This window comes from Callospermophilus lateralis, chromosome 6, assembly GCF_048772815.1.
Source record: "Callospermophilus lateralis isolate mCalLat2 chromosome 6, mCalLat2.hap1, whole genome shotgun sequence".
NCBI lineage: Eukaryota > Metazoa > Chordata > Mammalia > Rodentia > Sciuridae > Callospermophilus > Callospermophilus lateralis.
Window position 1 is genome coordinate 104730832 of NC_135310.1, and position 60948 is coordinate 104791779.

The 60948-nt window shown below is 39.4% G+C and overlaps 1 protein-coding gene across 5 annotated transcripts; it reads right to left on the reverse strand.

Moving 5' to 3' along the window:
- Positions 1 to 31236: 31236 nt before the first annotated feature.
- On the reverse strand, positions 31237 to 58028 carry Tfap2b (transcription factor AP-2 beta). 5 transcript variants are annotated; one of them, XM_076860096.1, is made up of 8 exons: positions 57948 to 58028; positions 53224 to 53682; positions 48519 to 48579; positions 40849 to 41068; positions 38816 to 38934; positions 36673 to 36814; positions 33563 to 33822; positions 31237 to 31259 (listed from the first exon to the last, which is right to left on the reverse strand). In XM_076860096.1, the coding sequence occupies exons 1-8, from the start codon at positions 58026 to 58028 to the stop codon at positions 31237 to 31239; spliced, it is 1365 nt and encodes a 454-aa protein (XP_076716211.1). The 5 variants fall into 5 exon arrangements, with proteins under 5 accessions (XP_076716211.1, XP_076716212.1, XP_076716214.1 ...); XM_076860097.1 differs by lacking the exon at positions 31237 to 31259 and adding an exon at positions 52389 to 52403 and having other exon boundaries at positions 33522 to 33822; positions 48519 to 48569; positions 53241 to 53682; positions 57948 to 57995; XM_076860099.1 differs by lacking the exons at positions 31237 to 31259; positions 57948 to 58028 and adding exons at positions 52389 to 52403; positions 54875 to 54901 and having other exon boundaries at positions 33522 to 33822; positions 48519 to 48569; positions 53241 to 53682.
- Positions 58029 to 60948: the final 2920 nt, after the last annotated feature.

Sequence of the window (60948 nt, forward strand, 5' to 3'; positions counted from 1 at the left end):
TATCCATGAGCATGTATTTATGCAGTCTTTAAAATTTAGAATTATGTAGGTTGCCTAAGCACTGGATTCTAATGTTCAAATATAAACGATTACATATATATGGTAATCATCCCAAATATGAAGGAATTGCAAAGAGCAGGCAATTGGAGTAGTGAGTACAGGAGTTCAAGGTTACAACTTTCTGGACACCCTAAAATCCAAACAACATGCATTTTTTAAAAAATATTCTGAAACTTCTAGTTAGCTATGCAATGACTCAGAATTGGCACATAATGTCACTAAAACCAAAAGATATGGTTTAGGTTTGGAAATTAGTTTCTTGTGTCAGTTAAAATTCAGAAAACACATTTTCTATTCCATGCCAACAATCTTCCCCCCACCAACTATTCTGTAAAATTATTTTGACCAAATGAAACTATGTAGATCAAGCTTAACTTTTCACCAAATTATTATCCTTGAATGTAAGATATTATAGAATGGAAATATTGATATTCTACTAGAGCAACTGGAAGAAACAGCCTTTTATTATATTTTAGAAGCTAGAGAAAGAATTCCTGCCTCCAAAATACTAAATTGAGTTCATATTCAATTTGGCAGACATATATGATGTGTCTATTCTTTATTAGGTACTGAGTTGACAAAAGTGAATAAAACAGGTTTGTTGCCCTCAAGACGATCACTGTAATGACAACCACAGCTATGACGCAACGTGATTGAGTGTAATAGCAGAGATCCACACAGAGCCCTGTGGGAACAGAAAAGAGGGTCTCCTGAGTTCTGGGAAAGACCAGAGAGTGAGCGCAGCTTCTGGAAGTAGTCATCCCTAAATTGAGTCTCAAAAGAGGAGAAAGAGACAAACAAGCAAAGAGATGGGAAAAGAGTCCAGCAGACAGAGAGTTGCACCTGGGAAGAGGGAAAAGCAGAGCCATGCCAGGTGTAGGCTCCTCTAGATAAGCAAGGGTTGCTGCAACACAAGGAGTGAGGCAAGGAGGGGCAAGGAACACTAACTACAAGTGGCAAGGGTTTAAGTCCATATGAACTATAAATATGAGAGACATCAAATCCTCTCTTGATAGAATAGATTCACTTGGCATCTAAAAGTATGGGAAGGAAAAACCAAGACCAAAGAGAAGTTTATGATACTGAAGAAAAGCATTGCTCCTTTGTAATTTTGGTTAAGTGGGCCCTAAGCAATTATGGAGACAGATAAACAATTTCCCCACTAACCTCAAAAGATATCATCCACATGTTTCTAAGCCTACCTCCAACATAAGCAATGAAGCCACAAATATACTCCCAGACATTTTCAAAAAATTATCAATTTTTATGATTAATCATGATATTGTCTTGATATCTCTATTTATTTTCATCACAGAGAAACTGTCTATAGTGCATAAATCTCTTCTATTTTAAAATCATTATAGTGGCACATATAACCATACACATTAAGTTCACATTAAGAACACTTAGGTGGGGCTGAGGTTGTAGCTCAGAGGTACAATGCTCGCCTAGCACGTGTGAGGCCCTGGGTTCAATCCTCAGCACGACATAAAAATAAATAAATAAAATAGAGGTATTATGTCCAACTACAACTAAAAAATAAATATTTTTTTTAAAAAAAAAGAACACTTAGGTGTTCTGCCATGTAAAAAACCAAACAAAAAACAATGACAGTGCTGTCCTTCAAGAGACCTAAACAAGGGTATATTTGATGTCTACTAGTCAAAGAATTAAACAGTAGTGGGTAAATCTATTTGTTATTGTCTCAAATTCTGGTAATAGTCTAATGATGGACATCGAATTGAATGACATAATGATATGATGATCTTTACAAGAGTCCACAGGAGATGAAATTATGCCTGATAATGAAGAATTGTGATAAATTTTCTCTTTATTTGCCTTCTCTCCTTAGATTGATGGGTTTTGAATAGGCATGAGATTACTATCAAGCAAATGTGCAATAGAGGCAAACATTATAGCCTGGTAATTAAACAGAAGGCTCTGGGAGTTACACAGGCCCAGATTAAAAATCTGTTATTCTCCACTTATTAGCCCTATGACCTAGAGAAGTGCACTTAACTTATTGGTTGATGATGAAAGAAGCATATTTCATAAGGTTCCCCAAAAGTCCTGACAGGATCAAGCCCCAGTTGCCCTTGGGGTGACAAGATCAACACTGTATCACATTGCGTTATTCCCTCTCCTTTGGTCCTTATATCAAACCCCTCTCCTGAACTTCACCTCCTTAGGCCAGATATACCCAAAATAAATAATCTCCATCCAAACGTTTTTCCTAGGCTTTTCTCTCAGGGGAATCCACACAAGACAGCGCAACTGGCTAAGGTAGTTGAGGCCTGTAGACATTAGGGAAGGGAGTCAAAGTTCTCCAAGAAACCTGGGTTCTTCAACTGACTGAAAAGGAATGAGCTTCTGCATTAAATATTCTTCTTATGAATTTGGGGACATTTTGTTTCCTCCAAATGTTGTAGAAGCAGCCAGAAGGAGCTCTCCCAGCTGCACCACTATCCATTGGCTCTTCATGGCTGGTCAACAGCAAAGATGCTGCAAAAGCTCATAGCCAACTCCATACATGAACACACCTGGAAGTAAAAGGCTAGAAGAAAATGCTCCACAAGCAATGCTCTACTGACAAAATTGGGAACTAGATAATACATCCACATTTCTTTGACCTAGATCATACAGAGTCTCCATCACTTGTATAACAAACTTTTTTTTTTTAGTTGTAGATGGACACAGTACTTTTATTTTATTTATATATTTTTATGTGATGTGGAGGATCAAACCCAATGCCTCACACATGCTGGGCAAGTGCTCTACCACTGAACTATGACCCCAGCCCTATAATAAACTTTTTGATTAATTTTTTCTTCATGGTTTTGCTCTTCCTGGTCCTTGCCTCCTGCTCATGGGGTTTACTTCCCAAAACGAATACCCCACATCAAGTGCTTATCTCAGCCTCTTCCTGTAGGAGAACCTAGGTTAAGAAAATGTTTGCCAGCTGACTACAGGGTGCAACAAACACACCCTGGGGGCAAGGCATGGCCAGGCTGTCCCAGAGATTGTCCTGATGGTCAGTTGGATAAGCCCAAATTCTTCTCACAAAAGACCAAAGCCCCAAGGCTTGAACTGACCAAGCTCACAAAATGTCACCATTTTTTTTTAAATATAGGAAAAAGCCATCACATGATGGGATATGGGGGAGCACACCTGTAATTGCACCTATTTAGGAGGCTGAAGCAAGAGGAGCAAAAATTCAAGGATAACCTGTGCAACTTAGTGAAGCCCTATCTCAAAATTTAAAAAATTAAAAGGGCTAGGGGTTGGGGCTGGGGATGTGGCTCAAGCCGTAGCACGCTCGCCTGGCATGCAAGGGGCGATCCTAAGCACTGCATAAAAATAAAATAAAGAAGTTGTGTCCACTGAAAACTAAAAAATAAATATTAAAAAATTTTCTCTCTCTCTCTCTCTCTCTCTCTCTCTCTCTCTCTCTCTCTCTCTCTCTTTAAAAATAAAGGGGGGGCTGGGGGTGTAACTCAGTGGTAAAGCACTTGCCTTGCAGGTGTGAAGCCCTGAATTCAATCCTCAGTACTATTCATACAAAGCAACACAAACAACAACAACAAAATCACCACTCTTACTTTTCATATACCACATTGACACCAAACTGAAATTGCTGTGTTCAAGTATAATAAAGTTATCTCAGCCTAATTTATATTGACGGTTTCTAATCTTTCACTATTTTAGAGGCAATCTATTGTTCTAAATAAAATACGTCTCATAGGTAGTGTTAGTTTAGAAGACCCTCAACCTCATTAAGATAGTATGCCACCAACCTATTACCAAATCAAATCCCTAACCAGGGACCTATATTTAAACAAGGGAAATAAGATATATAACTATGAAAAAGAAATATTACTAAGGTAATTCTACAGATATTAGAACTTATGAATAGTTATATACATTTATAATTACCTAAAGTGTAAAAAACTAATAAAATGTCTACATGATTTTAGACAATACAAAGTGGGACATTAAATTGAAGTTTAAATATAGGAAAAAGTAATGAAGAGTATGAGTTTGTCAGGGTGAACCAACTACTATGTATAACCATAAATCTCTAATTAAAAAAAAACTTTAAAAACTTTAAAAACAAAACAAAGAAAAAGTATGAAGAGATAATGATTACAGTTTAACAGGTAGTGGGGTCCAAGTTACTCCTCTGAATTACTAATTGAAAGTCACCTGGAAAGAATAGCTCATGATTATTTATAAGCCACAAACAAATGAAATAGAATTAGTTTATCACTACTCAGGAAGAGATCTGTGGCCCTGATGCATGAGAAGTACAAGAGGCAGGTGTAGCTATGTAATGTTTTGAACAACTAATAAAAAAAGAAAGAAAGAAAGAAAAGAGTAGGATTATTTGGAGTCTTGTCCTCCCCAAAGACAGGAGCACCAAACTTCGAGGCCCAATATGTCTGTATTGCTAATACACTGTCTGATTCAATAACTGCTGAGGGACAAAACTCCTGGAATATGTTCCCTTTATCATGATTGTCCTTTTTATTGGTGGGGTGGTGAGGGTTGAAGCAAGGGGGATTTGCTAATATGATATTGATTTGAATTCTGTAATTTACTAGGCTTTGCACTAGGTAATTTACACTCCATGCTCATTTATACATTTTGAACATTTCTATAAAATGAATACTATGAACCCATTTTTCAGATGAAAAATTGAAGCTTGGATCTTTAGCATCTTTCCCAAGACCCAAGAATTAGTAAGAGATAGATCCAGACTTGTCTAATTCCCAAGATAGTGCTCCTTTTTCATACAAAGCTGTTCATCTTTCTTTTTGTTTCAATCAGGGCAAATTATTACAAACCATTAATATCACAGCTCTCATCCATGGAAAAGTAATGTGCATTCTCTACAAAGATGTTAGACTGTTAAAAGCATCTAGCTCTCTTAGTAACAAGAAGAGCAATATTTACTTGTTCCTGTATTGACGCCTGCTTTTAAAAAAAAAAGAGCTGATTACATAAAATGGACTGAAATAGACTTTGTTTACAATTTTTGAAAAAAAAATACTTTTGGTGAACATTACAAATTAAGGAAACATTGAGAAGGAATAAATAGCTAGGGCGGATATCTATCCTTAAAAAGAGAGAAAAAGCAAACACAGAAAAGAGAAGTGACATTTCCACACACACTGAGCAGAGAATGAAATTTAAGCTCCAGGTCTTCAATGATTCTTTCTAAACTTTAAGACAATTCTCCAGAGAATGATCTGGAGGCCTCTCTGCTCTGAGCAAATCTCTTTGGAGACGGCTCTGCATCTTCCTTCCTACTCAGCCCCTTCCCTTTCTAAAAATGCCTCAGCTTGTCTTTGAAATATTTGGGACATTAAAATGCAATTGTGCCTTTCCTCTTGCCTTTCCTCTGAACAGCAGTCCATAATTACTCCCTCCACCACCACCCACCAGCCCCTAAAATGTCTGCATGTATAATGTATCATGCATGTGCTCAACAGAGTATGTTTTTTCCACATAAAGAAAACCTTGGAAATCTGACAAAGTCTTCAGGTTTTTATAACAGAATTTTGAGCATAGCATCTTTTCCCCCCTGCTTTTAATATTGACCTCAGGCATCTGCTGTGGCTTTAAAGTCTACCAAATTATTATTCAATTTGCATTCTTGGGGTTATATGAGTGCCAGTTTCTTAGAACCACTGTAGTTGGCTTGTCCTAGGACCCTGGAGTTGCCTTATCCCTATTTCCCTTGCACACTTTGTCAAGACTTTTAAAGCTCATGATTTCTATTAGCCATTTGGATGTCATGTTCCATGGAGTGCCTCATCCTTGGTCTGTGTTTTCAAAGACTGTGCATGGCCACCTTCATTGCCGACAGCAGCTGCTTTGCTTAGGGTGTCACACCACTCAGGAAAGCTCCAGATAGAGGAGAATTTATCACACTGATATATAGTATGAAATTATTTGCAAAGAAATATATTACAAGATAAATACCCAGCATGGATATCAGGGTGGATTAGGCCTGCATGTCATTTAAAGAAAGAAAACTACTTTGTAATAGGAAAATTATTTTTATATCTCTGATCTCACCTGCTGCATTTCCCTTCCATTCTGCTGATAATTTCATACACTTTTATGAAGAGCAATTCCAGACTCCATTATTGTTCCAAGCTCTGACATTCTCATAGAAAATGAAAAACTGCCATAACTTTCCTTCCTGCTCATAAAGTCCTAGAAGAGTTGGATCAGACCAGAAAATCTTCTGACTTAGGGTAGAATTTTTATTCTTTTACATAAATCCTCCAGGCAGGAATAAGGAATAAGTATTTCAAACCCAATTCCAAATATTTCACTTGGAATTGCTCCCTGAGAAGAACGAAGCAGCTGCCAATTAGCATAGCTGTAGATCTTCTGAACAAACTCAGTAATATTTTCATTAATACATTGACTGAACAGAGCCCCCATCTTTCATCTGAGTACAAATTCCAACAGGAGAATAGAAAACAATAAAGAAGGCTAGATTATTATTTCTTAAAATGCCTTCAGGCATGGAGTTTCAAAGCTTGCTGTAAGCCCACTGATGTATCCCAGCTCCCTCATTTTACTGGTGACGAAAAGAAGGAAGGACCAAGGAGGCTAGGCGAGCTAACTAACTACAAGTCATGTCACTACTTAGTTCCAGAGCCAGCACTAGAATACAAGATTTTGTACCACTGAATCTGGATTCTTTTCACACTGAAAGAATAATCTCAAATATGTTAACCTTTGATAAATTGATTATTTTGATAGTTTACAAACTTAACAGTACTTTGTTTTATTTTTTTTAATGCTTAATTATACTTCATCATCACATACCATTGTTTTTTCACATATCTATGGAAACAACTCTAAAGTCACTAAAATATAAATTCTGTGGTTCCATTTTCTTAATGAGGAAATGCTGGCAGCATAATTATAAGATCTCGTCTATTGAACTCTCTTTAAAATTTCTCGAATTACGAAATGAAACTTCACAGTGGACAGTAACAGCACGTGGTGTACACTGCTTCACAGTGTTCTCTGGCTTCTCTTAGGCTACAGCATGCTCCTCCTCACTTACAGGAACCGTCTTTGACCTGCAGCACTCATTCTTTTCCGTCTAAATAGATGAAATTCTTATGTAATATTTCCTTAATAGGAAATAAAAGAAAGCCTTGAATCCAAGAACATTTGAACATTCTGGAATATTGGAAAATTAAAATAGATGGGAAAAAGTAAATTCAAGTCCACAAAAGTCTTTAAAGTAACTGTGAGGTCAGCAGTCCCTTTATCAAGTCCCCATTTGGGGACTCCAATTCAGACAAACCAGGAATAAAACCAAAATGTAGGCTAGAACAGAAGAAAAACTCTTATTCAACTATCCAGAGTTGCCCAGGGAATATTGAGTGGTCATTACTCTCCACTCCAGAATGCCTACAATAAGAAGAGGAAGCCAGCCCACCAGAGTATTTTTCTGACTCTCCCAGGTACTCTTTAAAATAGTTCCAGTTTATATTACAATATTCTTAGAACTTCTGAAACTTAACCTGAGATCAAAATAAGTCTAATACCAATAACAGTCTTTCTGAATCCCCTGAAGGAACAGGGGAGTTGGTAAGGGCACATGAGATATGATGTCCTAGGGCACATTTGCCCTAGAAGGGAATGTCCATGTGAGATCCAGGTTTAAGAGGAAAGGGGAGCATTCACTTGATTTTGCCTATACAATATGAAGTATAAAGATTCATTCAAATGAATTTTACCATATTATTTCCTTGAGTTCTTTATAAAAAAGAGGAAATCTTAGAAACTAAATTATCACTCTTGAGAAAGAGAACATACTATTTAGTATCTCTTTGGATCTCATCAAATTTCTGTTTATTCTCTGCAATTCAGTTTTAAAGCATGGATGCATTAACCAGTTCAGTCTTCTGACATTTCAGACATTATCCATCATCTGCTCCAATTTAAAATGTTCTTATTTGTACATGTCATTGTAGAAAGATCCATTATTGGTATATTTTTTCCCTTTTTAAAATGCATTTGTGCCTCTGGGACAGAAAGTCTGAAGTATTCTATGAATGCCACAGAAAATAATAAAATTACAATATGGTATTACCAAATATTACATTACCAAAACCTAGGGAAAGTAAATATATCATACAAAATTTCAGTCATTTTACCCTGATATACATTTTTAGATTAAAAACATGATGTTTGCAAATTCCAATAGTTTCTGAATTGCCCTTTGATGACAGACTTCAGAGACTGAATCAATTGGATTTTAGTAGCAGTAGGTACTGAGATGCTGTGTTAATAGGAACAGTAAAGTAGTCCCTTCTTTTAACAACATCCTCTCCTTTTAACTTAGTGCCAAATAAACACAACTCCTGGGATAAGAATTTAATAGAACAAAAAAAGGAAAATTTTCCCAACAAATAATAGGAGTGCATGTAAAACCCATCAGGAGTCAAGATACATCTTTGCCACCACATTAGTAATGAATAAATAGGGCCCTCTAATTTTTACTGTGCTTGTAGTAAAACAGACCACACAGGTCTTCACTTCTGGAGTTGGTAAGTAGTGCTTTAAAATCCCTACATGGCTTTAGCACCTATAATAACTTAGGATGTTCAGGGATGTATAATGGAAAAGGTATCAGCATTTCCTTACATATACAGTTAAAAATAATTTCCTGACCCTTAGCTACCTTGACCCAGAGGATAGCTACAGACCCAAACACCAGGGGCATTATTTATTCTGTACTCAACTATTATCTACATTAGCTATTTTTTAATGTGTCTCATCAATTACCTCTATATAAATTCATCCTCCAGTCCTAATGATTGATATAAATGTTCCCCATCTGTGATAACATAATTTACAGTACTTTCTTTCATCTACAATTCTGCATAGGTTTCTGAGTTGTACTAAGATCCCACATCAGTTTAATTTTTCATATTAAATTCATTCCCAGAGCTGCACCCCAGGAACCCCCTCACATGACATCTCATTTTCAGGACAAACATTCTGGGCCATCTGTAAGCCAACCTGATAGAAGGCTATGTTCATAGAGACCCCAAGAAACTGATGCTGCTGAAGCTAGAGTCCCCTTGACTGTGTTCCTGTCCTCACATTTGTGACAGCTCCTGTGAATAGCTGTTTTCTGCCTAACGCTGGTACAGCTAATTCAGATACAGCGAAAATCATATCTTAGTCGAGACTTGGTCAGTTGTGCAATTTGTAGTTGTCAGGAAATTAAGTATGGAACAGAATGTTTATACAGAGGCAGAAAAAAAACATTTCCTTCTTCTGAATGCCAAATTTCCCACTATCATTTGCACTCCAGCAGCGTCCTGTAATGATGGAAGTTTGACATTAAAGAATATCAAGAAAACCCTGTGGATTCTGTGCTTTTGCCATCATTTATCTATATATAGCTCAATTCTACAGATGCTGATTTTAAGAACAAAGTTTGTCTTTGAAGATTGAAATTTGGATCTTGGATCTTTATCATGGGAAAGTCCAGTGAAATCACAAGAGGTGTGTATATAAGATATATATGTGGGCATGAAACAGTTAAACAACAAAAGGCTGTCAAGGCATCCAGTGAGCAGCTTTTAACCAAGAGCTGCTGATGTCATGGGGGGTTGTTGATAGCAAAACACAGGAAGTAACAATAAAGTAAATTACTTTTGACTAGTGGGGGAGACATTTTTTTTAACTAGTGCTCAGCCTGAAACTTGTGCTATTTCCCACGCCTATAATCCAGGAAAATCTTCCAAACCTCTCCATTGCTACAGAAATGGAAAGACATTTATTTATAGGCAACTATAGAACAATCAAGTCCAAAATGGAAATCTAGCCACATTTCCATGCATGAATCCTTATAGTAGGAAATGTGAAACAAATGGCTGAAATCATGAAGACCAGTAGGTATGGATTTCAAATGATGAACTTCGTTGTGACAGAGAGAAAAGGAATTCTACCTAATTCACATGTAAGTATGTCAGATAGAAGCAATGTAGCCCATATGGGCCAATGTAGGACAGAATACATATCATGGGCACAGGCTGGTGTGGATACCAGGTGGTAATAGAAAATAAATGTCTGGACCTAACCCATGATGGAGACATTCTCCCACCTGCTGCTTCTGCTGGATTTGGTGAGAAGAAACTGAGGAATAACACAAAACTATATGATCACTGTTTCCAAATATTACTTAGAGTTTATCTACAGCTATGTTTAATTTCATGTTTTAGTAAACAAATCTATTTCACCTCATTGTTCTTTTTTTTGCATTTTATAAGGAGTCTTTATAATTATTTTAAATTGTTCCATTTAATTATTTTTATAAAGAGGAAATTCTCAGGAGGCTTAAGCAGGATTACTGCAGGTTCAAAGCCAGCCTCAGCAACTTAGAAAAGGCCTTAACAACATAGCAAGACTCTATTTCAAAATAAAAAATCTATATATATTTTTTAAAAAGGGGCTGGGGTTGTGGCTCAGTAGTTAAGCACCCCTAGGTAAAATCCCTGGAGTCCCCCTCCCCTCAAAAGAGCAAACTCTACCAAAACTTCCAAAATTATTTTTTTCAATCAAGATCTTTGTTTCTATATAACATATTAAGCAAAATTTTGTCTGACCAAAGCCTAGCCCTTCATAGATATATCTTACATCATATTTTAATACAAAGAATAATATTATCCCATATACTACAACCATGTGAGCTATTCTATATGATCAAATTTAACCTTAAAACTGACTTGATTATGCATTTAAAGTAAATAAATATGACGTTATGTACATCTGTTACTCTTATTCACCAGTGGGAGCTAGAAATTTATTAGTTATAGAAACACAGATGAAATGTATGATTCAATTTTGCTCTTTTCAATAGGAAATAATTCTCTCTGGAAAAAAAATGCTTCTTCCAGTTTTAAGAAAATTTTTTATGTCCAGATATTACAAACTTAAGTGTCTCAAGAAGAGAACAAAGAACTGGTTTTCAGCCAGATTCACCATTTTACCTCATTTGTTACCTTACTTCCTTTATCTCTTTCCTCTCTCTCTCTTTCCTAAAATATTTAATAAATTTCACATTTTATTCACATATCAAGATGAGCACAATTATGATTTGTCAATCAAAAGTAATATAAACAAAAAAATAAACTGTACACACCTTTTTCATCATTGTACAATTATTAAAATCAGAAAGCTTAACATTGATGCAATATTATTTTCTAATATATTGACCATATTTAAATTTAGCAATTTCCCCCAAAAAAAATCCTTTAAACAATTTCTTTGGGGGCAGGGGAGTAGCAGGGATTGTACCCAGGGGCACTTAACTACTGAGCCACATCCCTAGCCCTTTTTTTATTTTATTTCTCAACCAATATTACTAAATTGCTTAAGGCATTGCTAAATTGCTGAGGCTGGATATGAACTTATGATCCTCCTGCTTCAGCCTCCCAAGTTGCTGGGATTACAGGTGTGTGCCACCATGCTTTACAGCCATTTCTTCTTTGGCCATGTGTTACATTTAATTGCATGTCTCTTTAGTCTTCAATTTGAAACAATTCCTTGGTCATTCTTTATTTTTCATGGCATTGATATTTTTGAAGAGTTCACACCACTTGTTTGTACAATGTACTTACATTTGAATTTATTCAATGCTTTCTTGTGATCAAAATCAGCTTATATATTTTTCACAAACTGCCAAACAGCATAGTGATAAATTAGCATTATTTTACTCTCTAGCTACCATATTAAGAGATACATGCCCTTTTACAATTCATAAGAGATTTTCCTTTGTAGTTAATAAGCAATTAGTGAATTCATACCTTAAGTCTGTGTAAGTAGCCTGACCTTCCTCAAATGGTACCCATTAGTTTTAGGCTTCACTGATGACCCTTTGCCAAATAATTATTACAATAATGTTTGCAAATTAGTAATATATTTAAAACTCTATCATTCCTCTCACATTTATTCATTGGCATCCTACTAGTCAGAAGAGCCTTCTGCTCTCTCTCTCTCTCTGGCATTTATTAATTAATTAATTATTCTATGAATTCATCAATTCTTGTATTTCCATGGATTATAACCTATTACACTCCTGACACATTTTGGTAAAAACGTTATCTCAAATTTGGTCAACAGGAGCATCTCAAGCTGTCTCTTTTCACCCGTTCTTAAGTAGGCAAAATTCTAAAAATATGTTTTTAAAAAATTCAGTGTTCTGGGTAACACTAATTTTGTGTATGAGCTATTCTTGTCATATGTAAAGGGGGAAAATGTTTCCATTTTGAGTAATTCTTGGATAAACAGAGATAAATAAGCTTCTTAATGGAAGCATTTCTCAAAACACTTAATATGCTAATATGTATGCTGAACTTCTAAGAGAAGAATATCCCATTAGTGGTTTCCAGGAAACTTTTTCCACCAGTGCATCTGGAGGTGCAGATTCTTCAGAACACTTTTTATTCATGATAAATTCATTGAATCTGAAAAGAATGTCTTATTTCCAACTTAACTCCAATTCTGGTTTAGAGAATAAGCAAAAAACAATGAATTTTAACCTAAATCTAATGTGTTTTGTTAGACAGGCAGTCTCAATCCAGAAACCACTTCTAGCATCTACTTATTACTTTATGCATATAATTCTCTGATTTCTAAGGCTAATATCTCAGAAAAGATATTGTCATTAAACTTTTCCTATCATTATCCTAAGCAGAATTGACATCAATCATGCCTACAGGTAAGATGAGATTTTTCTATAAAATACCAGCTAGATATTAAGTAGGAACAATGAACTCTAGTTTGGTAAATTTATTTCCCTCATGCTGGGGCAGTGAGTTGGACCTTCAGTATGAATCTGAATCTCCTGGGCCTTTCCTGAGCTTCATTCACATGCTTCACCTCCAGAGACTCTAAGTCTGTGAACTTAGAACAAGGTTCAGAAAAACTGCGTTTTTAACATAAAACCCAGTTTATTCTAACTCAGGTGGTTCTTGGCCACCCATTGAAAAACAATATTCTCTCTCTCTTTTTTTTTTTTTTGGTACCAGATATTGAACCCATGGGCCCTTAACCACTGAGCCACATCTCAGCCTTTTCTATTTATTTTTTTTTTTTAATTTTGAGGCGGGGTTTAAATAAGTTGTTTAGGGCTTAGCTAAGTTGCTGAGGCTGGCTTTGAACTCCCAATCTTCCTGCCTCAGTTGCTGGGTTTCAGGCATATGTCACCACACCTGGAGAGAAACAATATTCTGCCACCTAAATTGGGTGTATTAGTTTCCTTGAGCTGCAGTAACAAATGACCAAAAATTGGGTGGTTTAAAACACCAGAAATATATTCTCTCACAGCACTGGAGTTCAGAAGTCTGAAAATGAGATGTTAATCCCACCGGCTCAGGAGGCTGTGGTAGGAGGGTCACAAGTCAAAGCCAGCTTCAGCAAAAGCAAGGCTTTCTAAGCAACTCAGTGAGACCCTGTCCCTAAATAAAATACAAAAAGGGCTGGAAATGTGGCTGAGTGGTTGAGCGCCCCTGAGTTTAATCCCCGATACCATCCCCCGCTCCACAAAAAATGAGATGTTAACAGGGTGGATCTTTCTGAAGGTTCTGGTGGAGAAAACACTCTGTGTCTTTCTCCTAAATTCTGTTCAGCAATCCCTGGCATATCTTGGGTTGAAAACAATTGGTTTAATCCCTGCCTCTGTCTTGACATGGATTACTCTGTCTGTATCTCTGGGCATTGTCTTCCATCTCTGATAAGGAAATCACATTTGATTTTTTTTTGTATATGTGTGTGTATGTGTGTGTGTGTGCACACATGCACATGGGCACTAGGGACATGCTACAAATGAACTACACTTTCAGGTTCCCACTAATGAATTTAAGATCCACCCTAATTTAAGATAATCTCATCTCAAAATCCTTATCTAAACTACAAATGCAACAATCTTTTCTCCATATTGAATTAAATTTATGGGTAGTAGGGTTTAGGACTTAAACACATCTTTTGGGGATACAATTCAATCCACTCCAGCCAGGACAGTAAAACATGTAAAGGCCATTTGTCTTCCTGTTTATGGCTTTATGTATAATCTTAGCCAATTAAATTTATATTGTTCTTCTTTTGTATGTAAAGTATAAAATTGATTGCTATTTACTTATTTTTCATTTCACAAAAAGTGCTTGCTATCTTAATAGGTGAAAAAAATCCAGGTTCCTAGTACTCTAGCATTGAAAGCACTACCACTGAAAACTTTTCTATTTATTAACTTTATTGACCATCATTGCATTTCTAGGATGAAAATACAAAATGATAATGTCCATTTTATAAATGAATACATATATAGTCGCTTAAAGCCAAAAATAGCTAGTAATTGGATTTAAAGTCATTACCTAGACCTTTGTACTTCAACATTTTATGCCTTTGGCCTGTTCTACTTGGGTATGTTGACAAATGCATCAACCTACCATTGAGGCCTTTGTTTTCTTGATTTGATCATTCTTTCTGGAACTAAGTATCAACTCTAAAAACTGAGCTTTGCCAGAGTTGCTGACTTGCTTCAGAGTAGAAACAAAACTGATACCCACGGAAATAAATATACAACAACAACAAAAAGATGAATAAATGGAAAGAGAAGGAAAGAGAGGAAAAGAAGGGAATCCAACTTTGTATTAAATAATCATTGTATTTTATTTCTCATTAAATCATCCAGCTTAAGAAATTGTATCACTTAGAGTGCTTGCCTCCCATGCACAAAGCCCCGGGTTCAATCCCCAGCATCACCAAAAAAAAAAAAAAAAAAATGGTATCACTTTCCCTAGTTCAATTCTATGTTCCTCTGAAGGTATGTCTTTTCACTTTTGATATCCTCTATAGCAGGTAGTACATTGTCCTCTATATAACAGAGTTTCTAAACTGTGTTGAAATTTATTGAGTAATTCCCTCAAGCTAATAAAAATATTCATCAGCTAGATATAAAGTTTTTGGAATCTTTCTTCTGGCTTTGGAATTTCGTTTTGTTTGGGAAAACGATTGCCTTCTTAACTCATTTATACCTCTGAGAGAAATCAGAAGGCTACTTGAGAGTAGAGTTTGTCATATATCATATTCACTAAGATCTAAGAGTATACTGCTTGTCCATAAGTAATTGCAGGTATGTTACCTGATGTGAATTGTGAAATCAGTAAACAGTATCTTTAAACTCCAATGACTTTTCTACACCCACTTTCACTTTGGTAGTAATTCCACTCCATCATCCAACGCACAAGGAATATTTTATTATGAATACTACCCTTATAGCTAAACAGAAAATAAGCTGCAATTATCAATTAGACAACAACTGAAAATCATCCATACTAATATGCTTATTTTACCTGTATATTTGGATTTAAAAAAAATCTTTAAATTATAATAGAAAATTGAGAACCGTTTCATGTCAAGGAAATCAAGTAGAAGAGATATCTTGGGAGAAAGTAGTCTTCCTTTTTTTTAAAAAAAAATCTTATTAAATATCTGGATGATTTAATTTAAATATAATTATTTAGGGCCTCAAACATCACATTTTCAATCAGAAAGAGGTATTACCAGCTATTTTACTTAATGGCCAACTCTTCAGATCACTCTTCCCTATTTTCTCATTCTGTTCTTTATTCTTGCTGTCCTTTACAACTTTATATTTTCTTAATTCATATCTTTTTTTTGGCAGTGATTTAACATCTCTATCTTCCTATGTTCTAAATCTTGATATCAAATATTAGAAAGCAGAGATTAAAAAAAAAAAAAAAAAAAGCTCAGTGCCCTCTCTTTCTCCTGTACTTTCACCCTCCTTCTGGATATGTATTGTCCCTTAGGTACCAGAGGAGTTGAAACACACACACACACACCTTTAAAAATAATCTAATTCTTTATCTTATTATCTATCTGAATTATTGGAGCCAAATTAGTAAGTGCATTTTCTATTATAATTTAGAAGACTTTGATATGGCAAAATGTTCACTAGCAGTTAAAAGACTTCCAAGGAGTCAGTTTAAAATCTCTTTTTAATTGCTTGACACTGCACTTTCCTCAACTTCCCTTTGCTCAACTAAACCCATGCAGTCCATAATAGTCCACAGAATTCATTGTAGGGAATAAATGAATCAAAATATGTGAAGGCACACTATATGCTATTAAAAGCTAAAAATACAAACCATTGTTTTATTATACTTTTTAATGTTTTATTAGGGAATTATATTTATAAGCAATAGCAGGGTTCACTGACATATTCATTCATGCACGTAATATAATTTGCTCCATTGCAATCCCTAGTACTTCCATCACCCTCACCTTCCCCCCTGCTCTCCTTGCTCCACTCTACTGGTCTTCCTTTTGTTATTTTTAAATTTTTGATTTATAGGTAAATAGAAAGGTGGAATTCACTGTGGTATATTTGAACATGTTTCATAGTATAATTTAGTCAATGTCACCCCTCTTTTTTCCTATCCTTTGTTCCTCCCCTCATTTATTATACTTTTTTTTTCTGAGAGAGAGAGAGAGAGAGAGAGAGAGAGAGATAATTTTTTAATATTTATTTTTTAGTTTTCAGTGGACACAACATCTTTATTTTATTTTTATGTGGTGCTGAGGATTGAACTCAGTGCCCCACACATGCCAGGTGAGCGTACTACGGCTTGAGCTATATCCCCAGCCCTTATTATACTTTTTGATCAAAAAATTTTTTCAAGTGGTAGAGTGCTCGCCTAGCACATGTGAGGTACTGGATTCCATCCTCAGCACCACATAAAAATAAAATAAAGATATTGTATCCACCTAAAACTAAAAACTAAATATTTTTTAAAAATTCTTCAAGTTCACTTATGCACTAGTTCTGAAAATACCAATTAGAAGGACAATGTCTAAAGTAGAATTTTGTGATACCGAAAGTATATTAGATTTCCTCTATGTATGTCCTGGAAGTCCTAATCTGTAAATGAAGATGTGATTGGCTCAGGGATCTATATAAAGGGGAAAAGAGAACATGGAGAGAGAATGAGAATGAGAGAGAGAGAGAGAGAGAGAGAGAGAGAGAGAGAGACTGACTGATTTTCACTTAAGTCTCTGTATGAAGAAGTAAGAGGAGGACTATGAAAAGCCAAATATATTCTTAGATCTTATAGTTCTAATGAAGAACTCTGAAGATTTTTCATCCTGAGGGACCAACTTTAATGCTACCTCTACAGTATTTCTGATGACCCAGTGTCTTTTGACCAATATTAGATATTTAGGTGCTTGTTTTTCTTCCCTAAACAAAGAGCCCCGAATGCAACGCCTGTGCTTTGTTTTCTTTAATGCCACTATTGTGCATGAATTCACTCAGCAAGCTAGGGAAATAGCGTGTGGGTATTGAACACAAAGAGGCAGCAGTTTCCAAATGCAGCATCTGAAAGACAAGACTGTCTCCACACTCTGCATGGGATGGAATGAAACTGTGTTTTGTCCAAAATTAAAAAGCCTGACCTGCGGGTCCTCAAAGGAGAAAAAGATTTCCTGTGAAGGTGACATCTGGATTCTCTCCTTGCTTCTGCCACTACTGCTGTTTTTACCACTATTTTCTATATTCCCATTTCTTTGCTGCAACTGTCAAAATTTGAGTTTGAAAATATTTATCCTGCCTTTTTGTGATAAATAGTTCAGGAAAGGAGGAAACTTGTGATTTCTCAAATGGATATAGTCATCTTATTTTAAAAGGGTTTTAAAGGCCCCACTATTTCTTCCAGAAATTTTAATAAGCATATAGAAATAGCCAGCTGGCTAATCCTGGGAATATCCCTCCTCCCTGTTCATTTTATAGAAAGATCCTGTGGTCAGGAAATATAAAGCTTTCAACACATTGACCACAGCTAGGATTATAGCCTCACATGGTAGAGCTTTTTCCCACTGTCTTTTTCTGGGTGTTGGCAATATCCAGCCGTCCTCTCACGGGTGTTGAAGTCACCTTCACCCTTCTCACCGGGGAGAACTTCAAGATTGACTGCACTAATGAGGGAGTCTGGAATTGAGACATTACATGTAAATCCATCAGTGTGATTGAACTTAGCATGCACACTGTGTGTGCTTGGTAGTTTCAAAGAGCCTGGCTATTAAAATGGCTTCATATTTTTATACCTTTTGGCACCCTCATAAAAGGACTTAAGGAAACAGAATTTTTCTTCCCCTGCTACAGATGGACTAAGGCAAATCTATGCTAAGAAGCTATAAAATAATTTGAAACATCTTAGGTTCATTGATAAATCAAATCAGTAGCTCTACAGATACTTTTAAATGTATAAAACATACATTTAAAAAGTTATACATGTATGCAAGGGCAGATATATGGTGTAAAACCTATTAAGTTGCAAATAATATAAAATCTTGTTAATTTACATTCACTCACACTGGAATTTCTGATCTACTAAAAGTCTGACTAAGCAGAAGCTTGCCTTTAGCATATCAATGTAGAAAAAACTTACTGAAAAATCAGTAGTACAAATAAAGATTACAGAGAGAATGTATAAACTCTGAAAGAGAACACACTGTTTTTAGTATCCTCAGGCACGTGGGGAGCACCCTTTATACACGGATAATTGTAAGTATACTTAACAGCATTCTTATATATTAATCAAAGTAGGCAGGCACTCTAAAATCCGCTGAAAATATATTAAAGTCAAGTTCGTTCCTTTCAAAAAAAGAAAAGAGAAATGAAATAAAATAAAATAAAATAAAATCCTCTGAAAGGAATCTTTAATTATTGCAGGCCCATTTATTTTTATACTTGAAAAAGGAAAGGCTGCATCATTTTTTAATATTCTATAGTTCAAACTTTCACAAATGTATGCACATCTTTGTTTAGATAAGGTAAATTTTTTTTTGTTTTCTTTTTTTTTTTCATCTTTCATACATTTGATTCATGTGAGTTATGCTTTTCCATTTTTACCCCGAATACAAATTGCAGAATCACATCAGTTATACATTCACATTGTTTACATAATGCCATATTAGATAAGGTAAATTAATAAGCTGTTTATCATTTATGCTGTCTTTGTTGTTTTTGCCTTTCAAGTACTTTGAAAAACTTAGTACTTTATACTCACATGAAGTGTATAGACACATGCCTACATTTAAATTGTAATTACAGAAATTTGAAATGATAGGAGAACTAAGGATCTTATCAGCTCTGCCATATCCTAAAAGTTGAGGTTGACTTTCAACTTGAGCTTAGACTTCTTCCTCTGTAAAATCAAGGGAGGTGATTTTCCATCTCAGACTTGTTGCAAGAATCAAAACAGATAATTTTTTTTTAAGCTAAAGGAAGTACTTCATAAAATGAAATGCAAATTTTTTATAATTATCTTCTCTATATAATGGATACTTACCTTTGATTTGAAAGGAAATGTTAATGAGGCATACAATACTAAAACATCCAGGTTTCAAGTTAATCAACTTGAATAATCATTACCTGAAAAATATATTGTGTCCTAGGAAACCAAGCTAAGTAAAATAAAGGAATCTATAAATGCCTGCTTATCTATTTACTGTCAAAAGTATAGAGTTAGGATTTGAAACCATATTTTAGAAATCTTTTAGATTTACAAACCTTTGTGGTATGTGTATGTGTATATCAGTAAGTGAAGTTTAATGAAACTTTCACAACTGTACAGGGTTTAGGAAACATGGCATGGGCCAATCCTAAGAACAGAAACAATATTCCCAAACCAACATCCCTGCTACCTGGTTCATCTCCCTAAATGTAGCCAAAGCCTAGTCTGTTGAGTGACACAGAGGTGGTGCCCAAGAATTATTTGTTGTGCTATTATGCCTCTTGGTGAACAATCAGCTAACTTTAGGTAGACTTGCAAATGCACAAACAACATCCTTGTCCTTAAGGACAAAAATACTGTAAATTTTACAAGGTAAAAACCAGGTCCATCTTGTTTACAGATATATCTTTAGATTCTAGAATTAGTGACTGCTAGGTAAAACTATGTTGGGGAGAGAGAAGAATATATTGAATGAATAAGCAACTACTATATGTCATGTTTTATGTAAGTTGGTTAAGATGTAGTTTTTAAATTTGAAATTTACAATACAAAGTGGCCAGAGACATTATAACACTATAGAACAAATGAACAAGTGCCACGTTATGCAGTAAGCTCCGAGAACATGAAAACTTGTTTTGCTATCTCAGTTGCACATCAGAATCACCTGGGAATCTTTTGAAGCAATACCCATGTCTCAGATCAAATAAATCAGAGGATGGGACCTCAACACTGATGTTTTTATAAACTCTCCCTAGATTATTCTAATATATAGTCAGGATTGAAAACCATGGGCAGGAAATTAAAAATAAATAATAATAATAGGAGGTAAAGAAGTTAGAAAGGAAAGTTTTCTCAGATGATATGACATTTACACTGGGCCTGTTTGTCCCTAGAAAAATGCTATTTTTTTTTCCCATCCAACTTTCCAAGTGTGTCTGTTTTTCAGTGGCTACGAAGATGAGTTCTTCTCATGCACCGCTCTTCTCAACCATTTGAAGTTCTAAATCCCAAGAACTGAAAATGGTATCAAAGAATTTGAGAGTCCCATATCTCACCGCACTTGGAGAAAAAAATTCAATATTTCAATCTGAAACAAGGCTAGAAGAGAAAAAACGGGGACCATGTGGTTCTCAAGTGAATGGATTGCTTGATATTATTCAATAATATTCACTTTGGGAATTATTCATATATGGCCATACCTAAAAGTGGAGTTCTCATGATTCCATGAAGGACAGCATGATCCTAAAAGTAAAAACATTATATTTATTGGTCATAATTTTCAACCACACTCACAGTTACAGTAACTTATGTTTACTTTAATTTATAATAATAAGTGAACATCCTGGTCTACCATATTGGAAAGGGAAACCATGGGATTATTATCTTATTACCCTGACATTACAATCCCAACCAAATTAGAAAAACTATTTTCATTCTCTCCTTAGTAAGCCAAAAATTGTGATACCAATATCTGTTTTTAAAATACTGAATTTCAGTCCTGTGAGATCTGAATACTTTTAAGCTTTCTTTCTTCAAAACTACAGAAATATATGTAGAAAAAATGACACTGATATCTAAAATAAAAACTGAAGCTCTAAGAGGAAAGGGCACTTCAGATTCAGAGTTCTAATTGCAGTTCTGTCAGGAGGTACAGACATGAAGTTGGATATGAAATTCTCTAAGTTACTTTAAGATGAAGAGGTTGGAATGGTAATATTAAAAAAATGCTTTCCAAGCTAAAAATAAATTGAGCATATTAGCAATAGTTTCCCAATGCATCCAAAGCAAGCCAGAGAATGACACGAGGTAAGACAACACTAAGCATCTACCTGGTATTTCCAAACTACATTTACCAATGCTAACATTAAAAATCGCTTGAGGTGAGACTGGGTATGTAGATCAGTGATATAGTTAATGCCTAGTATGTACAAGGCCTTGCGTTTGATCCTCGGTGTCACAAAAAATTAATATATAAAAATAATTTCAAGTTCAATCTTACTATACCACCTTTTCACATGTCACTCTAAATATATTAGCAATGAGGAAGTTCAACCTGGATAAGTTACAAATAATCCTGAAAAAAAGTTTCATATACACTCACACACACACACACACACACACACACGTATGTATATATATATGCATATGTATATATACAAAAGTTATTTATACATATATATATAAGAGTTCTATACACACACACACACACACACACACACATATATATATATATATATATATATATATATATATATACAAAATTTTGATGAGTATAGGAAGTCCACATAGATTTTATTGATCCCTAAACTTCTTTCCTCTATAACTATTTTTTATTTGAATGAGAAGGCCACAGCTCATGCTATATCTCTCCCTAAATAAAGCTGCATGTGCATAAAATAGATAGGTTACTAGGCAGTAGAAAGCAACATACAAAAAATACCATATTATTGCTGTTGTAGGTCCTATCATACTTATTCAAGTACTATAAATCAGAGGATTAAAAAAGATGCATGGGTAAATTGACAGAACAGTTTAGTTCTAAAGACAGGGTACTTTGAAGCCCACCATCAAGGAATCTAACAGCTATATTCAATTCAATTGCCTACTTATAAACTTAAAGAAAGCATGAGAGAATTTATGACCATTATTACCTGTGTAAACTCAGAAAAGTTGCTACTGAAGTAGTGTAAATTGTCCCTCCATCCATATGTATTTCATAATTCCTTCTCTGAAGTTAATAAGATTTTAAATATTATCTACATGGCCCATAAACTCTTGTTTATGCCCTTTGTGGCCAGGTGCTTTTGGACCCAAAGACTTGTCAAGAAACAGAAAAGAAATATAACATGTGTTTGATTGGCATCATAAATTATATTATTAAACCAATCCAGGGTATGGATGATGGCAGGTCCAAAGAATTAAAATCACCCACATCTTCCCCTTAGCTGAGAAGGGCCACAAAGGACCTAAATGATTATAAGGTTAGAAATTATGTTTTCAAGTTCCCATCTGGAGGCATGTTTGTTTCTTGCTGTGTAAGTTTGCTCCTGAGTTCTTCAATGGCCTGTTTTTGAAAGAGTGCCACTGAAACAAATGCCTCTGTCTTAAGGACTTAAAAAAAAAAAAATCATTGAAAACAATGTAGGGATATAAATGTCTGTGCCCACAGCCAAGATAAAAAATGCAAAGTCTGGGCCACCTTGCCTTTAATTTTCTAACTGCTGTTTTGTAAGGCTGTGTCATGCTTCTCAGTTCAAACACGCTTTGGCTCTTTATTATTCATGGACCTTTTTCTCAGTCAGTGGTGTTGAATAATAAAACAGCCCAGGATCAAATGGGCCAATTCTCCACGCCTGACACCAACTGCTACTGTTCGCTGGGCTCTGCCAAGCGTTGCCTCTGATAATGAGTGGGATTTGGTTAAACAGTAAATTAATGAATAATGAAATATCCAGGTTGATCAGTTAGAGAGCACGCTTGCTTTGCCCTGGGCTAAATGCTTGGGGCAGAAATTACTCTCAAACGGCACTTGCCTGGCTGCTGGTCTGGATAACTATTTTACAGCCTATTGCTTGACAGAATGCTGGGGAGGGGGGAGTCAGTGGGGAAGAGGAAAGAAGGACAGAGTTATTAACAGCAAAAAGGGCGGGGGGGGGGGAGAATAACCTAGTTATCACCTTGTAGGTTTCTAAACTGCATGTGTAAGAACAAAGTCACAAATATGATCTGGAGAAGTCAGAGTTCCAAAATTCCCAACACATGTTTAACATCAGGGAGAAATGATGAGTGAAAACAGTCATCTGCATGTGCTTGTGCACATATGTGATTAAATGTAGAACCATTCAGCTGCAAACTCATGTTTCCGAGTAGTGATGACATACAGGGAAGCCATCCGGTATCCAAGTGACAGGAAAACTCTACTCTTGTTTTTTAAGGTTTCATGCTCTGTTTTCATGCTCTGCTTCTTAGATACGGCCCTATCTACAAGTTCTAGAACATTAAAAATAAGATGGCTTTCCCAAATAATCTTCATTAGGAAAAAAAAATAAAAACACTCACTAGGAGTGAGATTCTACGAGATGACGATAGGGATACAGTGCTTGAGATATTTTGTCACTTTTCAACCTTTAATTTCACCCAGGAGTTTCAAATCATTATATAGTTTCATGCATGCATATGTGATAACTTTGCTCACTTAGAATTAGAGGTGTGTCCTTTATAAGAAGCAAACCCTGGATCATCAAAACCCCTCAGCAGAGGCCACAGGGACAACACGTACTGAGAAAAAGTGTCATTTCACTCCTCTTCTGACATTTGTTTTGGACATAAATTTCTCTAGTTGGTTATCTCTGGAATATCTTATTCTTTCAGATCTTTGACCCTTTCAACTGGCCTCAAGATACTTGATTTTGCAGTTTTACACACTGAAGGCTGAAGTACTTTTCAATAAATTAATATGTTGTGGGTGTTTGTGTTTTATTCAGTTGTTTGGATTTGGTTTGATTTGAGGTTTGTTTCTGATGGGAGAGAGAGAGGGTCTTCACAAAATTGATGGGAGAGTGATAACATATTGAAGAACCTAATTCAGCAGTCTTTATAGCTAGAAGAAAACCCAGAATATTCTAGAGAGAAGTGGACTTCACCCTCTTTTCCTAGTATAAAGGTAACAAATGAAAAAAAAAAAAAAAAAAAAGAATGCCCACAGACTAATAAAGATGAGAAAGAAAGGAGCAATATGGATTATCTGGAGCTTCAGTGTACACACTTACTACACTCTACTCCTTGTGAAATGCAAGGCTTAGTGGAAGTTATTCCTCAGTTTCATCTTGCAAAGCAGTGTCATCCACAGAGATTTAACCTCTCTGCACTCACACCCAACCCCCTTCAAGAAAAAATAAAATGCTCTAATTGTCTTTATTACTTTCAGACATTGGCCACCAAACACAGATGTTCACTATTGAGAATTAAAGGAAGGGTAAAAGGTCACAAGGACCCAGATCAGTTTGATCCTTCTCTGGATTATTTGGCCCCATTGTCTTGACTGGGCCTTATCATTGAAGAAGAAAAGAATATTCATATTGAACATAAAAGTGAATGTATCATTTACAGGACCCATTTGGTTGACAGGTCTAATGCAGGCCCCTTCTACTGAGTTCCTAAAATCAGGATAAGAGATAGTGTGTAACAACCTACAAGAAAGAATAAGTGTTGCCTCAAATCTTGGTAACTCCTATTTTTAAGAATATCTAGCCAAAAGAATTCTATATAGAAGGAAAGACCCTTAACATCTAAGAAATGAAGAAATGAAGAAAAAAATTCCTTCTTAACACATGGGACTCCCCAGCCAAAGAAAATTCACATTGGTAAACACTGCTTTACTGTGGCTGTTTTTTGTTTAGTCTGAATAGTGGTGAGTTCCTACATTGTGATTGTGTGTGTGTATATATGTGTGTGTTGGGTATGTGTGTTGCTTGGGCAGTAAGCTATCTTAACTACAATCACCCAAAAAGGTCTTTCACCTAATCACTTGACAAAATCAAAGATGGTTACGTTCACACAAAACTCATCTTGGTCCAAAACAGAGATGCTTTCATCTCAAAATTAACACTGACATTTTTTTGTATGTGTTTATTCTTTGTTTGTTCAATGAGAACTATCCAATGGAGAAATGGGTTTGGTTTGGTTTTATGTTTGTTTTCTTGGCTTGGGCTTGGATTTTTCCATCTACTTCATTCTACTCTTCTTGCCCCTTTCCAAATCTAGAATAAGCAGTCGACAGTTTAGAAGTGAAATCTATCACTGTGCAAAAACTAACTAAAATCCCATTTCCTCAGAAAATCGACTTACACATCGCTCTTTCTTTGCCCCAATCAACAACCACCAGCTCTTCTGTTCAATCAGGTGTGTCTGGCCTCTAATTAAGGGTCTGAATTCCAGACCTCAGGAACCCAGGGTTCACTCAGTGAGCGCAAGGGCTCCTTGGGTCGGCTAGATCGTCATACCAGTTAACATAATAGAACCTAAGAATTGGGAAATTTCCACCCCATAGAAGACTAACTCGACTTGCATGTCCACTCTCAGTCCCAGGAAACCTCCTCTTCTCATGTCTCCGTATGCCACTGCTCATGTGTCAGCTTATTTTTGCTAGCCCTTTTATAAGTGTCTGTGCAACTTGGAACATTTGGCTGTGAAAGGAGGCAAACCCTGACACATGCACCCCAAAATATTCCATGCATGCATCCCATGACAATGCGCTCCTTACAAAAAAAGCAAATGGTTCGGTGAACATGCTTTGGCTAATGACATTGGACACCTTCTCGAAACGTTTGCTAATATCTTTGCGAACAGACATGTTAACGTTAACTGGTCGAGTTACAGATGAGTGCCAGAACTGCCTTCCTTGCGCTGTGGGCTAGTCATGCTTTGGTAAGTCCACCGGTCATTATGCTGCTTTTTTAAAAATTTAAAGAGCATTTTTATGCAAAGGCTTCTCTCGGCAGCAGGTGTGATCCCTAGTTGGGCCTGGATGCCTTTCGCCGGAGTCTGCTCCAGAAAGCTGCAGCCCCTCAGAGAAAAGATAAAAAGCGAAAAACAAGGTGGGCACGAACCGATAGGTTTTCAACAAGTGGGCGAAAAATCGCCGCCTGACCTTACTGGATTGTGCCCAGCATGAAACGTTGAACTTCTGTGACAAAACTGCTCCCTCAAGCTGAGCATAAGTAGCTTTGGAAAAGGGGGGTGGGGAGGCTGCCCACGCCACTGCGATTTGCAGACCCCTAACATTGATCCCGGGGGTCGCAGAGCAGAAACCCTGGACTCGAGCAGCGCCCAGAGCAGTCGCGGTAGCTGGGGTTACGCCCCGAGGCGCAGTGGCGCGTGCGTATGTGCGCGTGCGTGGGCGTCCGCGCGTGCGCTATTGTCTACACCCTGATGGACAAGCCCCAGAGCCTGCATAGATGCCGCCCAGCGTGGTGTGCGTGGGCTCCACCGAGGTTGAGGCGGTGCACATGTGGTACGCGCACCCTCAGACGCTCCCCGGGGTATGTCAACGGCCCAAATTGCCGTTGGCGGTGTTTCTGTAAATCTGGGAGAAAGCCAACCCAGGACCTCGGGGAAAGACGTGGAGGGTCCCAAACTAGGAAAGTGAACAGGGAAAGACATTTGATCTCATCTTGAAGAAGCCCATGAGATTATTTATGAGGTCTGATTTTAAAGTACGGACTGCCAGGGAACTCACCCCAAGCTATGAGAGAAGCTACAATCTCAAGAATGTTGTTTATGACGATATAAATCAACGTGAAACTTGTGATGGGGAATATGGAGAGTGCAAGTTTGGGATAAAAACAAGACAGAGACTCAAGAAGAAAAGATAGTTTTCACTTTCCCTTTTCTATCCCATCCTCCTGTCTTCGCGCGGTTCTTTCCTTTCCTTAGAAGGCCACAATTTTAGTGGGAAGGGAGAGAAGGGATAAGCGCACCCCGCCGCGGGTCGAGTTTGCCCGAGTCTTCCTCAAGTTAGCACAAGGATCTTTAGAGGACCAGGGAATACATGTAAATAAACAACATGGAAGATTTATGAGAAAGAGTTGAGTTTTACAGGACTGTATTTATAGAGCCAGCGCTGGCTCACTTATAAATAGATTAATGGGAAGCTAAAATTAATGGACTTGTGAGCTGCACGTTTAATTTCTGAGGTTTCAACATGACAGACAACCGTGCCTTAAAGTCCAAGCATGGAAGACAGCTTGCGCTGGGGAACCAAAAGCGTCCTCTAGTAGGAGCATGTCCCCAGGCCAACAACTCTGGTAATTCCTACCTCTTGCGCCTGGGTCCCTGGGGGAAGAACCCTTGGAGCTGTTCGCAAATGAGGAAAAATAATGTGGTCTCATAAAAAAAAAAATGGATCTTCTTCTTAGCATTATTTTTAATCAAGCTCTTAAACTGTTAATACTGGGCGTCAGGTGGTTCTTCTGGGTCACTGTAAGCCGCTCACCTAGGCTGGCACGTTCCTGGCGGACAGGGGCCGCAGTGACGTGACAGCTCCCGCAGGATCACCTAGAGACCCCTTGCAGGACTAGTCATCGGCCTGGCTTTTCTACCTATATCTCTTTCCTTGTTGTTTCCGTAACCTCATAAGAGAGTGACTGGGGATCTGTGACATGCAGCCCAGGGCCGTTTTGTTGGACAAGGATGTCTCCAACTTCCAACCCCTTATTATTCCCTTTTCCAATTTTTCCTTCTAGGTTTTTTTCCTCCAGTTCTTTTCCTAGATTTCGACCTCCTCAGGACCTTGGGTTTTACCTACTAAAGGAATGTCTTGAACATTCTCAGTGCTAAGTGGTGGTGGGAGTGGAGTGGTGGTCTGGAGTTTACTTGTGGGATAATAAACTACTTGTCTGTTTATTTAGGACTACTGCTAGTCTTCTGTCATAGGATATGAAAATTACCCACAATTTCCTTTGTATAATCCCAGTGGTATCCAACCCCACACTCTGCAAAGCAAATGAAAAGGAAACTCAGTGTAACACAATTGGGCCGAGACTAAGGCATATACATATTTTCTATTAAGCTAAATGAACTCCATGCACTCTTATAATTGCACTTCCCTTGGTTTTCTTTGCTTCCTTGCTACTTTCCATTTTCCTTCCTTTTCATGTTTTCTTTTATTTCATTGTTTATAATTCTAGCCATAATAATGCCCCCTTTTAAATTACTAAGAAGAGGAAAATCTCACATAACAGATCCCATTGTGCTTCTGGTTTTGTTATAGAGGAGTCCAAATGAAAAAGATCAACTTGAAAAACAGAAAATTTGTATGGGATATACACTATTGAGTCCCAGCTATATACTAAGCACTGTCATATAGTTTGAGATCATGATCTAATGTTTCCGATTCTCCTTAAGAGTATATACATGTTACTCTTTCTGTGTTTTATAATTAAAGTATGTAATGTTGAAGGAAAGAACCTTAAGAGGCCCAAATTTTACAGATAAAGACCACTAGACCCTAATAGCAGCAGGGACTTGACCAAACAGCATAACATCTGAGTCTCCTTTCCTGGCCTCGGGAAAGATATTCCAGCCTTAGGATAAAATACAGATTGAGATATTTAGTCATGTGGCTTATCGGAACTGGACTAAAGCCCATTAAGTCAAATGAGAAAAGTTGACTTCCCTAGGCAGCCTCTGGGCCTAAGGTAAGAGACAACCTCCTAAGACATATACAACTCTTTTCTTGGTGAAGGGAGTCTTTTTGTTTATTTTTGGAGGGCCTTGTTTTGCTGATGAAGTCAGGGTTAGATTGAGTCTTGAAATGGCACAGCTGACTCTTCTAGATCCCAGGTAGTGGGGTATAGAAGCCCACACCATACCTAGGAGATTACTTTCCTGCACCATCTTCTAAGAATATTATACCAATCTGCCACCCCACTACCAGGGGAAGAAGGCAGGTCATCTTTAACTTGAACCCAGAATTCTTCAGTTACCTGGGAAGTAAATTTGACTTTTCATTTATCAGAGGGCAAAACAAACCAAAAGATGCAGTTAACGTGAGCTTTTATTACAAATCTGGTTGATAATGAGAGAGAAGTATCAATTTGGAATTTTAAAAAATAAAAAACACCTAGTGAAAACAAAAGTGTTTGTTTTTCTGATTAGCAAAATTTATTTATTGTATTTCTGTTATAGCAAAAATGCTGTATGTGCTTCATTAAGGGGGGAGCACAAAGAAAGCTTCTTTCTATATATGTCTTTTCAGTCTGTAGAATTAAACAATATCCATATTTAAGAAACTGAAGATGAGAACACAACAAAAACACAACAATCTTTTTATTTATGTAAATCAGGTCAACACTGGACAATAAATCAATTTCTACCCAGTACCATAACAGCTTGTCTATAAAGAACAGAAAAAGTCAGATAAGATTCTACCTAGGATCAAGCGGTTTTTTTTTTAACCACCCATTCACAGAGGTATAGATTCACAGATAAATAATCCCAAACTACTTGCTCGCCATATTTACACATTCCCATTAAATTAAGCATAAATAAATATATACAAACTTAACATGGATACCCTCCAGAGCTCTTCTCATGAAGAGTCAATAGATTGATATTTCTTGATTGTGTGGCAAAAAACAGTGATAGCGAATCAAGACCAACTCAAAAGAGGAGTTGATTTGGGCATTTAAAGGATAGTATTCACTCCGTTAAAAAAAAAAAAATTCAGTATTTCTCTATGCCAATAATTTAATATACATCAGCAAAGGAGGGGGAACACTGGGCTCTTGAGGCAACATCAGATGGTTTAAGATTATTATTTCCTTTCCACATAATGTATTACACGTACAGGGTATCAGATGTGATGACAAATTTTCTATAAACACTCTAACTAGGAACGCATTGTACCAGTAGAACAGTGTGTTGATGAGTTCGGGGTTTCGGGTTTTCCATTCTACCCAAGTTTTCATAGGATATGATATAATTGCTTGAGAGAAAGTGCTTTCCTTGGCCAAAGAAAACAAATCAGGCCTTTGAAAGCCTCTTCGGTTCTTTATGTGGGGGTGGAGAAAGCTAAGGATGTGGAGGCCAGAAAGAAGGAAAGAAAAGGCAAGTTAATTCGGGGGTGGGGAGAGGAGGAGACAGATTTACTTCCCATTTAGGGTTAGAAGTTAAAAAGGAGACCTTTCATGATTAAATCCTCACCCAGAACAGCCTTTTCCTTGCCCCCCCCCCCCCCAGAACCAACTACATATAGAATGGAGGTAGGATTGGGCAGACAATGATCTGGAGATGTTTAGAACCTCTAAAGAACTTGCAGAGTGGAAGTGAGAGAGCTCCGCTGACACATCCTGACTCCTTTCTATCTTGACCTATTTTGATTTGGGACCAAGCATTTAGAAGGGGGCATGCGGGCAGAGCTAAAATGTTTAAGGAGTGCCGGGGTGGGGCAGAGAGCTGCAACTCACCTGTTTTTTTAAAAAACAAAACTCAAAGGGTCTTGTCTTAACCGTTTTCCTTGACTTAAAAGGCAAACTCTTGCGTTAATCCTACTGTTTATTGATTTATAAGCCCAAGGAAACCAAATCTTTTAATAACTCAATTATCAGATAAACGTAGCAGGCCTGCCTAACGAAAGCATGGGGGCTGGGGTCCTACATGAAAGAAGTGAGGGAAGGAGAGGGGGTAGTGGGCTCTTTCCAACCCCCGCCCCCTTTAGGAGCGTGAGGTGGGGAGAGTTTCCTTCCTGGCAGAGGAGAAGAGAGGGAAGCTTCCATTCCCTGGACATTTCTAAGCCACTTCCCTCTGGGTGTGGGCGCCCAGGGTGGCTGCTGGTAGCAAAGGGCTTATGCAGCGCCGGGCCCCCACCGCCCCCCGCAGGCCGCGGGGCGCCGCCTCTTTACCTACTGGAGAACGGGGCTTTCTCGGTCGCCTTAGCCCTTAGGGTGAGACCGAGAGCGAGATGGGCCGTTGCTGCCGGCGGCCCCTGCAGCGGCTGATTTCTATGTCCTCAAAACGACTGGGCGCGAGTGGCCCACATGCTCTCAGGACCTGCACAGTAAGAGCAAGGCGCATCCATCGCGTCTCTCGAACGTCACACGCGTGGGGCGCGTTGCCCTGCAAGGAAAGGAGACGATGGTTTTCAGTGTGATTTCTCCCGGCCTTGTGCAATCAGAACACATCTAACGCAAGTGTCCAGGCTCTCAGTCAAAGGCACGGGCTTCTGAATAGGGCAAAGATGAGTGTCTACACTTTCCTTAAGGTCTGGTTCCCGGCCTTTGCGCTCCTTTCAACTCAGTCTGGGACTGGGCACTGCAGACCCACAGGCCCGAAAAGGAGCAAGGGGTAGGAGCTGGGGTGTGTTCTTACCCGTTGCTTGGGCCCTTCTGGAGACCTGAAACCAGCTCCCTAAATCTCCACGTCACTCTGAACTAAGCTCTCCGCAGGTTCCTAAGATCCCAACCCTTCCCACTGGCCCCAAGGCAGGGTAGAGAGTTGCAAAACTGAGAGTCCAAGAGATTTGAATGGATCCTATCTGTAAGTCCCTTGGAATAACATCTGGATCTTTATCTTCCAGGGCTGTTGCAAAGGTCCTAACTACTTTGTTTAAACGAGGAGCTTGTACCTTCACTAAATTTAGAGACCTATCTCATCCACCACTATCCCCAGGGGATTTTTCACTGCTTTTAGGAAGATGCAACAATGGATTCCAGATTTTATTTCATGATAATACTAAGATAGAGCTGGAGAGAGGAGCTGGGCTGCTAGAATTGAGAAACATTAAATGCATGAAACTTTATCCACTGGGAATATTCACAGTGTATCCAGACGGTAAAATTCGAAGCTGAAATACATCTCCTTTCATTCTGCATTATTTTATCATCATATGCCAAAACAAGTGCACGTCTGGGAGGGAAAATGCCTCATTCATAAAGCATCTTGTAAGAAAGCAATTGTTGCGGTAACACGGGAGCTTGTACCACCCTCTTTCTCACCTCTGCGTGCAAAGCTATTTCTTTTCCCCACTAAAACAGCAATCACCAAAGAGCCCAGGGAGATCGAATCCATTTTAAGTGAGGTCAATACTGTTAGAATATAAGGTTTTGCAAGAACCCTTACTTTTTTCCCTTAAAATTCGTTTTGCACCCCCCTCCCCGCGCAGGAATTCTAGTGTTGAGGTATGTTAACAAGTAGATTCAAAGCTGCTTCCATCATATTGGCCACTTTCTAAAGTATTCCCTTTGAGCTTCTTTAAAGAAGTGCAGAATTCTCACATACAGGCTTTGATTAAAAAGGGATCGGATTTTTTTTTTTTTTTTCTCAGTACCTTATAGATTGTGTAGGAAGCCCAAGTCCTCTTTGAAGAAGCTCATAAACCATGCGGGCAAAGCTTTGGAAAACAGAAGAGAATGAAATGGTACATACCCCTCCGAAGGAATTACATACTAATCAACGTATTCATATTTTTTACTATAGTTCTTAAAATTGGTAGATGACACAAATATTATAACAAATGCAAGATTCTCTGTATGCAGATGCTGGCAAGGCTGGGAACTAGTAACATTTCTGAAAGGAACTGATGATGAGTCTGAATCAACTTTTTGGTCCGGATTTTCCTCAGGCGCGGAAAATCTACTCTGCCGGCCGGCACCAAAAGCTGCAGCCTCCGCCTGCATCTGGGCAGGCTGCCCGCCCTGCCCGCCCATGCCCTCCCTAGTTATGCAAACCGTCAGGGAGTTGGGCACCCGTGAGTTAAGAACGAGGGGTGGGGCTGGGGTATTAAAGGGACTGAAACAACGCAAAAGGGTTAATCACACTCATTTCCATCCCAGAAAATTCCCGTAACAGTGTGAGGAAAGGAGGGCAACGTAGAAAAGGGTGACTGGGAGAAGGATCAGGTGAGATGGAGGGCGGGGACTGCAAGTTTCCTTAAAAAAAAAAAAAAATTAAAAATTAAAAAGTTCGTGCGTCTCAGTCAACCAGCTCTCAAAGCTCTGATACCAACGTTTCTCCGATTTTCTTCCAATAAGTTAGCGTTTCTCGTGTTTAGTCTTATGTTTATTTTCCAAAGGGGGGGGTGTAAAATCATAGTTTTATTATCAGTATTACTAAACTCGAAAGAACCGAAGTGGAAAATCCGGACGGTTGTCTCCAAGTGTATATCTTGAAATTGACACTGAGAACCGATATTGTTGCTCCGTTGTACGCCTCAGTTTTTTTAAGTTATTTAGCTTTCTTTTTTTAAAATTTTGATTGTATGTGTATTCTACCTAATATAATTCTTCCAAAGCCAATCCAATATTTTAAAGCTAAAATTAATTTTTTTTTGTTTTCCTTTTGTATTTAAACATTTTTTCCTTCTTTTTAATTTTTTTTTTTTCATTTCCTGTGTTTTTCCTCCTTGTCGCCAGTTTTACTACCTGGGCCTTCCCCAGACGTGTGCCTGTTAGTTGTGGTGTTGTTCAAGAACATCTTGTCCATGCCTTTGAGCGCCTCGGTGAGATAGTTCTGAAGGGCAGTGAGCGCCGCGCAAATGGCCGGGGCGCCGAAACCGTGCGTGATGAGGCTGAAGTGCGTGAGGCAGCTCTGGATGCCCGGTTCCAGGATGGGACTGGGCCGGCTGTTCCCTATCGGCGTCCGGTCTTGTGCCAGCAGATCCGTAAATTCTTTACAAAGTTGCCTGCAGAGGGGTGGGGGGAGGAACAGAAAATCACCCTCAGTGTCGTTGTCATTGGCATTAGAAAGGAGAGGCTCACAGAAGCCCAGAGGCGTCCGGTCACCGAAGAGCGAGGCTAATGTGTGCGATTCCGCTCTGTTTCCTTTCCCAGTGCACTCCCTTGTTGAACAGCTGGGACTGGAAGGAAAGCGGGGGTGAGGAGGTAATGCACCCCTTCCACCACTAAGCTTTGCCTCCCCCCGGCCCCCCCCCCACACTCTTTTTCAGTCTTTCTCCACTCCAGGACAGCACAGATTCTGCTGTGGGAAATTCTGTGTGCTTTAGCTTTGGATTTTGAATATTCAATACTTTTGAGCTCTTACCTGGTATTTCTTTTAAGCCATTTCCCCCTCCTCTCTCCTGCCTCTCCAACCTCTTGGTGATCAGGCACAAAAAGCCCTGAAAGATTTAGGCCCCTGGCCACAAGCCTGTCCCTGGCACTGAAGCAGATTGCTAGAGCCTTGCATGGCCCAGGGCAAGAAACTGTTTATTCTAGGAGCGAATGCTGATTTCATTCAAAGCACAAACTTGTTTACCTGCAGTATTTAAGGGGCAGAATATTTTCTTCCCTCTTTTTAAAAATTGTTTGTTCCCTTTTCTTTTCTGCAAGTGTGGGCTACTAAAAATCTCTGTATAACAGGATTGTTTTCAATATAAAAGGATTCACACATAGTTTAAATAAAACCTAAAGGTAGACTAAGACACTAGGGAGAATAGATTTTTATTTGTTGAAGGTTTTTATTTCCTTAAGGCACCTACAATTTTGAGAAGTCTCCTAGTCTTAGAAATCCTGCGTGCCTAACTATAGATTGAGCTTATTTGAGAAATTTTTAATATAGGAGGTGGAAGGGAGGGTATTAGCCCTGAAGTCAAATGGCTTGGCTCTGCTGGCAGGCAGAAGCACAGCATCCCATGGGCCACAGCCTTTCACAGATTGCTTGACTTCTCTTGGCAACCTGCCTCCACCCAACCTATGGGTCTGTGGGGGTCTCAAGAGAAACAAATTTACAGCAAATCTACTCCTAGACCCCCACTGGGATGACCTGAGAGATACACCTGACCTAGACAGTAGGTAAACAGGGCAGGCTATTGGGTTTGAAGAATCCTGAGGTATCATTTTCCCAGGGTGTTGTCACTTTTGCAGGTGACCTCCTCTCTCATCCACTGTAAGTAGCTAAAACACTCGTTTTAGGCTGGTGGATATAGAACACCCTCTGATGCCTCTATGGGAAATGTACCATAAATGTACTCCTTATAACTAGGAAGAAATAGGTAACTCCTCCCTCCTGAGTGGAGCAGTTCTTAAACCAGAGATTCCTTGGAATCACATGTGGAGTTCAACTATAGGCTCCTAGTCCCCATCCAGTGATTCCAATTTCCGGGGGTGGGGGGGTGGGGGGTGGAAATAGGTGGAAATAGGTCCATGCATACATAGCTTAGAAAAGATCCCTAGGTGAGTCCATGATGCCCCAGGTTAAAAAGCACCCTAGGCCTAAGAAAGCCACAAGGTTTCAAGAGAGGAAGAGTCACAAACATCCCTTAGGGAAATAGAGTCTTTTGTGGAATCCCATTATCTGACTTGTATATTTTGATTTGAGTTTTATTTTCCCCTAAAAGTGCCTTTCCTTAAAAAAAAAAAAAAAATCAAGAACAACTCCCCCCCACCCCAAACACACACACACAACCAGACACCAGGCAAGGGGTAGCAGGGCAATCTACTGGCAAATATCTATACATTGTTAGTTGATACATCAGAGAAAAACCTTATAAAAAGAGGGTGGGTGCCAAGTTTTGATCATTGGGAGAGATGGTTAAAGTCTTTCCTTAAGTTTGTACTCATTACCAAAGTGCCAAAAAGGAAATTCTGTACTCAGAAGAACAAATGCTTAGAGTCAAACATTTTAAATCTTCAAAGCCCCAAACCAGGGTCTGTAAGCAATTAAAGTTCTGGGACATTAATATTTTTTGACCCTGCGGAAAGGGGCAATCAAATTCCAATCACGTCTCAAAAACATCTGGACAAATTTGAGCAAATGATTTTTCAGCCTTCCATATATTTCTTTAAATTACGCTGTCAACGGAACAAACCGCGTCCTGGAGCACTAAATAAATGAGCGCCGCTGTTTAGGCCGCGCCTGCTAGAGAAACGTGCGGGCGCACGCAGCGCCGCCCACTGCAGGCCTGAGCTGGCCATAAAACACCGACAATATGACACCGAAGCCAAAGACAGGAGTAAATCAAATAAATAGAAAACCCACTGTAAAAGTTCAAATGAGCTCTAGACCTAAATTTAGCCAGAGATTTACTATTTTCTCCTCTGGAGTTGTAGTAAATTTTACAAGTCTGGAAGATGACAAACAGCAACGTTGGAAACGTAGTAATTAGAGCTGTGGGTAGAGATGGTTACACGTGGGTGACACATAGACACCCTGAGCAAGCACACATGGCTGTACGGGTATGACAGGGAGATAGATGTGAAACCCCGGGAGAAATATGCACCCAGGGATGCAGGGAAGAAATGAAAAAAGACCCAGCTGACAAAGGTCTGCCTGACATCCCCAGGCTTGTAGAAGAGAACTGTTAAAAGCCGGACTTGGACATAAAGAAGAGGACTGAGGAGAGATAGCTCATCAACTCTGTCCACCTGGTGGAGGCTGGGACAGCTTCCTAGCCAGCTACTGCTCACCACAGCCTCCAAGGAGTTCCTTTATAACCCCACAGAGGAAGGTCTGCGCAGCTCCCTACTGCCTCTTCCCAAGCAGGTGGGCCAGCAGGGTAGAAGTTAGCAGGATGGAAAGCGTTTGGGACACTCACTTGGTGGCCAGCAGCATGTTCTTTCGGGAGTGCAGGTCACTGGGGTCCGTGTGCTGCCGATTCAAATACTCAGAGACAGCTTTAGCAGGAAACTCTGTTTCGCAAATGTACCCAAAATCCCGAGCTAAATGAACAGCTTCTCCTGAAAAGATAGTAGCAGAGAATCAGCAGCCAGTTCCTAAACATCTCAAGGGCAGAAGCCACACCCTAGTCAACTGTTAGTATGGCCAGTAGAGGCCAGGTGTTAGGAGCAAAGGCAATCAAGAGACAGATGCCCAAAGCAAAGAGGATTCTCTAGTTGTAATGAAAGTTGAGAGTACAAACTTTACACTTGGCAATCTTTCCTGCTTTTCCTGAGCCAAATCCTAGGTAGACATTCCCTGAATAGCTATGGGGTCTCCTACTCATTTAGTCTTAAGAGAAAGGTGTGTCAATAAATTCAAGAGCAACCTTCAACTCAATCTATAGACAATTGGTTGAATATACAAGCCAGATCCCCCTCCCCTGCCTTCTTTCTAAAACATCAGTCACACCTACTTTAAATAAAATTTAAGTTACCACCATCTCCTATAATTGTATTAGGAAAATTCCTTATTAAAAACTAATATGTATAAACAAATCCATGTGTGTAAATGTTCGCAAATATTAAAGAATATAGCCTTCAGGTTTCTTGCCTTCAGAGGTTTCCGTCATCATATATTCCAGCTTAAAGACTTTCTATTGCACACGGATGCAAATAGAGAAAACCAGGACATCTAAAGTATTCCAGAGTTTATAAGAAAGTCCCTTTCGAATAAGGCATTATTACCCTTTAAAGCATAGCCTTAGGGGTTCAAGCAGGAAAGATCACAAACATGATCCCATAGCTACATTATTTTTAAGGAGCACGACTTACTTTTAATCATCATTATCATAATAACAACAAAGGACTTCAGGCATGGTGCTTACCAGGATTCAAACTGAAAACTGCCAACCAACTACTGAAATTTCAGTGGGATTTCCAGTTTCCTCCCTTCTTGAAAATCTCTGTCTTGGGCAAAGGGTATTTGACTGTTTTTCAAAATGAAGATAGTGATACTAGCAATTCCCTGAAGGGCAAAATGTGAAACCCCCAGGCTAAGAGTCAACTGCTAATAAGTGTGGCTTGGAAATTTGGTGACTACTGCCTCTGGAGGGTTAGTCTGGGCCAAGCTACTTTGCCTTAAAGATGGCAAAGTGCAAGGCCTACAGCCTTGATGACTTTATGGTTGCTGTTTAAATATTCTAAGATTCCCTCCTCCAAAAATCAACTCACTACAGGAGTGTCATAAGATTTTATCAATTAAAAAAAAATGGAGGAAAAAATGACCAAAAAGCTAGATTCTAGAGAAAAGTCTACTTCTTCCTCTGTTAAGATCATCTGGCTATATTTCCTGTTTTCCATCTCATAAATTCAAATGCAGATATTCTTGTTCTAGACTATGTAGATGATCATATACCATAATATCATACCATAAATATCATCCCCAAAGTAAGCCTATGAGCAAATTAGAGTTGTCTTCTACACTTGTGGCTGTTTACTTTTCAATTAACAAATGGAAGATTACGCGCTGACTCTCCTCTGTGTTTTCTCAATGCCCCTTCCTAATTTTATCTTGGGCATCATTGCTTTATTAAGCTATCAATAGTTCAATAAGTCCCAGGTGGTAAGCAAGAGATGGAGTCTTGGGGGTGACATGAAGTTTCAAATAACCATTAGGGATCATGTGTGCAATGTGTTTTCTAGCAGTGACAATATAGAGGTATATCTGGAAAGAAGAAGGGCTATGGATTGCTGCATTCAGAGTTACTCTTGCAAGAGTTCATACAGAAGGTGTTTCAGACACCAGTGGCAACAGAGATTCCTGCTGTGTCTTGGAGGCTGGACCTGATCACTCTTAAGAGCACAGGGACCTTTATATATGTCCCTTGGCCTCTCTGCAACTGCTGGTGCCCTCTAAGTAAAAGGACCTTTGAACTTCTCTCAAGCAGCAGCTTGACATGCAACTCATAAGGGCACAATGATCGCAATGATTTCCAGTTAATCATGAAACATGTAAAATGTCAACCTCCAGTCGACAGTTAAGCTCAGTCACTTCTTGAAATGGCCACACATCTTGCTTACCTTCCACCAGGGAGGTGAGTAACGTGACATTTGCTGCTTTGCGCCTGCCCGCGGGTAAATTCAAACCGATTTTTTCTAGCCTTTCTCGCAAAGATCTCCCCCCATTTTTCGATTTGGCTCTGAAATTGCAAGAATTAACATTCTGATTAACCTCAGAGTGTTCCTGAAACAAAGTTTAGACTTAGCAATCTAAAGCCCAGTGGAGCTTGAAGAGGTTTTAACTTGAGGTTAGCACCCACCCCCTTCCTTTTGGTTATTTGCTGATAGTTTGCTGAGGTTTGCTTAATTTCTGCAATACAGAGCATAAAAAAAGACTCCTTTTCTCTCTGTTTTATCTTGTGAGGAAAAAATGATACCAGATGGGAATAATTAAGATGTAGGTTGTGGGTCCAGAGAAGGTAAAAATTGCACATGCAAGCTCGCGCACGCGCGCGCGCGCGCGCACACACACACACACACACACACACACACACAGGGTCATTTATTGTCAAGGAGTCAGTGAGGAGAGCAGTTCAGGAGCAAGAGCAACCTTCCTGAGAAGTGTCAGGTGGTTCAGGAAGGCGAAGGCACAGTGAGCTCTCTAAGGAAGAGTCAAAAGTTTCAGTAAAACAAAGTTGTTTTAGGAGGAAGACTGATGTAAATAATGATGATGATCATTATAACAACAGAAAAAGTAACACTTTTCAGAGTTTGGTTGTATGACAAGCACTTTATATTGTCTCTTTGAGCATCTGTTTCATACACACATTTGGGGGTGATGAAAACTTCCTCACTCTGAAGCTCAAAGGACTCATTTTTGAAAATCGAACCAGAGCAAGAAATAAGAAAGTTCTTGGGTCTCACATTGGCCTTCCTTAATGTCTCCTGAGGCTTGTATGTGCTAAAGACTGGGCAAAAATAAAAGAAAAACCCCAGTCACCACGGACTGCCCCTTGATGTACTACTCACACAGTCACTTTACAAAAGAAAGGAACTGTCAACCCCTAAAATGGGCTCACTTAGAAGGTTTTGTCTCATTAAGCAGGCTTGGTGGCCCTTGCCTGTAATCCCAGCAACTCAGGAGGCTGAAGCGGGAAAATGGTAAATTAAAAGCCAGTTTCAGCAACTTAGTGAGGCCTTAACAATTTAGCAAGCTCCTGTCTCAATAAATAAATAAAATAAAATAATAAAAAAGGGTGGGGATCTAGCTCAGATAAGCGCCCCTAGGGTCAATCTCCAATACAGCGAAAGTTTTGTGTCATACAAAGTCACTTTCAAGTGGGTGACAGTGCCAAAGAGTTTAGGTACTAGCAAGGCCTTTAGGGAAGACTTTAAATCTTTAAGCCATCTATCTCTTCTATTTTTACAAGAAGGATTCAGTTTGTGGGTTGGAATATTGGGAAGCACCTAAATGGCTCAAGTTACAGTATGAATACGTCTAAAGTGGTTATTATTGACGGTGGAGTCATTAAAGTAAGGAGTCAAGAATCTCAAAGAGTTTTTTTTTTTTTTTTCAATCTGCGGAGCACAACGCATTAGTGGGCTGTGAAAGGAAATGTAGCTGGTAGCTAACTGTATTTTACAACAAAACAGAAATATCAAGAGTATAGGGAAGGTATGAAGAGAGTTTCTTTATGAAACTTCCGTTTTACATCAGTGTGTTTGTGTAGGTGGGGGGGGGTGTCATTCTCCTAATAGAGAGCACCCTGGAGTAGAGAGCACCCTGGAGGTCCTAGCGGCTAGGAGGGCGGGGCGGAGCCAGGCTCCAGCAGGGAAAGTGGAAGGTTCCCAGGGCGGAAAAATCGGCGGGAGCGCGACGCTGCGCGTGCGCGGTGCGCCCCGAAGGTGGGGGCAGCGTGGTGGGGAGGGCGGCGGCGTGAATGCGCGCAACTAGGAGCACGTGGCGGCCAGAGCTCTCCGCACGCTCCTTGCAGGGACTACACTCCGACCGCCCAGTTGCTAGGCAACCGCGTTGGCCTGCCCCGCGGTTTCACACGAGCCTTCTCTCCCACACCCCAATAGACACTGGTATTTTTTTTTTTTTTTTTTTTTACCTTCTGAGGACGCCGCCCAGGAGAGATGCATTGAGGCATTCAGGGGGGGAGAGCCGCCTCTGAACTTCTCCCACAGTTACTTTGTACTTTGAAGTTGAACTGAGGAGAGACAAGCGACCCGGGACAGAGCAAAACACCTCGCCAGTGTTGACAGACATGCCTCCCAAGAAGCCATCTTTATTCATCATTAGAGAAGTCACAGATTTGGGAGGAACCGGAACTAGAAAGAAAGAAGAAGAAAAAAAAAATACCATAAAGGTGACCGGGTTTCAATCCTGGTGACCGGTTGATAGAATGTGTCATTGCATGAGAACACATTGCATGAGAACACAGGTGAAACTCAGGAGGGGTGGAAATGTTTGTTCCAGTGGGGCTGCGGTGCATTCAATGTACTAAGAACAAACAGAAAAGCCCGTCTCTCCTTGTAAACTTACCCCCAAGTGTGTAGACACCTGACTCGCTTACCATAGCCCCGCTTACCACGTGTATCAGGGAAAACACTCAGCTCAGTGCTTGGATTTGGTGTGAAACGAAGCAAAACCTATTCTGTCCAGTGCTAGTGGTGTGACTGTGGACACCTCACTAAACTTCTCTGTTTCCTCATCTGTCACCTGAGAATAATAATGCCTAATTTATTTGGCGCTAAAGCTGAAGGTATTATGACAATTCAGTGATATAAAATGGTAATACCAATGGTCTTTATGGAAACTCCTTCCTCCTCTCTTATAGGTCCCCAATCAATGGTCATAACCAAGTAGAATCAGGAGAGTGGATCCTGTCAGATGCTATCCCCGAGAAAAAACAGGCAATTCCACTGAGCTGAGAAGTTAGGCCCCAAAGAGCTGCTCATCTCAAAAATGGGCCCCATTCTTTCCTATATAATAACAGCCACAGATTCATTTAGAAATGAACCCAAATGTTCATCTCCAGTGAAAGCAATTCCAAAGTGACATGAATTTTGTTTACAAATTAAAGCACTGGCTGGTGATTGTTTGAGGCACTTATGATTTACAACAGGTGCCCTGATCAATCAACCAATCACTCTAATTCATATGAGCAGCGGTCTTGCCTTGCCCCAGTTGTTTCATTTCGGCAAGTAATTGATAACAAACCGCACTCAAGGTATGTTTTATGCAGAAGTTAATAAGAGCTGACAGCTGGTTGCCACTGCTACGCTGGTGCATTCAGCCTCTCCAGCCTGTATTTCTGTTTAATTGTGTTTCATTGTCATCTGCACGTCAGGAACAGGCTGAGCTCAGTGGGATTAGAAAGTGGGGAATGAGGAGCAGTGAATAGCCAACCTCCCAGTTGCCTGAAAGTCTTGCCCCTTGGACTTCTACACTACTCCAGCCCATTTTCTTTTAGGAACCCCAGGAGCCACTGGGCAAGGGTCTTCTGATCTGCCCTACACCTTAGCTTCTTCCATTGGGATGTGAAGCCCCAACAGAAGATACAATACAAATCTTCATAATATTTTTGGTTCACTCGTTTAGGGAAGGTATTGAAACATGCATCTAGTATGAAAAAAAAAAAAGTTGTTTCCACTCTACCTTTTTGATAAAGCTCACCCTATAACCCTAACAGGGTAAAAATATACATTTTTTATACCAGCTACAGTCTAGAACTCCATATATCAAGCAAAATGTATAACTTCCCTTGTATGAAATACACTAATGAAGACAATGTTTTTGTAACAGTTTATTCTTTCTACCACAGATTCCACTATTCAGACCTTCATGATTGTTTAGAGACTCCTAGAAATAGGCAGGTCCCATTTCTGTTATATACTATGAATTGCATTTGGCCTTTTACAAATACCTTGTGGAAAAGAGTTTTCCTATGGTGGGTAGATGAAAACTCTGAATTGCTACTTCTTGGCAGACATATAAGATCTCTTGGTCTGTCCACAGTGCCCAAAACCTTGTTCCAGATGGATGAATGATGTTAGGTACCAGGGTGCATCTTCTGCCCTGTCACGGAGTAGTGGAAACACTACAAAGGGGACTTTCTTCTTTGTGATTTCCCATATATTCTCATTAGTGAATCTGCTTCTTGGTTGAGAGTGAAGCAACAAAAAGTCAAAGTGTATTTATCAGATTTGAATAAAATCTGAAATTAAAGTCGTTTAACATAGATGGATGTTTGAGCTGGAAACACCCTGCCATTAATTCTTCTACACAATATCCACATCTGTTTTAATCTTATTTTTCATAGCATTGATGATTCCTATATTTTGGATTCATATTTAAAGGTACTAGAAAAAATTGCAATTATGGGCATTAACATAAGGTAAAGCTGGAAAAAATTGACCCCCCAATATATATGATTCTTTGTAGTTTTAACATGATGAGAACTTTAAAAATAAATTTTATAAAAGTTCACCTTTGATATTCAGCAACATTTTCATCCCTAAATATTACTTAGGATATTTTAACAACAAAGAAATCTTCACTAAACTGAAAACACTCAGTGCAATTTCTGCTTCTACATTGGATAACCAAATATCTCCTGATCACTGGAACTGTACCTACTTCTTGAAGCCCCAGATGACAGATTTCTTGAAAAACCAAGACTTTAGAGACACTTTATAACCTGCCCTCTAATTTCACTATTGTTAATTGCCTGACTAACCTGACAAGACCAGTTTCCTTTGGGAATGTATATTACTCCCTCCCCTGGGCTATACCTCTCTGCATATATATATTATCAGGTAAATACCCCTAATCCAGCCAGTTTCTATCACCATACTGCAGTCTTAGAGGAGCTTCTCCCTGCCCCCCTCCACACAAATTAAAATGTGAGCAAATGTGATTAGATTATATTTCCATTTTTCTGATTTAAGTTTACAAATTATATTCATACACTCTACTCTGTATCCTCAGGTTCTAAACCTCTTTCCTATCCTGGCATACTATTGCTCCTCTGGGCTAGATTCTATACCTTCCTTGTCACAATTTTCATCTAGGTCCATAGTTCCACAATTTTCTACTTTCTTCTCCACTCTCACACCTGTGTACCTCAGCTGATTAACCCAGTATTTTATTATTTTTGCTCTTTTTCTTCTGCTTTTCTCCAGCTTATCAATAAACCCAGAGAGCAACAGGGCCCGGTTGATTTGTTAGTAATTATGAGCACACTGTTCCTGCTCACAGAACCTAGTGATGACTGAGATAGGTTTAAAGCGACAGCAGGAAATGGTAAGGAAATGGAGCATAGCAAAACTCAGCATGAAGCTTTAGGTTCTTTACATGTTTACAATTTTCTGTGCATACATTAAAAGTAGGGTTTTTCCCTCTTCAGTTCTCAGTTGGATGGCAAGGCCAACTTCTGGATTTTACACACACAAAAGTCATTCCCCTCCTTCTTCCTCTGCATTATGCTGGGAAGAAGAAAAAAATAAGGTTAAAAACAGCTCAGTGCTTCCTTAGAGTGACTACAGAGTTTTCAGATAGAGGAAAGTAAAATGATTATAGAGGAAATATTCTTCATTAGTGGACTATACAGAGCTAAAGTGTCAATAGGTTAGCTCTTAATCTCAAGTTTTAAAACAAGTATGAAATTATAACTTTGAGAACTTTGTTTCTCAAGATCCACTGGTGGGAAGAAGAGAAGAAATTAACCTATTTTACAGATTGAAGGGTTGAATTGCTTTGAAAAGGGCTCTGACTTAGATATGTAAACTACATTGGAAAGCAACCAAGAGTCTTATCATTGGTTTATCATGGCCCCTAAAAGTAAAATAATTACTTCATGCAAGCAGAGAATCCTTTCTTCACATTTACATCACTACCCATCATCTGAGCACTAAATTTTACTCCACATGTATAGCACTTGTATAAACGTGAGCACTGTAATCATGGAAAGAAAAAGAATTCTCCCCCCCAAAAAGCTGTAATATAAAAACCTACAAACATCCAGTGCTGGCAACATTTTGGGACAGAATCTATGAAGCTGACAACTGAGTTGGGTCTCTTCACTTACTTGATGTGTAGAACCTTTAGACAGTAATTTTTCTTCTTTCTGTCTCTGTATTTGTGGGGTTTCCACACTTGGAGGAGAGCACAAGAGTGTCTTACCTTTTCAGTTTTGAAATTCTAGGAACTCTGTTCCTCCCTGGGCGACTGAAATGTATCTCAGGGTCTCTGTTTGATACATAGCTATTATAGGGATCCAAAGTCAGCCCCGGATATGCAAACCTCTTTATTTGAGGGCAAAGTCAAATCTTTAAGGGACTCTGACAGACTTTTGTGATTTTTACCTTCTAGGCAAGAAGGAATAATCTCTAAAAACTCCATTGGAATTCAGATTTGGCAATTTCCCTTGTCCCTCTTCCCTAAGAAAATCCACACGAATCAAAGTGTTTATGTGGGGAAGGGGCCAGAACTAACGGGGAAAAATGGGATAGAATGGAGGTTGAACTGAAACTAACCAAACAGGATATCCCTAAGACCAATAAAAATGCCCCACAGTCACAGCATTTGAACCTTGGACTCCAGCCACACTAGCCTTTCCAAGAAATCTCCAGCATATTTTCTGCTGTCTAAGGTGTCAAAAAAATCTGTTTCTCTACCAAAACTTTTTCTTAAAATGTAAGTAAGTCTTTTTTAGTTAAGTTATATTATGGTGCCAATGATCATTTATATTAGCTGGGTACCCCACCCATTCCTAATCTTAATGGAACTGAGAGTTAAGAATGATTTTTTAATGTCTCGTTGGATTTTTAGACTGTTAATGTAGCGAATCCTTCTCATTATTACTTTATTGATTGCTCATTGACCAGCCCCCTTCAAATCGTATTAACCACCCTCTGCCGGTTTAGATTAGGAGAGTTTAAAAAGCACCTTTCATTACTCCCCCCGCCCCCAACTCCTGCCATGGAGTTGAGACTAGGCAGCTTAATGGGAGCTCTAATGGGGCAGCTAAGAGGAGAGGGGCCACGGTCCCTGCCGATTGCATTAATAGCTCAAAGGGGGCCAATACAGAAAATTAGCCGTAAACGAGCTCTGGAGATCTTCAAATGAAAGAGCCATTTATCACGCTGGCTACCTTCACTCCACTCGTTTGCTCTCTCTACTGGGAACAACTCATTTCCTCTTAACTAAATTACTTCAGAAATGTCAGCTAAGCCCAGATAGCAAACATAACAAGAGAGGGAGCCTATAATCTACGGGGTGATATCAACACAGGTTAAAAAAAAAAAAAAAAAGACTGCTTAAATTTTAGTAGGTGCTTTGCCATAATTGGAATGAGAGAGAGAGACATAAAAATAGAGAAATACATCCTTTATGCCCAAGTCTTATGGCTTCATAAACAGGCAGAAACACTCAAACCCAGACCAGTTGCTGCCCTTTTATTAATGAGGTAGATTTTTTTAAAATCTAAAAGCCCATTATAAAATAAATTAAGCAACTAAGTCCCCTGCCAGTTGTTGAAATTTAGAATATTCAGTTCAGAAAACTTCCTCACCTTTTTTTTTTTTATACAATTAATCTTGTAGAGACATCCCTTACTTGGGTGGGTATGAGGAGGAGGGTAGGCAATATTAGAAGACCAGAGGGCAGGGAAGGGGCTAATGAATCCACAAGTTTATTTTAAGTGGCTCGTGGTGAGTTAGAAAAATAAACAAACCACTTATTCCTATTTTGCCTATGGCTCTTCAAAGATAAAAAGTTATTAGGATATTTTCTTCAAGTAATAAAGCAAATATCTCAAATATCAAATAATGGAATTGACCTAACATTCACATTCATAACATTCCCCCTGAATCAATTAAAACAACTGGGTGCTACTTCAATGTTTTAAGTTGTACCTTTTTTTTAATCTTTTGGGGGATATAAAAAGTACTTCAGTGTTTCCAAAAACATAACCAGCAACTTTAGTCAATATTTTCTTTTCTTATTCTTGGAGATAATCTTCTACATAAATATTCACATTTCCCTAAAAAACATATACAAGTGTGCAACCAAAGCATCATACATTTTAGAATATTTTCAGCTTCATTTTGTTAGGCAAGCTATGTTTCAAATATTTTTATTGGCCTGACTATTAATAACATTTCTGATTGGTCATATGCTGGGCATGTCCCACTGCCAGCCAAATGATGTTGCTAGGATACAGAACCCTGAGCTCAGTGGTTCTAACTTTCCATGAAAAGGGAGGGGGGAATAAAAGAAAACAAAATGGAAAATTAAAAAAAAAAAAAAAAGGCAATGGAGAAACTCCTCCTTCAACCCACCCCAATCAACCAGCAATTAACCAAAAGAGAGGACCCAAGAGGAAATGGTGAAAGTGAGCTGTCAGCACAGTTGCAAGTCTAAGCACCAATGCTGAATACCTTAGTGAACCCCAAAGCTGGCATTAAAAACTGAAATGATATTATCTAAACAACAAGAAAAAAGAGATGCTTGGAGCAACACTGAAATAGCCACCACTACCCCCACCCCCCCAAAAAAAACACACATTACTATTCTTCAGGATATCCATTACCAAGTCAAATGGCATCATATCAATATTGCTTCCTTTGCCTACCTCTCAGAGCTATATAGTTCTTACCTTTGTAAAAGAAAATAGAATACCTCCCCCTTATCCTGCAATCCTTCTATTTTCCCAATTTGACTGGATGGATTTATTACTTTCTAGAGCATCTCTCCTTTTAACTATTTTTGTGAATGTCAGATGACTCCAAGTAAATTATGAATGACTTGAAACTGGGGACTGTTAACATGAAACATAAGGCAGGCTTTCTGGAGCATCGATAAGAAAGGGTTACAGTAGTTAAAACTGTTTCCAAATACCAGTTCCTGTGATAATTAAAGATTGCACTGTTTACACATTCAAGCTCCTAAATTTGTGGCATGTGAGTGACATTCAGGCCTTTCGGCAGCCACACTAATCGCCAAGCATTCTCTCAGTGACTGTCAGAGAAGAGGGGGAAAAAATTAAGCAGCTGCAATACGCCTGAAATGAGTTATTGTAATTACATTTAATTAGTTTAATTAGTTAATTATTTTGCTTACAGCTGTACAAGAGACTGCAAACATTTGTTAATATCACATGCCCTTTAACAGTATGGGGTGATTCCACAGTCACACTAAATCATGAGTGCATATGTAGGAAGATTTAGATACGTGCATAGGCTGTCTCAGCTTTTCAGGATGCGCATATTTAGCAACACATTTGGCACAATTAAGAATAATAAGAAGAAACAACTAATAAAATACAGAGAACTGGGAACAAAATTACCTCCCCCCCAAAAAAAAATCAAAACAAAAACAAGGAAAAAAGAAGCTGCCTCAATGATGCAGAGTTTAGCTCAGCAAACTCCAGTTATCGATGAAATAATTATAGTATATTCTTGAAACCAGTGTTTCCTAGCCAATTCCACAAACTATGATAGTTCAATTATTTAAGGTAAATCTAGAATGGCTACTGTACGTATTATGAGAAAAATAGCAATTGTATGTCCCTCTGTTTCTCTCATTGGGTTTGTGTCTGTGGTTTTCACTCCTCCTGGCCACATTTCAAGGAAGAAGACTCCCTGAAATTGTACTATAATTCTGAACAAACATTTGTATTTTATAAAATATTGAGTTCCTCCAAAGTGAAAGCTCATCATAAAGACATTAAAGCATAGGAAAACTTTGCTTACTTTTGGGAGGAATATTCCATACCTTTTTTAATGACAGACTGGTCCAATAGATTCATGCCGCTGTTATTGGCATCTTCAACTGACTGTGAATATAAAAACATCACTATTCAAATTGACTGGATATTAAAGAATTGCACACATAAATCATGTCACTCTAAACTGGAATTTTTATATTTCCATTTATATTAATACACAAAGGGAGGTTTTATTATTATCATTATTACCTCCAAATCGACATAGAAATGAAATTCACCAAATTATAAATTCTTCCAATGGAAGAAAAGGAAAAAGGAGACTATGAGAGACATCTGGGATGCAACATTGGTTATTATATAAAACATAGATATTACATAGACATGTAAACCTTTATATTATTTGCTCTTAAGAAGTGTGAAAATTTGGCAACAGCTGAAAGGTTTTCACCAATATTAGTTAAAAGCAATTTCTGTTTTCCATCCTATCCCAGTGCATCTTAACCCCGAGGTATTTTACAAATACATAATAGTTTACATTATGGGATTTTAATTAAAGTCTGAGCAATTTGAAATGGAATGCAAACAGTAACACATAAGAACATGTTTGGAAGCTTCCAGGACCTCACACCCACGGCAGTCTATACATGTTCCTGTGAGCTGTAAGATTCTTGCTGCACAATGACAATCCCTGGAGGAGCCTGCACCATGTACTCCCCCCTCCCAACTCTGCTGATGCTTCTTCTCAGCATGTAGCACACCTGGTAGGAAGACAGTAACTACAGACACACATAAAGTGCAGGATCCTCCCAGTCAGCACCTAGGTAATCACAAGGAGCATTCATCTTCTGTGCCACAGTACCATCCCAGAAAAGGAAAGTTCCAACTCTGAGGATTGGCAGCACTTCTGAGGAAAAATAGTTGTTGGAGCAAGTTTCTTACTGTCAGGATGTACAGCAACTGAGTCTGGCTGTACATCCCAGTGTCCAAAAGTAGGTTCCCTCCCAAACCGCATACCAGTGAAAATAAATGCTTGATCTTTCTGAAATGTTCAACTAAGTTTGGACCAATTTGTCACCCACTCATAGAGAAGTCTAAAGAAAAGGGCTTGGAAGTGAGGTGTTTTTTTTTTTTTTCCCCGCAGCACCTCCCATAAGAAAGACTGTCTACCCCCAATAAGCAACACTTGGGAAATGGGATGATCTCATTATCGGGGGTCATTTGTTTCATTTCATTTTTAATGGTCACCCTTCTGCTTTTAGAAAAGTGAGGAAAACTGTTATATTTCTGCAAGAACTGTTTTCCGTGTTGCAACATGCCATGTGCAACTTAAGAAATAGTATGCTGTTAAAAAAAAAAAATCGCATAACTTGTCCATAGCTCTTCAGGCGACCTGGCCACTCTGACTCGCATCCATACCCGTTTCCCCGCTTAATATGTGCACAGTGTCTACACTATCCATGGATTCACACACGACAGAAACGCTCGCCTGTTCTGTGTGTGAGCAGACCCTCGCTTTCACCGGCCTGGACCTGTGAGCCCCACACCTCACCCTCACGTTAGTACGTAAATATGTATATACGCCTCATCAGCGACGTGGGGTAGTTGTGGTAGTTAATGAGAAGGCTCTTGTCTGATTTTCTATCTAATTACGGCCGCCTGCTGGGTTTTTGTACAGGATATTCACGCAGCATGCTGGCGCTTAATCGTCACAGGGAGGATCGTAAAGATTTAATTAGGACTGCATGCGGAAGCGCAGAAAAACAACTCAGACTCGTAATTACTAGACTTCTTTAGTTAAAAGTGATACCAGGGGTTGCTTTAAGACACAAGTGTGTGTGTGTGTGTGTGTGTGTGTGTGTGTGTGTGTGTGTGTGTTGGGGGGTTGATGTAACATCTTTTTATGTTTATATTCATGGGTGGTAGAGGTGATTGAAGGGTAGAGAGCAAAGAAGAGAAGATGAAGGAGCGTACATGGCAACTGAACAAATCCAAAACTAAGTGTCATCTTGCTCCTTTTCTGTCTTTCTGTAGCCATTTTTCTTGAGTTTTTTTTTTTAACACTACCCTCCCCACACACAATGGGTGAAATGTAGCATACCCAGAACCCAAACAGCGATTTGCTAGTTTAATAGCCCCAGTGAGTAAATTGAAATAGAAATTGACAGGGTTTTATAGTTTCATTTAAAAAAATATTAGAAGCATTTGGTTAATTAGCTCTCCTTCTCTTCTCTCACAGGGCGGTGGCCCTGTGTGTGTGCCTTTGGGTCACACAACATCCCCCAACCCTCGACCCACAGGCCTGGGCAGTACCCTCCAGGTCTGTCTAGCCTTTGGCTGGAACTATCCATAAACACCCCCCTCCCCGACACACACACATACACACACACACACACACACAGGCATGCACACACATAAACATCAGGCTTTTGAGATAGAACAAGTGACTCTGAGGTGCAGGCCTAGGAACTCTCTTGTCCCTTTTAAGTACTAGAGGAATACAGACCAGACTGGTGCAGCCAACCCATTCTGAAGGTAGCTTCAAGGAATATTGAAATCCAGATAGGCCTGTGGAACTTAAGCTCCCAAACTCCAGATCCCTAACTTGGAAGTGGAGCAGACAAATTGCAGTCTCGATTTGGGTGTCTGATCCTATGTACCCAGCCTCTTCTGTCTTTTTCACCTTCCCTGTGTTGTGCCAATCTCAGACAGGAGGTCTGTCATGGAGATGAGATGGGGATCATCCCTGCACAGATTGTTTATTCCTTAGGACAAGCACTGGATATATTCCCTGCAATCTCTGCACTGAGGGCTGTCCTGAGAAGGTTCTGCAGGACATCTTGCAGGCCATGGACTGGGATGAAGCTGGAGAAGGAACAGGTAGGGAATCAGGTGGAGCAGACAGCATGAAAGGGACTCTTTTCTAAGCTTTCTCCACCTCTGCAGTCTCCATTCTAGACAGCAACAATGATCTGTTCACACAAACACTCTAAATCCTTTCCCATGCTTTGATAAGGATATTTTCTGAAATGCTCATGTATCTGACTCTGTTTTGCACTCTTTATATTCTGAAAAATACTCAAAACACTTCCCAATTCTGGCCCTAAAAAAGTAACTCCAAAGAAATCTGTTCCCTCTTTAGAGGAAAAAAATTCAGTTGCCTGAGCCCAATCCCCTTGGCCAGCAGGGTGGAAGTAACATGGCTGGTGTTAGCACCACCAAGAGTAATGGTGATGAGTTGATCCACTTTCATTATTCAGCACTTTGAACCATACTCAGAAAGGTTAATTTAAAAACTTTTCCCCCTGAGACACACGTTACCCCAATGCATTAAAAAAAAAAAAAACTATGATATATTTCCTTTCTCATGTGATATTCCAAAATGAGCAATATCTCCAAACAGGGATAGTCAAGCTTGGTTAAATTAACAAACCATCACTCTTATTACAGTGGGTAAATCCAGCCATAAATCAGGTAATTTTTTCTTAAATAATAAATAACCGAGTTTCTTTTAAAACAATAAGCCATCATAGACCATACAGAGACAGCATTTGTTGCTGTCACATTTTATATTGTTTTCAACCAGGCAAAGAACGAATGGCATACCCTATTCTTTTTTCCCTTTTCATTTTGCTCTACTTCAGATGTAAGTATAAAATGATGTATAATATATACAACTATGCCAATGAGATCCAAGTGTCAATTAAATACCCTTCAGCTATATTTATCTTTTCTGTAGATTATTTAAATGGGGGAGGGGAACCTTCTCAGAATCACCCAGACAGTTTTTAGGAATCATTTCTTTGATGTTTCTTTGTTTAGTTTAACAAGTATTTGCAAATCAGTTTCCATTGTGTAGGTTGCATATGGAATGGTGGGTGGGGGAGTGTTTTGAGTCTTTTGTTTTAAGAAATAAACACGTGATACCCTTTCAACTGGGATATTGGCATTCTGGAGGGAAGAGTATTAATGGGAGAACGGGACCCAAGAGGAAGGTGGATTATATTGTGTCAGAGTCATTTAATGGACCAAGAAGTGAAAAAAATCTCCAAAATGGTATCTGTCCTCATAGACTCCCAAACCAATTTGTGGCTTTCTGTGTCTGTCCCCTACAAATATTCAATCCTTGGATAAGGACTCTGAAATCTTATCTTGGGAAAGGACTCTGCACTTTGTGGGAAATTCAAAGCAAGACCTGGCTTAAACAAACAGCTCCTGACTTTCTTCCAATGTGAATTGTCATGCTTAGTTAAATCTTTGCAAATCCAGCAGGAACTTCTGGACCCTACAGAGAAGGAGTCCTTGCACTTTCATGCTAGGCAGCCAGGTCTTCACCTGCTAAGTCAGTGGACAGGCCCACTATGGGGTGTGCATAGTGGTGTGATAGTGGGGGTGGGGTAAGTAGTGTGCCAAGCTTGCTCACACAAAGCAAGAAGAGAATTTGCAGGAGTTGGGCAGCTGAGGCAAGAGAAGAACATTAGTTTTGATTTTAATGATCCTAAACTATAAAAACTCATATATTTTGTCTCTTTCCTGATTTAAGTTCCAAGTGATTCTGGCTTTCACAAATAGACCTCCAGAAACTGCTGCTGTATGTATATATACATATACACGTGCATGGTTATACATGTCCTGTCCAGCTTGTCCTGTTCTAAAGATGAAAACAACTTCCTTCAAAGGAGACAAAGCTGCCCCTCCCCTGCTCTTACCCCGTCCGAGGCACTCGTTATTTATTATCGTCTTGTTTGTAATTACCTGGACGTCTTCCATACCGGGATGGCCGAGGCCGTGCAAGGAGAGGCTGTCACCCATGCCCGCATCCAGGCCGTGGTGAGCCGAATGAAGCAGCACGTCCGGCCGGCGGACCGAGTGGTAGTCCCTCCGAGGATCAAGGCCCGAGAGTTGGGGCAAGGCGGCCCGAGGCTGAGGCAGGAGAGAGCCGGCTTCCGAACCCACTTCTTGCCGCTGCCGTTGCCCCCAGGGGTGCTGCTGGGGTTGATGCAGTGGGTTCAGGGAGTAGGGGTCGTTGACGTGGGAGTAAGGATCCTGGCTCTGGTGGTAGGGGAGCGGCTGATAGGGAGGCGGGAAGTAGGGCGGCTGGAAGTCCGATGACGGGGTGTGGGACAGCGGCGGGGCGCTTGAGTAAGGTCCTTGGGACACCGAGCCCAGCTGAGAGAGCCTCGAGCTGTGGCTCGGGACGCCATCGTGCCGGTCCTGGGAGCGAAGAGAGGAAGAGAGAGAGAAAGAGAAAGAAAAAAAAAAAAATACAAGGGACAAATGGAGAAGCCTGGCTACTCCTGTAAGCCTTCCGGGACAGGGGAAGCAGGAGTCTGAAACTTGGACCCTAAGTTGACTCTGGGCCACATGATTTCAGCAATTCCAAATGGGAGGCTTTGGGGAGGAAAGAAAAGGAGGATCACCCACTAACCAACATTTGAGCCTTCTTTTGGGAGTGCAAAGCAGGCAGAAGGGTGAGAGTAAAGGAACTGTGTGAATATTAGTTAAATGTCTTAATTTAAAAAGTAGGAGACTTACATATATAGTGTTTGCTCTTCTGCGTGTTTAAAGCTATTTTTTCCTAACTCTCCCAGAGATCCAAACATAACAAAATAGAAATTCAAATGTCTGTGCTGCTCCCCTGTTTAAAAACCAACTTCTGCCATCACTGGCAATGCAGCTGGCTAATCAGGAATCCCTTTCCCAACCTGGTGATTCCAAGACCTCTGAAGAATCTGCCTGATCTGAGTTCTCAATCACCCCTCCCTCCCCAGGAGGAATTAAATAACTTAAATACTGTTTGATTGAAACGGATCTCATTTGAAATCATATCCTAAGCCCATGTTGAATTAAGTTGAGTTGTGGTTTGCAGGAGTTATTTCTTAGCTTGCTTTTCTATATTGAATATTATTATACTTCAGGGTGTTACAATGAAGAACCTGAAGTTGGGAGGGGGGAAAAACCCAGACAACTTATTCTTGGTCTTTTTGGAGTGTAAACCAAGTGAAAGAGAAGTGGGAGGCGTATTGGGGGCACTTTAAGATTCTCCCTCTTCTTTGTGTTAATACCATGGTAAAGTCCCCATGATTCTTTTTGCAGAAAGGGCCACCTAAATTTCCAAACTGCAATGGCAAATAAAAAGTTTTTGGTTCAGCCTCCCCCCCTCCCAGCTGACTCATGGAGCTCAGACGGAGAACACACAATGCAGAGAGAAGCAGCTGCAGCCTCGTCCAATTATGGTGCTAAATTACCAAGCCAAAGGCGCTCAAAGGAAGACAGAGGGATAGAAAGTGAGATACACACACACACACACACACACACACACACACACACATACAGAGATGCAGAGACAGAGAGACAGTGAGAGGAAAGAGCATGCAATTCTGGTACAACGTGAATCCAAACTCACCATGGATGAATAGGTGTGGACTAACATCTGGAAAAAAAAGCCTGGTTACTGCTCAAAATCAAACAATGATTTTTTTAAAAAATCAAGGAGTCCGGTAGAGAAGTAAACTGGACACAAGAGCCGAGCTTGAGGTGTTTCCAGGACAAGCCATCAAAAAAAAAAAAAAAAAAAATACCCCCCTCCAACAAGATTCGCGATGCCTGTCACACACAGATAGAATCGTTCATCTGTGTCTTGCTGTGTTTTTGGCCTCTTTTCTTCTGCGGTTCTTCGGGGCTTGGGATGCAGTCCTCTTCCACCCGAAGCTGGGCTCAGACTGCTCCGGCGCCCCTTCCTCCCTCCGCTTGCCTACACCGCCTCATAATAATTGATATTCATGACTATTAATATTACACGAGTACTTTAAAGGGAGAATGGAGGACAAATGGAGCGTGAAGCAGCAGCGAGCGCAGAGCTCCCCTACTATTGTAAATGACGTTCATTCAGTGGAGAATTACTAGATGTAATCAGACGAGGGGGCTGGCAAAGGCAGACTGGGGAAAAAGTTTAGCAGGAAAGAGGCAGAACTTCAATTAACTGAGCCGGGACACGCGCAAGGCAGCCTCTGCTCCTTTGGACAAGCCAGTGAGGGAAAGCAGCACTGAGGGCTTGTTCAGAAAGTAGGTATCCTTGTATAAGGAAAGAGACTTTCCTAATGGGAAGAAGTGATCGCCCTGGATGCTTTGTGTGAAGCAGATTAAAAACCAAAGTAAAAAAGCATGGACTCCTCATTTGGAGGGAAGATAAAAGTAAATTGGTGGACACAGTTATTTACGGTGACATTTGCAGACTTTCACAGAATGTGAAAGATTATGCTGAGTTAAAAAAAAAAACAGAGGTAAGGATGGGGGCTTTTAATCCTTGGGCAGACTTTTCCTCTTTAGAGTTCAGATAGCCTGCAATTTTTACCTCCATTTAAAATATACACGATCAATCTTCAAGTATACTAAACTTATCCTTTCCAGGCAAAGCCAGGGGCAACAGAAAACCTTTTTGGATGTTTCAAGAACCCGTTCAACTGGCCTGACTGCCATTTCTGTTAAAGTTCAACCCTAGTCCAGACTTAAATAGGCTCCTTCCAACAAACGGAGGGTTCTCCTGGTTTTTGAGTATAAAATCTAGGCACCCAGGAACACCTTCGATATTCTTTCTCTCCTCCTCTCTTTTCTCCCTCCCCCTTTCTCTCCTCTCTTTCTCCCCTCCACCCCTCCCTCTTCCTCTCTCCCTCCCTTTTTTCTTCTCTCCCTCCCTCCTTTCCCATTTAGCCGTTTATTTTTCATAATCAAAGAATGAGTGTTACTCTGGTTACTTTAATCCCTCTACCTATACCCAGAGCTATTTACACGGTGGCCCCACCCCTGCCAATATCGCGTCTACTTTGGGTGTTCATAGTTCTAAGCCCTCGACTTTACTATTATCCCGCCCGTTAAGGAAAGAAAAGGAGGCAGAACCGAAACAAACCCCACCAGGCGCGGAGGCGCGTCTCTTCGCTACAGTCAATACACAACCATAACGAGGAAAGGGAAAACCCAATCATCATTCAACAGAAAGAAGAATCTCTTTCTTTCTCTCTCTTCTCCCTCGCTCTCTCTGTCTCTCACAACACAACCAAAATTAGGATTTAGGGATGGCAGGAACTGAGGGACACTGGGGGCGGGCGCTGCTTGCGGGACGCTCCTCGGTGCCCCAGTCTGTCTTGTTAGCCCTGGGCAAGCGGCTTCGGAAAGAAGCCGGCCGGCGGCTTGGACGAGTCGCCCACTTTTAACATCCGCTAGGCGATTCCCGGCCGGTCTTTCAAGAGTCATCCTGGAGCTGCAGGTTTCTTGCCCGGCCCTTTGAGGAGCCTCCGCTTGGTCCAACCGGGCTTTGCCCAGTTCCTGTTGCCTGGGAATGTGCTTCTCTTTTGCCCTCTTCTCTCCAACTTTTTCCTCTTTAAAATCTCCACTGCCTCGCTCGTCCGCTTCGACCTCCCCCACCCTTCCCTAACTGCGGTTGGCCGTTTCCTAAACGCCCTTTTCGAGCCTTTACTGCCTTTCTTCTTCCCTTATTCGACGTCTCCTCCGAGCTTTCGCTTCGGCCTTTTCCCTCGCTCCCAACTGAAGGTCTCCCAGGCTATTCCTCCCCCGAACTAGGTTCCGCGGGCCCGGCCTGCCGTCCCTCCCCGTCCCGCCTCGCGCCCTGCGCCCCGCCCGGACGCCCGCCTCTCCAGTTAGCCGTGGAGCTTCGCGGCCGCCGCGTCAATCCTAGCCCGAGATGGAAAAGGGCAAGGGGGAGCGCGGTCGGGCCCCGCGGAGGCGTCAGGCTCCGGCTCTGCAGCGCGCAACTTCTCCAGCCCGAGAGGCTTGTGCTAGCCTCGGAGGAGATAATCGGGTGCACAGAACCTGGGCAGAAGATTTCGTTAAAAGTGCCCAAACATAGTGAATCTGCGATCTCTCTTCGGATCCACTGACCAGCAAATAAACAAAACACAAGAAAACAAAAAAATAATAAATTGTCGGCTACGGCTCCTTATACTGTGATCTATCCATCCATGTATCCGTCTGTTTTATCTCTCCCCCTCTAATTTTCAGTCCTGCACTTGGATATGCTTGTTATAATTTCAGAAATTTTATTGAAAATAAAAATTAAAAGCCTGAGTCTGTTATGAAAGAAGCTTGAAAACCCAATTCTCTCCCATACTCAAAACGAGAAGAGCGCTTGCCTTCACCTGAATCTCTGTTTTTCTCTGACAGTTTACCCACATCAAGTAGCACCACATTCCCCATCATAACCTAGGGGGAGGAGGAGAAGAGAGAAAAAGAAAAGAAAAAAAAAATAGCTCCTAAATTAAAGTTGCCAGATTTCTAACTTAAAAGTTCTTTTTCAGAATAGCGAAGTCTCCCAGAGTCAGTCTTTCTAAAAGTTAAAGAACGCTGAGAAAAGCAACCGGAAATCTACGAGTAAATCGCTTAAAAATATATATCAGTTGGGGTGTCAAGAAGCTCAAATTCTCTGTCTGCAAAGCTCTAAAATGCATCTGGGGGTGTCGGCTCACCTCATAGATATCCTCGTACTTGACATTCTCCACGAGCTTCCAGAGCATGATGGCAGCCTGGTCTCTAGGAGGTGAGTGCATTCATGTGAGGAGCAGATGTCTGGCTTCTCAGGACTCCGCTGTCTGTAATGATCCATCTATAATTGGAAATGGGGGATACACACCAAATCCGACGCTCCTCTCCCATCGCAACTTATATCTGTTGTCTCAAACAATAGGCTGGAGAAGTAAGCCTCAGCAGAAAGAAAAACAGTATTGCACACACAGGAGTTAGATGCAACCCACAGACATATATATTTTAAAAAATCATAAACACGCATTTACACTCAGATACCCACATTTAGTTATATAAGCACCTATGGGTCACACAGAGTCTACAGACACTAAATGTGCATTTAAAAGAGAAATAGTTATCCAGGGTAATTGATAAATACATTTTAAAACCTCTATATTAAAAATGATGAATCATTGTAGCCACTGACTAAAATCTTCAACAATTCATAATGAGAAACCAGAGGCCATCAGTCCTCTAATTTTCTATGTAGATTTTTAAGGGGGGGGCATTACTGAGCTTTTTAAACACAAATCTCTTATCTATGTGTGTACAGAAGGAGAGTATTTGAAAACTGGATTTGGTGATTTTTAAAAAGGCTCTCTGTATTGATGATTATACAACTTTTTTTTTTTTTTTTTTTTAACTTTGTCACTATGGAACAAAAAAGCTAACTACCACAGGGACCATTTCAAGTATTTTTTTTTTTGTCATTTTGCTTAACATATTTGGAAACTTTAGCAATTTTCTGAATACCTTAGTCTATACTGCTTGTTGATTCAGAGTTTGTAGTATGTATTTTCAACGTATTTCATGCATCATTCCTTTTGGCTGGAGTCTCCATTTTATGAACTTTTTGTTTTCAGATGTTAGAAGCAACAAATCCACATGCTCATATAATGTTAATTTTGAGCCTTCTTCACAGAAGCGCAGGACATTTTATATTTACATCTCTTGTCTATCACTTTGTAAGTGGTTTTAATCATGAAGAGTCAAGAAATAGTCATATAAATCTTTGAGAAGATCTAGGCTGTATGTTCTTCAAGGATATAATGAAAAAAATTTAGGCTGTCAAGAGGTTTTGGTGTATTTTTTTAAAAGATATTTTTTCTCAATAAAGTGGCTCATATATTTTGTAAAGGAAAGCATAAATAACAACAAGAACAAAGTTAACCAAACCTCATAAATAGGTGCTCTTTCAGATACTTGGTTTCTAATTTATCAGGCAATAGATACTCACTTATCCCTTTTTCCCACCCCCTGTTTTTCTACTGCCTGCCAGGGTGCGGCAGGAAGACTCCCTACAGCCAGAAGGGTGGCACTGGGGAAGATCTTTGCCCCTGGGGCAGAAAATAAATGGCAGGAGGGAAGGAGTGTTGGGGCAATTTGAGGTGGAAGTTATTAAACCTGATAAGAGTGAATCTGCAAAGGGTGATTGTCTTTAAATCTGCAATTGCTGGGCGCTGCCGTGGTCCAGCACAGACAGACACTTCTCAAACAGAGGGCTCCTGACAACCACAGTGAATACCGATTCAATAAAAACGGAGGAGATGCTTCATGTAGGACAAAATGAACAATTCTGCAGATTTTGATTATTTTTTGCCATAAGTCAAAGGAGAGGAACATAAAGGTGCTTCAACGGGAACTTAATAAACCTTTTTCTACGTTTCCAGTTCTAATTTTTATGTTTTATCTTTTCTTCCTTCTTCTCTCTTATTCCTTTCTTTCCTCTGTCCTGCTATACATCCTTCTTTCCTTTCTTCATTTTTTCTTTTTTCTCTCTCTCCTTCTTTCTGCCTCCCTTCTTTTCTTTCCTTCATGCCTTCTTTCTTTTCTCCTTCCTTCCTTCTTCTTTAAATATTAACATGTTAAAGTACACAGAATCTGCACAGGTTTTCCACTAGGAACACAAGCAAAGACTTTCCTTTTTGCTTGGAGAGCTAGTTAGGAGATGGAAGAACATTCTTCCTAATTTCATTATGTGATGGGACTTAAAATGAGTTCCACACACCTTTCTAGAACTGAAGTCAGTCCCAGATCAATATAATATTGAAACACAAACGCTATAGACTTGAAAATTCCAATCCGCCAGTCACAAACTCATTAATGGGGAAAAAATGTCTTCTCCCTTTCAAACCAACAAATCCTTTATATTATCTAAAGATCATCTCAGCTCAAATAAAAAAAAAGTATTTGGAAACAATCTTAAATCTTTCTAAATACCTTTAACACATTTTAATCACTTTTTATGCCATTGATTAATCTGAAATAAACGGTAAAGTTTAATAAAACAAAACAACCTCTAGAGAAAATTTTATATATAAAACTTTAAAATATAATGTATTGTGTTAGTATGACTATTTATAACCTTATGTATGTATAATTTTAAATATTTGTATGTATTTTATTTTATGGTAATATTAGGTTTTTAAAAATGTAAAAAAGTCTTGAAACATTTGACTAACATTTATTTTACATCTTCAGGCAATTAAAAAGAATAAATCCAATTTTATTAAGAACGAAACACAAACCTAAAATTATATACAGTCATACACATATATGTAGAATCACTCAAAGTAATACATATCGATAATAAAAGTCCTAGTTAATTTTTTGACGTGGGCATTATTCAAAAAATCCTAGAAATTTCAAGGAAAACCGTTCCCCGGGTGCGTTCCCTAAGTCATTGAACGGGCAACATCGCCCTCTGTCGGGATTTTATAGACGCAAACTCTGAAAGGTCGCTCATTTCTTTTTCGGTGATTTTTTTTTCCCGGCTTTTAAAACCCGTTATTACCACGAGTATGTCAAAAGTTCATTCGTTATTGCATCTACTAATTTTCACATGTTTCAACATGTGAAAAATTCAAATATCTAAAAAATTTACAAATAAAAGTTCAATCTCTACTGAGATAATTTCTTCTGACTTGGACAGGTCTCTCTTGCTGT

Coding starts and splice junctions, on each gene's coding strand:
- Tfap2b (XM_076860095.1), bottom strand. CDS start 58,028: ATGCACTCACCTCCTAGAGACCAGGCTGCCATCATGCTCTGGAAGCTC. Junction 38,935..40,848: donor CTGGGCGGCGTCCTCAGAAG/GTAAAAAAAAAA, acceptor TTGCAATTTCAG/AGCCAAATCGAAAAATGGGG. Junction 33,823..36,672: donor AACATGCTGCTGGCCACCAA/GTGAGTGTCCCA, acceptor ACCCCTCTGCAG/GCAACTTTGTAAAGAATTTA.